This window comes from Polistes fuscatus, unplaced genomic scaffold (assembly GCF_010416935.1).
Source record: "Polistes fuscatus isolate 324 unplaced genomic scaffold, CU_Pfus_HIC Scaffold26, whole genome shotgun sequence".
NCBI classification, from domain to species: Eukaryota; Metazoa; Arthropoda; class Insecta; order Hymenoptera; family Vespidae; genus Polistes; species Polistes fuscatus.
In genome coordinates, this window is record NW_025113103.1 from 2,349,225 (window position 1) to 2,405,508 (window position 56,284).

General features: G+C 34.1%; 2 protein-coding genes across 2 annotated transcripts; one reads left to right on the forward strand and one right to left on the reverse strand.

The window, feature by feature from the left end:
- Window positions 1–15,425: 15,425 nt before the first annotated feature.
- On the forward strand, window positions 15,426–21,807 carry LOC122518733 (ubiquitin carboxyl-terminal hydrolase 8-like). The gene is made up of 12 exons (XM_043637792.1): window positions 15,426–15,702; window positions 15,919–16,187; window positions 16,306–16,652; window positions 16,880–17,753; window positions 18,154–18,320; window positions 18,414–18,549; window positions 18,644–18,799; window positions 19,834–20,070; window positions 20,219–20,323; window positions 20,418–20,630; window positions 20,749–21,098; window positions 21,170–21,807. The coding sequence occupies exons 2-12, from the start codon at window positions 15,936–15,938 to the stop codon at window positions 21,282–21,284; spliced, it is 2,952 nt and encodes a 983-aa protein (XP_043493727.1). The 5' UTR covers window positions 15,426–15,702; window positions 15,919–15,935; the 3' UTR covers window positions 21,285–21,807.
- Window positions 21,808–25,599: 3,792 nt separating this feature from the next.
- Window positions 25,600–52,168, reverse strand: LOC122518690 (homeobox protein Nkx-6.1-like). The gene is made up of 4 exons (XM_043637722.1): window positions 51,307–52,168; window positions 45,632–45,742; window positions 41,337–41,548; window positions 25,600–25,901 (listed from the first exon to the last, which is right to left on the reverse strand). The coding sequence occupies exons 1-4, from the start codon at window positions 52,166–52,168 to the stop codon at window positions 25,704–25,706; spliced, it is 1,383 nt and encodes a 460-aa protein (XP_043493657.1). The 3' UTR covers window positions 25,600–25,703.
- Between the last annotated feature and the right edge of the window lie 4,116 nt (window positions 52,169–56,284).

Consider the following 56,284-nt stretch of genomic DNA (forward strand, 5'->3'; position numbering starts at 1 on the left):
AAGGTGTTCAAATAGAAATAAATCTCTAGAGGTTTGTTGATAAATCCAACGATTTGACTCACCTGTACCCAGAAGAAAACCCCCTATATTAATATTCACTTCAACTGATACATCGCCTCAACATATGACATCGTCCAATTCGCCGATGCACTTTTCAATTAAATTCATTATTTATATTTATAAATCTCTCTTTACCGCATTGCCAATGAAATTAATTTAAACGCGTGATTTTACATTTTACATAAATAAATAAAAATATAAAGAAATAGTAAAAGTAAAAATAATCTGTTACTAACAAAATAATATCTATTAATTATTATGAAATCTTTTAAAACTTATATGAAAGAGAAAAATGCAAATTTTAATAAAAAATACGATCACATAAAAAATTTTAAGACGAACAAGAAAAGAGATTACTGTAATATTTACGACGTTATTTAAGCTTAAAATTGAATACACAAACTTGTAATATTCTGACTCTAACTAACACACATATGATCTTTTAGACGATAGGACACAATTGGTGTCCCAAGGAGATGGAATGGTCCATCATCTCCAATTACAACTACAAATTAATGACGAGCAAAAAGAAGTAACATATAATAAAATATAAATATGGATTAAGAGCTATTCTCGAAAAGTTCAAACTATTGTTGAACCTTTGAAAATAACTGAATAGTCTATGTAGTTGCCCTCTTCAGCCACATTTAAGTGGGGGCCTCTTCGGCCTTAGCCTCTTCTTTCTTCATCCCTGAAAACTGCATTGGACATTTTCAACGTGCAAGAAAGATAGATATCTCATATCTTTTTTGCAAATTAACTTTATTTCGTTATGATTCTAATATGGAATTATGAAAAAATTAATTTATATTTAATGTTAATTATATTCAAGCTCGTATAACCATGGATGAACTTAGAGTTCATTGCATAATATTACACGAGCACATTAATCTAACGTCCAAGCAGATAATTTCCCTCGATGACCTAATAACACGTCGCACTTTTAATATCAAATAACAAAATTCAATTGAAATTAAATAATGCAACAAATGTAATGCATTTTCTTGCAATATTTTCATTTCATTCATTTGTTATATTGAACTATATCAAATATTTTTCATTATAAAGAAAATCGCTATTGTGCGAAGTGCTAATCTCATAATACTTAAAACTAAGTATCAAATTCATCAAAGGCTTTGCCAATTTGATTCGACTCTATCTCGTTCGATAGAATCGAAAAAGAAATGAATCTTCCAAGTGGTTGCAAATGCCTCTATAAATTATGATACATACTCAAGATTACAGAAGAGTCACAAAATAAATTTACAAACAAGCATAATAGATGAGATGATAAAATTTTGCAACAATTCTTATAAACCAGGAGGCGAAATTTCCACTCCGGAGTGAAGTAAGCCTAGTGCCTTTCCTGGGTCCTACCTACTTAAAATTAAAATTTTCACATTCGCTCAAACAAGTATGCTACCTGCCTGCCAATTACCCGTATTTAAAAAGAGCAAATACACATACGTACCCACCCACCCACTCCACGATTCTCTCACATACCACCAGGGTGCAAAAGCCTAAACTAGAGAGCATGCCCCGGGGCACCTCCGACACCCTAGTTCAAACGCGTTTTCTAAACTTATGGGAGTACGTACCAATGCTGTAATCGTCTGCCAAGGCTAGTGATTATTGCATAAAAAACTGCAACAAAAATACAAGTATACACTAGTATATATGCATACTAGTAATATACGAGTATATCAAAGTTTCCACAAATAAATGCGGTAACTCTACTATGCAAAACGATTGTTAAAAAAAAAAATTTCGTATCGTACACGTGACTACAATTTTTTATTCAAAACTTAAAAAATAATAGCGCGGTATTACGTGTCGCGAAACGATGTACAATGCACACACCTAAACGCACACACAGGTGCAACGTACAACGTGCAATCACTAGCACAATGACAGCCGCCAATAGGGGGAAAAACTTAAAACTAAACCTATACTAACCGTTTCTCACCCATACGAGTAGCACCTGGGCACACGCATAGATGAGAACGCAGAAAGTATAGGGGGGAGAAACGGGAGATTAGTATATTAGAAGCTGAAAATCCTGATCTAAAAAATATGATTAAAACACATATACATAAGACATAAATACATTTTTATAGAAATTTATCTAAGCGGCTAAGGACTCTACAATTTATTTGATAAATATTAACTTTTAATATCTTTAATATCTTTTAATATTTTAATATATTTAAAAACCTCGGACGACTCCTTTCATTAAGTTGGCTGTTCTAATAAAAGAACTGGGCTTTGAGCCACCACTTAACTGCTAGAATCTATCCGTCGCGAATGAGTTTGTCTTCTTGCTCATTTATTTATAATATCGAAGTATCGATATATACAATTAATCGCGATTAGATAAACTAAGTACGAAGCAATGCATGTAAGACATTTATTACATGCTTTTCTGGACAAACGAGTAAATAAATGCTCGATTTCACCACTACTAACCACGAACAAAACACGTAATAAAAAGAAAGTGCATTTATTAATTGCATTATTAATTAAATGAATTTAACCGGTGAGACAAGAAAACCTATCCTGAACTAATTAAAATATACAATACATATACAATATAATATACAATTTTCATGAGTAACTCCTAGAAAGGAATTACTCATGTGCTCGTCACTAATTTATTTAAATAATTACAACCAGTAACTCGTGCCGATTAGGACCTTTCATCCTCGACATGATTGAGCACCGGAGGGACTTTAAATTTTAACTCACGGCATAAGAAGTTCTACGATGGCTCCAAAACACTCCTACTTCGCAGCAAGTATTGTAGAATGCGAGTATCGAAGATCCATCGAAGATCCATCAAAGATCCATCGAAGATCCATCGAAGATCCATCGAAGATCCATCGAAGATCCATCGAAGATCCATCGAAGATCCATCGAAGATCCATCGAAGAATCCATCCCACATCTTTGATAAGGTAGAAAGTCAGTCGTCATATCTGTAAAATAAAATAGAACAAAATGATAAGTTATTTGCCAATATAATCAAAATCATATAAAATAAAATCGAATAAAATGTAAATAAAATAGATACTTACAATGCATTCCAATGGGATGAAATTCCATTGCACCATGGCGATGCACCTCGCGTGAATCTAAAAACGCGGTATAAACGAAAATAAGAAACTATAGATGAGTTTCTTATCGCGAAACCGAAATTTTATTATACGGCGAACAACACTGATTCTAATTCGCGTTTGATTTTAATTTGTTTTACGCCCGATCACTGATTCTACACAACTAATTCAAAGACTGCTTTGCACACAGTCAATTAAATAGAAAAATCTTCATTGATGCACTGATTCTAATACGCGAACAGTCTGTGCGACTGTTTAAAGATAAAAATACAACTTTACTCGAACAAACTCTAATGCAATTACTGCCTTGGTCGCAGTTAATTTAATATATATTTCAATAGTTCGCGAACGCGACGGAATTGAAATAACGAACGAACGTGCTTCTAATCCGTGATTTTAATTTTATTTAAACGATACAACACTCCCGTATATTGCTTCGCGCACGATGCAATGAACGAACACTTGAAACACTTTACAAACACAATTCACAAACACTTCCAACACTGCAATATTCCCATGACGATCTAAACAGAAATAAAAACAAAATTATGAATATCATTGTTGTAAGAAAAAATTATTATAATTATTGAGAAAGTGTTTAATATAAAAATTGACTTACGTTTATTCTTCATTGATGAATGCACGATGGGTATCCTACCCTTAGGATGACGATGAGCACACGTTTAAACCGAATAAAAGAAACTTACGGAGTTTCTTAACCGAGCAAACGAAACTTTAACATGCGACGATCAACACTGACTTTATTTTCCGATTCTTTTGTATTTTATTTTTACGATGCAACACACGAGTACCTCATTGCCTACGCGCTCGATTGCAATGATGTTCTGAAACAGAAAAAGAAAAAGAACAATTAATATCATCGTTATAATAAAAAACCATTAAAGTTAACATAGAAACGTTTAACAGGAAAATATACTTACTTTTAGTCTTCATTGATGACTGCAGGATGGGTATCCTACCCTTAGGATGACGATGAATAAAATAAAATTAAATAAAACTCTGAAAAGCTGAAACATACTAAAAGATTATAGAACAATATATCCTGTGAATCATTCCTGAAGGCATTGCACACTTTTAAAGATATTTTATCATAAAGAATCAATATAAATTCAAGCAATATTAATTGCCTTTATCTCACTACTTGTATAAAATTACATATAAAGTATTTAATATCAGTAAAAATTGTTAATAAAAATCGATAACGTTATATATATATATAATAGTTTAATACGTCACGTCGTTAGATCTTATTGTTAGCTCGTTGAAGGAACGATCTGGAATGAATGCGTAACCGCGTCCTTCATGTCAAACGTTCGGCTGTCTTCGTTTTGTTTTCGGCTGTCTTCGTTTCTTCTGTTCTCACTTCAAGAAATTCCTGGAATATACGTACACATTCGTTATTGCCTGTAGATCGAATCTTTTGTTTTCTTATTCTCTTCTCTCTCACCCTCTTTCTCTCTCTCTGTCTCTTACTTTCGTTCTCACTCTTTGTATACATTTCTGTATGGTTTAAAAAAAAGAATAACGCTTACCTCGATGAATATGAAGATAAAAAAGAGTAAACACAATTGTTAGACGGAGTATATGTATTCCTGCTGGACCCTCCTAATGCTCGGTACCTAAAAAAGGAAAAAAAAAGATTACACATTAGTATAATATAAAGAAAATCAAATATATGAGTGTATGTGTACGAGCAGCCTACACTTATGTATATATGCCTGTATGTGTGTATATGTGATAAAAGTCAAATTTAACACGAAATACGCGATCTTTGAATACATAATTATGAAAATAATTAATTAGAGCATCATTAGAGAAGGTAGTAATTATCGATACCGTGAAAAAAGCTGGAAATTAGAAGAATATTGTTAAGTAACATTGGTGAAATTGGCGGGACGCCGAGATATATCGATGTTATTTTCACATATATCTATCGAACTTTTCAATATTTCGTTTTGAAAACACTCATGTATGAAAATCTTGTATGTAGCTATGTTTGATATATAACAGGAAGGTGTAAACTATTTTTTAATTACCTGGATTAAACGGAATGACGTAGACGTTGGAACATATACAGCTGACAGAAAATGGCGTTTCCTCTACCTTTCCCCTGCGCCCCCTGCCGTTGCCACTGCGTTGCCTCTGCTGCGCATCTGCTGCGCGCGGTAGTATGCGCGGTAGTCCACTTTCAAAAAAAGTAGCGAAATCCGTTGACCAATGGCTACTTGAGATTTTGCATTTCTTCGATCTATTATAGAAAATATCGAATATTTAAAAATAGGATGTAGGAACATAACAATTGTCGAAATATATACTTTATTAATCCAAACAATCAAAATTAATCATTATAAGTCGATATCGATAGTGTTCGAGTCGATAGAAATGATATCGTAAAACAAGATCTATATAATTGCGTAGAAAATGCATACCAATGTACATGGAATTTTTTTCTACGCAAATATTCTTTATCCTCGACATTATCGTAATTTTTCGATTATATCATTTGGAAGTCATTTGCTAGAAGAATCTATTAGTATATAGGCAAATTATTTACGTTAGAAAATATTTTTTAATTACCTGAGATTAACGGGACGACGAAGTATCCGTGCGATTTCCACGACGGCCCAAAACGAAAAGAGCGCTGATTCGCTAATTATCTTTGGTCTTCCATTTTGGACGTAAAGTGACCAATCAGAAATTCCCAATTACCATATAGAAATGTATTTCACGCACACATACATAACTCGCCTTTCTTCATGACCACTCTAGTCAAGCTTGATATGATAATTTATTTATTAAATAAATAAAAATTTATGCTATTATTCTATTTAATGTACACGTATCTCGTTAATATTTAAAAAATAACGAAAAGAATAAAGACAATATGCACTAAAACCTTATCACACAGAACAGAAAAACATACATAACTTATTTATTACGTAAATTTAATATTAATTTTATGAATTATTATAATTATCTAATTATTAATCCAATTAATAATTATTGTTATCTAATTTATTTTTCTATTAGGTGTATACGTTCCTTGCTAATATTAAAAAATAACGAGTAAAATAAAGACAATATATACTAAAAACTTAATCACATTGCAACGTTCTGATTTAAACATTCCTTCAATTTTTATATAATTGTTTAAACTAATATACATTTGTTTTAACATCCCTGAGCAATGATGACTTTGGATAATAAAATTTTTATCCAGAAAAATATTATATTAAGATTATTTTATATTCAAAGTATGTTAATATGTATGTAATGTTTAAGCCAGTACATATGTGTTTTAACAATCTAAAATATAAGTAGAGTGTATTAGAATATTAAAAAAATTGTTAATTAATCGATCAAAATGTCTATTGTTGTTTAAATGCTAGGAATATATGATCTATGTACCGTCCCCTTCGAAATCCACCGTTGAAATAAGACGTTGTCCTCTATGAAAGTACTTTTATTAAATATTGTTTATGTGACTTTCTCCGAACGTTACGCATGTGTATAAAAAGAATAATCCATCTAATCAATAAAATTTAAGATTATAACGTTATGATTTTCGTATTTTTATCATTTTTATGTATTTTTTTTATTGCTCCTGCACAGAGATGACTTCCAGGATTACATTTAGCTGCAATAGAAGAAAAGTTCATTAGTGCATTATAATAATTATTAATTAATCGATGCTAGTGTCTATGCAATTTTTATACAATTGTTTAATAAAACTACACTAAAAAGATGTAATTTTAATATAAATTACAGCTAAGCAATTGTAAATATTGAATGAATACTAACTAATAATTAACATGTAACAAATACTTACTTTTTTTGGCATTTATTAACGTATATGTAAATGAAAAAGAAAGTACATTTTTCTAAACAATTCTAAAACCAATATATTAAAACAATAAATAAACAATATACTAATGGAAAATGTGAAGTTTACCTTTATGATAAAAGATAGCTGAGGTGTTTTCTCGTTTAAGTACCATAAAAAAATTGCCTGGATTCATTTTAAAATCTTTTAAACTCTTCTTTAATATATATACTTGATACACAAAACAATAAGAAAGCCTAATAGATGCTGTGCTTTTCTAAATCTTCAAATACTTGTAAATCTGAAAACCATAGGATTGTATTAGTAAAGTATCAATTTATCCTTGTTAATATTTAAAAAATAACGTGTAAAGTAAAAACAATATACACTAAAAACTTTATCGCACTGCACAGAAAAACACACAAATTTATTTATTTAATAAATCAAAAATAATTTTATTTTCCTATTAGGTGTACAAGTTCCTTTATAATATTTTAAAATAAGGAATAAAATAAAGAGGTTATTCACTAAAAACCACACAGAAAAATACAATCGTATAGAAAAGAAACCTCGTTGCAGATATTTTAAAAACAATTGACATAAAGCATAATAGCCATCCTTAAAGAATTAAAATAACAAGAGTTTTTCCATATCAATACAGAGTATGGGATTTTATACTTTCATAGTTGGCATGAGAGATGTCAATTGTTTTATTTCAGTTTATTTTAATTCTTTAAGGATGGCTATATTGCTTTATGTCATTTGTTTTCAAGATTTCTATAACGTGGTTTCTTATCTATACAATTGTTTTCCTGTGCAATGTGACAAAGTTTTTAATGTATAATGTCTTTATTCTACACATAATTTTTTAAATATTAACAAAGATAACTTGATAATTTACTAATACAATCTTATCATTTTCAGATTTGCAAGTATTTGAAGATTTGGAAAAGCGCAGCATCTATTAGGCTTTCTTATTGTTTCATGTATCAAGTACATACATAAAAGAAGAGATTACAAGATTTTAAAATAAATCCAGACAATTTTCTTATGGTACTTAAACGTGCAAACACCTCAGCTTTCTTCTATCATAATGGTAAACTTTAATAATTTACATTTTCCATTAGTATATTGTTTATTAATTGTTTGAATAGATTGGTTGTATAATTGTTTAGAGAAATGTATTTTCTTTTTTCATTTACATATACGTGTACATTACGTAATAATTAATAATTATTATAATGCACTAATGCACTTTTCTTCTATTGCAGCTAAATGTAATCCTGGAAGTCATCTCTGTGCAGGAGCAATAAAAAAAATACATAAAAATGATAAAAATACGAAAATCATAACGTTATAATCTTAAATTTTATTGATTAGATGGATTATTCTTTTTATACACATGCGTAACGTTCGGAGAAAGTCACATAAACAATATTTAATAAAAGTACTTTCATAGAGGACAACGTCTTATTTCAACGGTGGATTTCGAAGGGGACGGTACATAGATCATATATTCCTAGCATTTAAACAACAATAGACATTTTGATCGATTAATTAACAATTTTTTTAATATTCTAATACACTCTACTTATATTTTAGATTGTTAAAACACATATGTACTGGCTTAAACATTACATACATATTAACATACTTTGAATATAAAATAATCTTAATATAATATTTTTCTGGATAAAAATTTTATTATCCAAAGTCATCATTGCTCAGGGATGTTAAAACAAATGTATATTAGTTTAAACAATTATATAAAAATTGAAGGAATGTTTAAATCAGAACGTTGCAATGTGATTAAGTTTTTAGTATATTGTCTTTATTTTACTCGTTATTTTTTAATATTAGCAAGGAACGTATACACCTAATAGAAAAATAAATTAGATAACAATAATTATTAATTGGATTAATAATTAGATAATTATAATAATTCATAAAATTAATATTAAATTTACGTAATAAATAAGTTATGTATGTTTTTCTGTTCTGTGTGATAAGGTTTATAGTGCATATTGTCTTTATTCTTTTCGTTATTTTTTAAATATTAACGAGATACGTGTACATTAAATAGAATAATAGCATAAATTTTTATTTATTTAATAAATAAATTATCATATCAAGCTTGACTAGAGTGGTCATGAAGAAAGGCGAGTTATGTATGTGTGCGTGAAATACATTTCTATATGGTAATTGGGAATTTCTGATTGGTCACTTTACGTCCAAAATGGAAGACCAAAGATAATTAGCGAATCAGCGCTCTTTTCGTTTTGGGCCGTCGTGGAAATCGCACGGATACTTCGTCGTCCCGTTAATCTCAGGTAATTAAAAAATATTTTCTAACGTAAATAATTTGCCTATATACTAATAGATTCTTCTAGCAAATGACTTCCAAATGATATAATCGAAAATTACGATAATGTCGAGGATAAAGAATATTTGCGTAGAAAAAAATTCCATGTACATTGGTATGCATTTTTCTACGCAATTATATATAGATCTTGTTTTACGATATCATTTCTATCGACTCGAACACTATCGATATCGACTTATAATGATTAATTTTGATTGTTTGGATTAATAAAGTATATATTTCGACAATTGTTATGTTCCTACATCCTATTTTTAAATATTCGATATTTTTCTATAATAGATTGAAAAAATGCAAAATCTCAAGTAGCCATTGGTCAACGGATTTCGCTACTTTTTTTGAAAGTGGACTACCGCGCATACTACCGCGCGCAGCAGATGCGCAGCAGAGGCAACGCAGTGGCAACGGCAGGGGGCGCAGGGGAAAGGTAGAGGAAACGCCATTTTCTGTCAGCTGTATATGTTCCAACGTACTACGTCATTCCGTTTAATCCAGGTAATTAAAAAATAGTTTACACCTTCCTGTTATATATCAAACAATAGCTACATACAAGATTTTCATACATGAGTGTTTTCAAAACGAAATATTGAAAAGTTCGATAGATATATGTGAGAATATAACATCGATATATCTCGGCGTCCCGCCAATTTCACCAATGTTACTTAACAATATTTCTTCTAATTTCCAGCTTTTTTCACGGTATCGATAATTACTACCTTCTCTAATGATGCTCTAATTAATTATTTTTCATAATTATGTATTCAAAGATCGTATTTCGTATTAAATTAGATTTTTATCACATACACACACATACAGGCATATATACATAAGTATAGGTAGCTCGTACACATACACTCATATATTTGATTTTCTTTATGTTATACTAATGTAATCTTTTTTTTTCTTTTTTAGGTACCGAGCATTAGAAGAGTCCAGCAGGAATACATATACTCTGTCTAACAATTGTGTTTACTCTTTTTTATCTTCATATTCATCGAGGTAAGCGTTATTCTTTTTTTTAAACCATACAGAAATGTATACAAAGAGTGAGAACGAAAGTGAGAGACAGAGAGAGAGAAAGAGGGTGAGAGAGAGAGAGAATAAGAAAACAAAAGATTCGATCTACAGGCAATAACGAATGTGTACGTATATTCCAGGAATTTCTTGAAGTGAGAACAGAAGAAACGAAGACAGCCGAAAACAAAACGAAGACAGCCGAACGTTTGACATGAAGGACGCGGTTACGCATTCATTCCAGATCGTTCCTTCAACGAGCTAACAATAAGATCTAACGACGTGACGTATTAAACTATTATATATATATATAACGTTATCGATTTTTATTAACAATTTTTACTGATATTAAATACTTTATATGTAATTTTATACAAGTAGTGAGATAAAGGCAATTAATATTGCTTGAATTTATATTGATTCTTTATGATAAAATATCTTTAAAAGTGTGCAATGCCTTCAGGAATGATTCACAGGATATATTGTTCTATAATCTTTTTAGTATGTTTCAGCTTTTCAGAGTTTTATTTAATTTTATTTTATTCATCGTCATCCTAAGGGTAGGATACCCATCCTGCAGTCATCAATGAAGACTAAAAGTAAGTATATTTTCCTGTTAAACGTTTCTATGTTAACTTTAATGGTTTTTTATTATAACGATGATATTAATTGTTCTTTTTCTTTTTCTGTTTCAGAACATCATTGCAATCGAGCGCGTAGGCAATGAGGTACTCGTGTGTTGCATCGTAAAAATAAAATACAAAAGAATCGGAAAATAAAGTCAGTGTTGATCGTCGCATGTTAAAGTTTCGTTTGCTCGGTTAAGAAACTCCGTAAGTTTCTTTTATTCGGTTTAAACGTGTGCTCATCGTCATCCTAAGGGTAGGATACCCATCGTGCATTCATCAATGAAGAATAAACGTAAGTCAATTTTTATATTAAACACTTTCTCAATAATTATAATAATTTTTTCTTACAACAATGATATTCATAATTTTGTTTTTATTTCTGTTTTAGATCGTCATGGGAATATTGCAGTGTTGGAAGTGTTTGTGAATTGTGTTTGTAAAGTGTTTCAAGTGTTCGTTCATTGCAATCGTGCGCGAAGCAATATACGGGAGTGTTGTATCGTTAAATAAATTAAAATCACGGATTAGAAGCACGTTCGTTCGTTAATTTCAATTCCGTCGCGTTCGCGAACTATTATTGAAATATATATTAAATTAACTGCGACCAAGGCAGTAATTGCATTAGAGTTTGTTCGAGTAAAGTTGTATTTTTATCTTTAAACAGTCGCACAGACTGTTCGCGTATTAGAATCAGTGCATCAATGAAGATTTTTCTATTTTAATTGACTGTGTGCAAAGCAGTCTTTGAATTAGTTGTGTAGAATCAGTGATCGGGCGTAAAACAAATTAAAATCAAACGCGAATTAGAATCAGTGTTGTTCGCCGTATAATAAAATTTCGGTTTCGCGATAAGAAACTCATCTATAGTTTCTTATTTTCGTTTATACCGCGTTTTTAGATTCACGCGAGGTGCATCGCCATGGTGCAATGAATTTCATCCCATTGGAATGCATTGTAAGTATCTATTTTTATTTACATTTTATTCGATTTTATTTTATATGATTTTGATTATATTGCAAATAACTTATCATTTTGTTCTATTTTATTTTACAGATATGACGACTGACTTTCTACCTTATCAAAGATGTGGGATGGATTCTTCGATGGATCTTCGATGGATCTTCGATGGATCTTCGATGGATCTTCGATGGATCTTCGATGGATCTTCGATGGATCTTCGATGGATCTTTGGTGGATCTTCGATGGATCTTCGATACTCGCATTCTACAATACTTGCTGCGAAGTAGGAGTGTTTTGGAGCCATCGTAGAACTTCTTATGCCGTGAGTTAAAATTTAAAGTCCCTCCGGTGCTCAATCATGTCGAGGATGAAAGGTCCTAATCGGCACGAGTTACTGGTTGTAATTATTTAAATAAATTAGTGACGAGCACATGAGTAATTCCTTTCTAGGAGTTACTCATGAAAATTGTATATTATATTGTATATTGTATTGTATATTTTATATTAGTTCAGGATAGGTTTTCTTGTCTCACCGGTTAAATTCATTTAATTAATAATGCAATTAATAAATGCACTTTCTTTTTATTACGTGTTTTGTTCGTGGTTAGTAGTGGTGAAATCGAGCATTTATTTACTCGTTTTTGTCCAGAAAAGCATGTAATAAATGTCTTACATGCATTGCTTCGTACTTAGTTTAGCTAATCGCGATTAATTGTAATATATCGATACTTCGATATTATAAATAAATGAGCAAGAAGACAAACTCATTCGCGACGGATAGATTCTAGCAGTTAAGTGGTGGCTCAAAGCCCAGTTCTTTTATTAGAACAGCCAACTTAATGAAAGGAGTCGTCCGAGGTTTTTAAATATATTAAAATATATTAAAAGATATTGAAAGATATTAAAAGTTAATATTTATCAAATAAATTGTAGAGTCCTTAGCCGCTTAGATAAATTTCTATAAAAATGTATTTATGTCTTATGTATATATGTGTTATTAATCATATTTTTTAGATCAGGATTTTCAGCTTCTAATATACTAATCTCCCGTTTCTCCCCCCTATACTTTCTGCGTTCTCATCTATGCGTGTGCCCAGGTGCTACTCGTATGGGTGAGAAACGGTTAGTATAGGTTTAGTTTTAAGTTTTTCCCCCTATTGGCGGCTGTCATTGTGCTAGTGATTGCACGTTGTACGTTGCACCTGTGTGTGCGTTTAGGTGTGTGCATTGTACATCGTTTCGCGACACGTAATACCGCGCTAATTATTTTTTTAAGTTATTGAATAAAAATAACTTGTAGAGTCACGTGTACGATACGAACTTTTTTTTTTTTAACAATCGTTTTGCATAGTAGAGTTACCGCATTTATTTGTGGAAACTTTGATATACTCGTATATTACTAGTATGCATATATACTAGTGTATACTTGTATTTTTGTTGCAGTTTTTTATGCAATAATCACTAGCCTTGGCAGACGATTACAGCATTGGTACGTACTCCCATAAGTTTAGAAAAAACGCGTTTGAACTAGGGTGTCGGAGGTGCCCCGGGGCATGCTCTCTAGTTTAGGCTTTTGCACCCTGGTGGTATGTGAGAGAATCGTGGAGTGGGTGGGTGGGTACGTATGTGTATTTGCTCTTTTTAAATACGGGTAATCGGCAGGCAGGTAGCATACTTGTTTGAGCGAATGTGAAAATTTTAATTTTAAGTAGGTAGGTCCCAGGAAAGGCACTAGGCTTACTTTCACTCCGGAGTGGAAATTTCGCCTCCTGGTTTATACAGAATTGTTGCAAAATTTTATCATCTCATTCTATTATGCTTGTTTTGTAAATTTATTTTGTGACTCTTCTGTAATCTTGAGTATGTATCATAATTTATAGAGGCATTTGCAACCACTTGGAAGATTCATTTCTTTTTCGATTCTATCTCGAACGAGATAGAGTCGAATCAAATTGGCAAAGCCTTTGATGAATTTGATACTTAGTTTTAAGTATTATGAGATTAGCACTTCGCACAATAGCGATTTTCTTTTATAATGAAAAATATTTGATATAGTTCAATATAACAAATGAATGAAATGAAAATATTGCAAGAAAATGCATTACATTTGTTGCATTATTTAATTTCAATTGAATTTTGTTATTTGATATTAAAAGTGCGACGTGTTATTAGGTCATCGAGGGAAATTATCTGCTTGGACGTTAGATTAAATGTGCTCGTGTAATATTATGCAATGAACTCTAAGTTCATCCATGGTTATACGAGCTTGAATATAATTAACATTAAATATAAATTAATTTTTTCATAATTCCATATTAGAATCATAAACGAAATAAAAGTTAATTTGCAAAAAAAGATATGAGATATCTTATCTTTCTTGCACGTTGAAAATGTCCAATGCAGTTTTCAGGGAAGAAGAAAGAAGAGGCTAAATGCCGAAGAGGCCCCCACTTAAATGTGGCTGAAGAGGGCAACTACATAGACTATTCAGTTATTTTCAAAGGTTCAACAAATAGTTAGAACTTTTCGAGAATAGCTCTCTAGTCATATTTTATATTTTATTATGTTACATTCTTGCTCGTCATTAATTTGTAGTTGTAATTGGAGATGATGGACCATTCCATCTCCTTGGGACACCAAATTTGTGTCTCTATCGTCTAAAAGATGCATATGTGTTTAGTTAGAGTCAGAAATATTACAATTTTTGTATTATTCAATTTTAAAGCTTAAATAACGTTCGGTAAATATTACAGTAATTTCTCTTTTCTTGTTTCGTCTTTAAAATTTTTTATTGTGATCGTATTTTATTAAATTTGCAATTTTTCTTTTCTATATAATGCATTTTAAAAGACTTTCATAATAATTAATAGATATTATTTTTTTTAGTAACGTAGTATTTTTACTTTTCCTATTTCTTTATATATTTTTATTTATTTTATGTAAATGTAAAATCACGCGTTTAAATTTAATTTCATTGCAACGGTAAATAGAGATTTGATAAAAATAAATAATGAATTTAATTGAAAAGTGCATCTGCGAATTGGACGATTCATATGTTAGGCTATTGTATCACTTGATTGAATGATTAATATAGTTTTCTTCTTGTTACAGGTGATCATCGTTGGATTTATCAACAAACCTCCGAGATTTATTTCTATTTGAACACCTTGTATTACTACTTTTTAAAATATATTTATAAATGCATTTCTGAAGGCACACACACATGTTTATACACTAAAAATTAATAAATTGAATTACTTAAAATTCTATTATAATTAATTTTTATATATTTTTGTAGATTGTCTTAAATTTTTTTTATATGTTTCCTATCAAAATGTTTAATTAATGAAAATATCCATTGAATACTTTTTGTATTCTTTTGTCAGTATCTCTGTTATTATTTCTCCTTCGGTAAAACAGATTCGCGGTATCTGTATGTATTAGAAATTTTTGTCCACTCTATACATGCAATATGGTTCGTGTATTTAAGTACGTACAATGTGACAGTTCTAACAATAGTATTATTCGTGCATTACTATTTTGAAAACTGGTGTAAAGTGAATTATAATATAAAATAGTTTAATGTTATTAGCATAAATGTTTTATAATATATGTAGATGTAAGTGAGAAACACGTTACATGCATTCATATGCGTGCTACTCTATTAAGTTATAATTTACAACGTGTAATTTTTGTCTTTGACGTAAGTAGTATACTCTGTCAATATAATTAATAATTATTAATAACATTAATTATTAGTTTACTAACAACATAATATTTCAATGAATATCATTTAGATTATAGGTTATAATTTATTTTTAACAATCTATCTTGATTACTCCTAATTTTGTTGGTTATAAAATCAATCAATCAGTACATTTACAAATCCGTATATTATATATGTATATGTATATTACAGAAAAAGAAACGTCAATCATGTCTAAGGCATTAAATTCACAATATAACAGTTTTGAACAATTAAAAGAAAAAGCATACGTTAACTATGCAGGGAAGAGCCTTTCCGATATATATACAAGGCTTCCGCAGATGTATAAGAAAGCTCAAGATAGTTTAGATGAAGGAGATAAAGCTACAGCATTTATATTTTTAACAAGATGGTTAAATGGTATGAAGTGGGTAAAAAGTAAGGATGTGAAGTTTGATGCACGGAAGAACAATGCTGATCAGGTTCGCGATGACATATATTTATTTTTATTTGATTTATTTTAAAGTAATATATTTTTCAAATATATAGTTGAGGAAAATAAAAACGGTTAATCTAAATATATTACTATCTTTATTATAGATAAAAAATGTTGAACAAATAATAAAAAGCTTAACGGAGCAATTAAAAGCGGAGCATAGTCAAAAATTAAAAAAAGCATTTCTGAATAGAGAGGATACCATAAATCAAATGGATTTAAATATTGTTCCTTCTAATGACATACCATTGGAGTTTCCAGAAACACCAACAGATGATCCGTTGAATACAGAAACAGAAGAATTTATATCTTGTAATCAGTTACATAAAATAATGCTAAAAGAAGATTTAAGATTTTTAATAATTGATGTTAGACTACGAACCGATTATGAAATGTCACAAATAGATACACCTAAATGTATAAACATTCCAGAAAATGAAATTATTGTAGGGTGAGTTTTAAATTATTTTAAATTAATACGCTCACTATACCATATTATATATCTGTGATGCATCGATTTTCATTAAAAGTTCAGCATCATATTTGTGATTGTCAGCATGACAAATAAGTTCTAGATTGTAATTGAAATCTTTTTTTCTTGGCATGTTAGCAAATGTATTAAATAAAATTGTGATATTCAAAAGAATAATATAAAGCTGTATTTGTATTATGTTTTAGTAAAACAGCAAGTCATTACGAAAAGAATCTTCCAAAACATACAGAATCCAAAACACTCTTTCGTAATCGAGGATCACGATATGTGGATACACTAGTTTTACTTGATTGGAAAACTAAGAAAGAGTCATTATTATCTTCTAGTCCTATAAATATATTTAAAGAGACACTACTAAATTGGGATCCAAGTAATAAATATAAAAGGATAGTAATATTGGATGGTGGTTATAACGAATGGTTATCGAGGTATCCTGCATGTACAACGAATCCTAAGATTTCCATTTCTCAGTCCGATGATGTGGATAATGATATTATGGATGATTTAGTGTTAGATAGTTATCCTATATTAACGGATAAAGATGACGAAAATACTATTAAAAGACAATCTCAAATTAAATCTAATACTATACAAGATAAGATCAATATGCAAAATCTTTTGGACGACAAACAATTACTTAACAATTTTGAAACTAAAATAAATAGCACTTCAATATTTCCAACATTGTCCAATAATAACATTAATTTGTCTATCCATTCATCATCTGGAAAAACTACTAGCATTTATAATAAATCTCCATATGATGAAATCATAAATCGAGAAAAAAATAGTCCTACCAAATTATTACAACATAATACAATAACTAAACCAATTATTGATAGAAGTAATAAACCTACTTCATTGAAAACATCTGATCCTAATTCAAAAGAAGTATTACGTTTGATGAAAGAGTTAAATGAATCTGGTAGAAAAATGGAAAAATTAGAACAAAAGATTTATGATACAGAAACTACTCTGTATAATCAAAATAAAAGTTTTAAGGAAGATACAACGATACATACAGATTTGGAATCAATGAATTCTGAACTTAACATATTGGTAAGAACATATGTATATATTTTTATTTATAAATTTCATAATAACTCTTTCAATACTATTCGTGATTATAGTCACCCATCATTTGATACTTGCTGTATACTATGATTAAACTTATCAAATATTATAGACTCACTATATTCTATCTGTGACTATAGTCACCAATAAATACTTATAATTTTTTAAATTTAAATATTTTAAAATACGTTACATTGTAATATTCCAATCTTAATCTACTTCACGTTAAAATTTATAATCGTGTCGTAACTGACCCATACTTGCAATACAAGTATTTATACAGAGGAAGTATAATTGCGAACAACATAACTGTATCAAAAGGGATAAATGAAGAATTATGTATTTAGTACCATATATTCTTAAATTGTAAATTTGTATGTTGTAGCAAACAGCTCATAATAAAAATGAGAAAGAGTTAAGCAAATATAAAGAAGTAGGTACGATTCAATATTCTAATGAAGATCAAGAAGAGAAAAGCAAGCTTGATTTTGATCTTCATAAAGTACGACAACGTTTGAAAGATATTAGTGGACGTCGAAAACGATTGCATGAGTAATCAATATTTTATATATAAACTATCTTTTCTTATATATATTATCATTATTATTCTAATATCTTATTAAACATTTTCTTTATTGTTAATAGAAGATCTATAGAAAAAGATCATAAAGATGTATTTATTAAACAAAATGACAAAGATGTTCATATGGAACCTCTTAAAACTGATAGTTCTATTAGTAGTGGTTTAGAACGTTCACATTCTAGTCCAAATTTAATGCAAGTAAGTCATATATTTATGACATATATTATGATCTAATATTTGTGCATTATTCTTAGTTTTTATATCAAATTTGTATCATCTATATTTGATGCAGATGAGAGATCATAAGGCACCGGAAGTAGACAGATCTTCTAAACCACAAATTTCTTCACAATACCAACATAGTTGTTTTAATAATGAGATTAATAGAATTCAACGATTTAATTGGGGAAGTCTTGAAGAAAAATTGACTCCCATTCATGGGAATGTAGTAAGTACTTTATTATTAACATTAGAAAAAAAGTAAAAGCTTTTTTTTTATGCTTGTTGATACAATTTATATATAGCTTGCTTTACAATTTCAATGCAAATACATTTTAATATATCATTTTTAATATAAACAATTGTAAAGTATGTGATTTCTTTTTCTTTTTTTTTTAAATTGTATTACTATAGTTTTTTTGAAAACTGTTATATAAACGCTATGACGTTTGATGTTTATACGATAAAAGGATTCAAGTGAAGTCACGTTTTGAATATAACTAAATTCTAAGCGTCCTAAGCAATTATCTGATTACAATGAAGTCTGTCGAAGCATTTTTCTTTTCTCACACGCACGCTTTCTATCCCCTTATATCTTTTCTATTCACGTAAATACGTTTATATGATGGTAGAGAAGAATAACAGTTTTTATTATATATTTCACTATATATCTTTATATTGTATTTATAAATATATATACATAATATATAGTAAAAGTTACTTGAGCAAGTATTTAATGTTTTTTATATATATAAAAGAATATATAATAAAGAATCGATCTATCTACAAATATGTATGTAAATATATATATATATATATATATATATAAACACGTGTAGGGTTTCTCAATCCAATCTGTTAGTTCACGCCGGTTACTATCAGTTATACACGTGACAGTGTTCAAATATGTACTGTTGTTCTTAATAATTTCTTACTTTTTCAAAATTGAATTTAATGATATTAATGAATTTGACAATTATTATCATGTGTTTTAAATAATAAAAATTCTTTACATTTGAGCACACTAATGTATAGTGTTTTGCATAAAGGGAAAATGTTACAATAATGGTTTATTTGCATGCAAAATTCAATCCACAACAAATTGTTAGTTATTTTAAAAAAGTAAGTATATTGTTTGAAACGACAAGTATATATTACAGTATTTTGTATAACACTTGATTTCAATTAGTGCATTATTATGATCTATTTAAAAATGTTCTATATATATATATATATTTATATTATTATTTTTTCTTTTAATAGCATCCAGGTATAACTGGTCTAAAGAATTTAGGTAATTCTTGTTATATGAATAGTATCATACAGTGCCTAAGTAATACACCAAAGTTATCAACATATTTCATCGATAATTTATATGCTGACGATTTAAATAGAAATAATGAGAACATTTCACAAACTCAAGTAGTAACAAATGTTGCTGAAGTAATAAAAGCACTTTGGACGGGACAATATAAAAGAATATCTCCACATTGTCTTAAGGTATTTTTTCTTCAATTTGTCCATTATAAATATTATAATTTAAATTTATAAGTAATTGCAACAAATATTTATTTTACAATAATCAATAGTCAATTTAGAATGAATTAATATGATAATATTAACAATGAAATTTTTTGTTTTGCGATAGGCTGCTATTGGACAATACAAAGTTCAATTTAATAGTTACGAACAACAAGATTCTCATGAATTTTTGACATTCCTTTTAGATTGGATGCATAGCGAACTTAAAAAGGTAATATTGTAAATAAAATATGCTTTAAATATCCTAGGAAATATATATTTTTTGAAGCATACTAATTGTAAGTCAATCTACCTTTCATTTACAGAAAATAAAAATACAAATTAATAATAAAATTACTACTGCTGAAAAGGAATGGGATAAAGCTATGGATTCTCAAGAATCAATTATTTCTGAATTATTTTTTGGACAATTAAGGTCGACTATTACTTGTAGTTCATGTCAAAAAGATAGCACAACGTATGAGACTTTTAATAGCTTGACTATGTCATTACCACATACAAATAGGTGTACATTGGATGTAAGATTAAAATATAACAAAGCAAAAACAATACTTATATATTTTTTAATTAAGTTTCGGTGATTATTATTTTTATATATGTAATATATTTTTTTTAAATTCGATTTCATACTTCTAGGATTGCATACAAAGATTTGTAACGGGACAGAAAGTAATTGGGTGGAAATGTCCTAAATGTCAAGCACCACGCGAAGCAACAAAAAAGTTTGACTTTATAAAACTTGCACCTATCATTGTGATACACTTAAATCGTTTCGCTGAAAGCGGTGGATGGCTTGAGAAAAGAAATACTACGGTTGATTTTCCATTAAAAGAATTTAATTTAAAACCATATCTTATTACGGACCATGATGCACCTATAAACAATGCACGCTTTTGTACTTATAATTTATATGCCATGTCCAATCATTATGGAACAATGGAAGGTGGTCATTATACTGCGTTTTGCAAAAATAATATTCAAAATAAGTAAGTTTTAAAAAATGATTGTATTCTTGTTCTTCGATATGTTGGAGATTTTAATTATTTTGGTTTTTTAGATGGTATAAATACGATGATCAAACTGTGACAGAAGTATCACCAAGTCAAGTAAAATCTCAGAATAATAGTGCCTATTTACTTTTTTATACATCCTTATCGAATACATATATTTAGTATAAGGATAGGAAATTAGTTGTACAAAAAGTTTCGCTTTTTGCTTTCTTTTGTTTGAAAAAGAAAAGAAATATCTTTTGGTTATGTAAATTTTTATTTTATATGATAAGTTAAAAAAACAGATGAAATTTTATATACATATATGGTATGTATTTACAAAGAGATCTTTGCGAACAAGCTTATATCATTTTGCAAGAACGTAAAAAAAAAGCTTTAGTGGTGCTGGAGTTATTATAAATATTGTAAATAAGTAGTGACAAAAAAATATATTTTAATTATTTTATATTGTGATAAGTATACATCCAAAAATGCAATATTATGTAGTGGTGGATCTTTATATTGTTGCATATTTAAGAAATTATTTTTTTTGTTCTTTGGCTTGAATCATTTTGTGCCATGTGTCCCACCGATGGTACATATTAAACTTTCCAATTAGTTCTTGTGTATCATCAATGGTACACGCTTACATATTTATTTTATTCGTCAAAACATCAAAGGGTTTGAATGAAAAGTCAAGCAAAAATGTCATGGCACGGAACACGTTAATTATGAAAAAATAATTTATTAATTTTATTGCATTCGAGAGAGAGAGAGAGAGATAGAGTTTGTATGAAAAATATAAGCGCGGAATATGTTACAGTATTTATATAATATAAATTAATAATCATTGTTTTATTTTTGTTTTGTTAGTAATATTAAATTTTCATATTAGTATGCAAGTATTAAGACACAAAAGTAAATTAACAACAGTAAAAATATTATTGTCTTGATAAAATAAAACGAACATCATATAGAAAGATGATAATTATGTTTTTGAATACAAATTATATATATAATTTGATAATATATTTGATATAATAGTATAGTGCTCTAGCTTGAAAAAAGAATATTAAAAATGAATGTTTTTTTACCATTGCACTAAAAATAATGTTTAGTTAATGCATAATTTGCAAACTGCCTATTTTCCTTAATGTTAAATGTTGCTGTAAACTATTTCATTCATATATATATATATATATAGAAAATACAATGACTTAATATAGTATTATTTTGCAGCAATGTATACACAATGATTGAAAGTGAACAATCTTTAGAATAATATTAAAATATGATATAATTAAATTATATTTAGTTCCTAATAGGATTATGTATTATTATAAAATATAACATTCTTGAAAATATATAATTATTATTATACACAGCAATTATATATATATGTATATGTATAGAATAGCAAATGAACGAAAGATCAGATGTATTTAATGTGACGTTTGCATTTTATCTCTGATTATATATATATACGTATGTTTCATTTAGTTTATAATTAAAAGTCTCGTTTTATATTATCATTAGAAAAAAAAAAGCATGAGAAAAGACGTAGTAGTAAAATAATAGAAATAGTCAGATAGCGTTAATAACATTGCTAACGTGTATTTCGATATAGATCCCCCTGTAAATGCCTTAATCAAAAACTTTTTACCGTTCTTCTTAGCGTAACTCTCGTTAAGACAATTTATATTTTATCCTTTAATACAGGAGACAGGAAACTGAATTGCCCGGGTTTGTTCTCCCTTTTCTGCTGGCACCCTCCTTCGTCATAGGAGCAGCTCGAACCTCTTGCCAACTTTTTTCATATTCCAATTAGAATATTTCTCGTTGATTTAAAGCCCTTCTTTTTTTTTTTTAGTGCAAATATTAACGGCTTAACACAACAATAAATTCACGATGTCAATGCTTTGGGATTTTTCATCGAATGCGATCGTCGTAAGGAAATCAAAGTTATAATATAAGGGAGAGAAAAAAAAGAAAAATTAGAGAAGGAAAAAAAAGAAAGGGGGAGAAAGAGAGAGAAAGAAAATCTAAGGATCGGCAAATCTCCTCCCCCGCCCCCCTTTCCACCTACCCCAACCTACACACATATATATACATATATATATATATATATACGTATGCTAACTTTACGAGTCGTAGAAACTCTCGTAACATTAATCACCGTTAGTTATTCGAAATCAATAACGCTCGTAAAAATGTCTACTCTCTGTTTACGAGCTATTCCTTTTCACTTTATATCGTTCTGAGACCTGGCTGAAATTATTTCTAATTTAATTGCGCCACGATATCCGAGAGTTCTCAATATAAGAGATATCCGAGTGCATACTCTCGGGAAGAATGAGAAGAATGACGTATCCTCATTTCTATTGAGGATGGATTTATAAGAATGATGTGATAATAAAGGATACGGAGAAAAGATACGGATATTCTCGATCTAGATCTTAATCTTTTATTATTATCTATATATATATATATATATATATAATACTTACCTTAAATCTTAGTAGATTAAATGCAACGATTGCGAAAGTAGAAAAATAAGATATATTACTATGATTAAAAGAAAAAATTCAGTGTGAAAGCTGAGAGAGAATGAATAAATTATTTGAGAAAAGAAAAACAAAAAACAAGAAATATATTTCTTTTTTTCTGTAATAATTTTGAATATAATTGGTGATTGGTTTAAAAAAAAAAAAAGAAAAGAGGTCACGGCTGTTTTATGAGAACACAACAACAGATATACACTAATACAACAAGATAGACGATTAAGAAGCTGTATTTTGTTGATCGACAAATAATTGCATACAGGAGGCACACGACGCGTATGCTTAATGATAGATCGTGTTAACTTTATGCGATACAAACAGAGGTAGAAAGGCTAATGCTGCCAGAGATACGCGAATACGATAGTACAATTATCATAATGTATAGGCCATTTATTAAATTGGAGAATATAATACACAAGCGGTAGATAACACGTATGTATAATTTATACAATGCTTTTATCCCCCCTCCCCCTTCCCCACCCCCTCCTCATCTTCCCCCTCCCCCTTCTTTCACATTTTATACAGATTGTCTCTCTACCGTTAATTAACAATAATTTATCTAATACTGTACAGTAATTGTTAAATAATCGATAGCCGATAAACTTATAGACTAGGATGTTGAAATTGTATTCGCTTTCGTTTATTGCAGCGGATGCAGTTTATGTATACATATATATTTTTCATTTATTTTCCCTCATCATTCTTTCTTCTCTCTCTCTCTTTCTTTCTTTCTTTTTATTTTTCTTTTTCTTTTTCTTTCTTTGCGTATATTCCTTCAAACGCACACTACGTGTAACGTTATCCTTCTTTTTGTTTCTTTGTTTATTTTGATCTTATCGTTTAAATTCTAATTAATAATTACCTATCCACCTAACTATGTATATCGAAGTCGTATTAAATACGTTAAATATCACATTCACGTTTATCGTATCTACAGAAATATACAAAAGTCTGATTCTTGTCCGAACTTTCGCTTGCTTTGATGATTTAGTTTACGATACGTTTAAACCAATTCGTTTTACAATATTTCATTTCGTTTCGTTTCGTTTCGTTTCATTTTCACGCGTCAACGACTCTTCGTAGAAAGTTACGTTAGTTTTTCTTGAGATCCGTGTCATTGTCATAAATTTGATACTTAAGTAAATGAACTAACTCAATTGATCATAAAATTGATTCGTGATTATTTAGTCAATAATATAAAAGTTGAATTTTTTTCGAGGTAGATACTCATTACACACATCGTTATATTATTTATTTAATTAAATACAAATGGAAAAAAATAATCACATAAATGAAATTGTTTAATTCATTATTACTGTTTCATATCTTTTCGTTTCTCTTAACAGTTCAAACGTAATAATAATAATAATAATTACAATCATAAAAAGGAGAAACAAAACAATATGAAATAATCAAACGTTAGAGATTTTCGTTAGGAGTCGATTTGAATGATCTCACCGATACGAGGAAAATCATCGAAGAAAAATCTTTTCCCTTTGTCTTTCCACCGAAAAGCATCGATTTTTTTCTCGTCCTATAACCCGGAATCTCGTAATTCAGTCACGCTAGCAGAACCAACGAAGCACCTCGAGGACGAGGGAGGAAGAATAGAGAGAAGATATTACACACACACACACACACACACACACACACTGTGAATACACTCAATACTTCTCCGACACATACACACACACATACACAGAGTCACACATGTATATATTAGTAGAGCTCTCGTTACATCACTCCAAGAGCAAGTAAATCCGTGACAAAAGGATTTTCCTTGTCTCCTTTCTTTTTCTCATTCATTCGCATCAAAGATATCAGTTTTCTCTCTCTCTCTTTCTCTCTCTCTCTATATATATATATGTCTGTCTATTTTTCTTTCTCTCTTTCTTCCTTATCTTCGTTTAGCCACGCCTCTCTTCTCTTCTCTTCTCTTTTCCTCTTCTCTCCTCTCATTTCATCTCATCTTCCTTTCTACCATAACTCCGCCATTTTCTTTGTTCTTTCTTTCATCTCCGTTCCATATTTGTAGCATCTTTCAATGCCTGTACTGCTGTTCGAGTTCCCTTCTCAACCTTTTCGCTGCCGTTTCGCTGGTACCATCAGTTTCGGCATCGCTGCAACCATCCTCACCCTCGGCAACTATACCCTCAACTTCCTCCTGACGTCTTTTAGCCGTCGCCATTTCAGCGGCGTTCTTCTTCCGCCACTTTGTCCTTCTATTTTGAAACCATACCTGAAATCATACAAGATTGATAACGTCGAATTAGATTACAAGATTATTAGATAGTGATATTATTTTCAAGATACGTCATATTAAATATTAATATAATATTATAAATTATATTAATAAAAGTCGTAATAAATTTCAGTTGCTGATGAAGTCCCAATAAAAGGAACGAAACGTCCAACTAGTTCGAAAATAACGTTCAAGAAGAATTTATAACCGTCCAAATTTCCTGTGATACCTATTTTAATATTAATATAACATTTTTTTTTCTTTCTTTTTTTTTCACGGATTAATATTTCCTACGAGAGGATTATTGATACATATATATATATATATACTTTTTAACGAGACTATCCTAAAGAATTTGGTGAACGAATTCGAAAGGCAATATAAACCCAATAGGATAGTAAAAAGATCGTAAAAACGGTAGTTACATTTAGGTGGAATAATGATCAATCGAGAAAATGAATGTTAGAGTCGAGTCGAGTCGAGTACTAAAGACGAATTTGACCGATTCTTCGTTAAGTAAGAAGAAAAAGGACAAAAAGAAAAAAAAGAAAGAAAGGGAAAACAAATAAGCGGATTATATAGCTGGAGAGAGAGTAATTAGTGTCGAGTTTAGACTTAAGCGGACAATCATGGTAGTAGTATTTAAAAAAAGGAAAGAGGAGAAACGTTGAAGGGAGTGGGAAAGAGAAAGAAGATAGCTATGGTGGGGAGAGGAGGGGAGGGAAGGGGGGTTGGGTGAAAGGTATAAGGGAAAATTCCAGGAATGGTTCGCCGGAAGCGGTGCTAACTTAAGGTGCCCCTCTGCACCTATAAAGCTCGAAATACATAGTAGGAGTCTCTGTCCCCGCAACAATGTATTTAATTAACGTAACGGGTGTCAGGGGAGTAACGGGGAGGTAGGGACCGTAGCGATTGCACCCACAAACCACCCCCGATCCATGCCACCACAGCGTAGAACCCCACTAAACTCTCTCCTCCTCATACTCTTCTTCCACCACCATCCAACTCTACCACCACCACCACCATCACTACCACCACTACCATTAGGAAGTTCACCCTCTTCCTCCTACGCCATCACCACCACCACCACCACCACCCGCCAATCCGCACGCTTGTTCAATGGCCGCCAAGTCGAGAGCTTAAATTAAAGATATAAGCGCATCCTGCCTGCCTGCCTGACTGCCTGCCTGCCTGCTTGCTTGCTTGCGTTCCTAGCTTTCTTCCTTCCTTCCTGTCTGCCTGTTTGCCTTCTTTCCTGCTTCCCTGCTTTTGCCTGGCTGCGTGCAGGAAGCGGTAAACGAATTAAAAAGTAAACGGCCCACCGTAAAAGTTAATAGCTGTTCGGATGAAAATTAAAACACTCGAGAAATTAAGATAACGTTGAGTAGGAAGAGGTAAGGGGGCAAGAGGAGAGGGGATCAAGGAAGAAAGGATAGTAGTAGACAGTCGGCAGGGATTGATCCTGTGCTATGGTAAAAAGAAAAAGAAAAAGCCCTTAGACCGGCTGAAATTTCTTATTCCTACACTTTATCTTGTATCTTATGGTTACACTTTTATTTAAGATTAGTTTTCGGAAAATAATCGTTATTATTGATTAGATATAGTCAGTAGGGATTGTTGGTGAAGTGTAAAAAACAAACCCTTCTACCGGTTGAAATTTCATCCTGTATTTTCGTTTATACGTTTTATGGTTATCCTTTTGTTAACAAAATAATGTAATTATTGATTAATATACATACTTTCGACTATATATATATTTTGATGTTGTAAAAAAGGCACAACACGATGTCAAAGATATTTGGTTCAATTAGATCGTTCAAATTGATAGGAAAATCAAGTTATAGCCCTTCACCGTAAACGATACTCGTGTTAAATACAAGTCACACACGCACGCACATTATCTTTCTCACTTTCTCTTAAACGATACGAACTCTATGGGGTAACGGTTTCACGCTATAATAGTAGGGGGTCGAGAAATAAAATCGAAAAGGGACAAGTGACACGGACATTCTAGGGGTAGTAGTTACGAAACGGCACGTGCACCGACAAAATATTTATCGTAATGAACTTAGAACGTGTAACGATTCTACGATACTCTTATCGAATTCTTCAATTTATTAAATAATAATAATAATAATAATAGTAATAATAATAATTAATTTTCTAATTTTTTGTATTTTTCTTAGAAAAGCAGAAAAAATAGTAATGCAACGTTGTTTATTTAAGAGAAAGATGAGTGTTCTTGCAGGTATACATATATATAAATATATTTATTAAATAATAATAATAATAATAATAATTATTATAATATATAATAAAATATAATATATAATAAAAATAAAATAAAATAAAAGAGGTAATGCAACGTTGTTTATTTAAGAGAAAGATGACGAGTATTCCTGCAGGTATACACACACACATACATACATATATATATGTATATATTCGAAGGTATCATTAATCGTTACTTTATTGTTATACTAAGCGCGTCATTACGTTGGAATGTTTCTTCACAAAGAGCAAAGAACTCATTCATATGTTTAGTTAAGAATAAGAATGAACGAATGAACGAACGAACGAAGCACGTTGGGACCGTCTGTGAAGAGAGTTTTCTATGAGTAAAATAATATATCAAAGCATTCTCTCTCTCTTTCTATCTATCTATCTATCTTTCTACCGAACAACATCCCCTTTTGAGAGAAGGAAACCTACAAACGACTCGTGTAAGTCTTATGGCCGCAAGCTTTTGACCCATTCGAGGATCTACGAGTCAAATGAGGGTGAATGACAATGACAGATTTAACGTATTACACTTTTCCTTACGTGTATATGTATAGATTTATTATAATATCGTATTGTAAATTTTTGTTCTTCAAGATGACGAGTGTAATCGAATAGTATCAAAAAATTACATAAAAAACATTAAACATTTATGTGTGAAGTATTATCTAAAAAATCGAATATATACATACACATATACAAATAATATAAAAGAGAAAGAGAAAGAGAGAGAGAGAGAGAGAGAGAAGTATTAAATCCCATATAGAGATAGTGTTTCACGAGAATGTTAAATCCTCCTATTGCGAAAGATATCATCGTGTCAAAATGTAAATGCAAAAAAAAGGCCTTCTCAATGGATCATCCATCTTGTTTTTGAACGCATTAGTCACGCACACGTTGCCGTAAGCGGAGGCGGACGAAAGGGAGGACGAAAGTTCTCCCTCCCCCCTGCCCTACCCTTTTGCCCCCCCCCTATCCCTTCACTCGCTTGCACGTTATGTGTGTTGGCTCACAACTGTTCGATTTATTAAATCAGGATTATCTAAGCCCATTACTTTGTCCTGTAAACGTAGACACAAAACCGCATTTATAACGGCGCAAAGCCCTTAAAAGGGCGGGGTTGAGGTACTGATTTCCGTGGGCTGTCTGGCACCCTCCCTCTAACAGATAATACCGATAGCATCTGATCTCTCGTTGATATTGACGAACAATTTATCGTTGTGAAAGATTAGGAACGTGGACCAGAACGAACAAGCGCGAATCTCGTGAGTCAGGCTGTTGAAAAAATCTTGTAAAATGGTTTTCCGTAACGTTTTAGATCGTGTCCTTGGACGAGGAAAAAATTATCATGTTATATTTAAAAAACGATGTTAATGTTATGGGTTTAGAAAGCAACACGTGTTGTTAAATATCATCTAATCATAAATTCATCATCTTGTTGTTCATCATCTTGTTCATCATCATGTTGTTAAATATCATGTAATATTATACAAATCTTGTCTACGAATCCTTTCTTCCTTCTCCCCTCCTCCTCCTCCTCCTCCTCCTTTTCACCACGTATTTTAGGTAAACATGTGAGAGGAAAAAAAGAAATCTTGTCAGAATGTTCGGAATGGTATGCAATGAAGAATAAAAAAGAAAAAAAAGGGGGAAAGAAAGATTTGACGAGTAACAGGGATGTTTCATGGTAGGAAGGGAAAGGGTAAAGGTATGGGGACATACAGGTAGGAAGGTGGGAACAAAGGATTGGGAGGACTAAAGTGGTGGGGGGGAGGAGACAAGGGAAGAAAAGTCGAAGAGTGTTTTTGGGAATGAAAATGAGAAAGAGAGAGAAGAACTGTATAGATAGAAGATACTCGAGATGGGGAAAGATGTATGGGGAATGAGGGTGCGGAAAAGAATGGGGGGGGGTAGAGGGTTTGGAAGGAAAAACCTTGAGATCGGAGTGGTGGAGGAGGGTAAAAGAGGGAAACAACTCTGGTCCGCCAATTGGGTTGAGGAATATGGCGAATCGAGAGGGTGGAAAAGAAGAACAATGCACATGGACCCCCATGTAAATATACACGAAGAAGAATGTTAATATTATTTTAAATTAATATAAAAATATAATATAAAATTAAAATTAAAAATTAATATAAAAAATTATAGTTCGTGTATACTTATTCCTACGTTTAGAAAAAAAAGCATGTTTTTTTTATATTGAATGAGAGATTTGAATCTCAATTGGTGGATAGTTGACAATATACACCGAATAATTTAGATTTCATGGGTTTTTTAATTATTTTTAATAACGAAACACGTTTTATTAATTGTAATAACTGGTTATTCGATTTAGAGGAATTCGGATATTGTCTTGTTGTATGTATTAGGAGAAAAAAGTGCATTCAACCTTAAAAATTTATCGACGGACCAATGAAACTATACTGTTTGAATAATAAGCGAATTCAACGATGCGTAAGAGTTCGAAGTGAATGTCGCGAACGATCAACTTTGACACGCGTCATTAAGCATTTCCTTTTTCCAGCTCAATTCTATGTCCAAATTTTTCCCTTTTATATATATGTATGTATGCATGTATGTGTACTTATGTACGTAAATATATATGTGTATGCATTCTTTGTAATCTTTCAGTATGACTAGTAGAAAAATTTCGCACCTTTTGCGATTCATCGAATACCATAGATCAGATCGTGAAAAACACATAGCCAGCCCCATCATACGACACGTTTAAATTTGTTAAGATAAATGATAATTATATGTTTCTTTTTTCTTCTTTTTTATTTTTTAATTTACTTATTTATTTATTTTTTATATTATTTTATGTACATATATAATATTTATTTATTTATACTTATCTTTATTATTATGTATCTTTTTATAATTTAATTAATTTATTTTATTTTACTATCAGTATTATATTTATAATATCTTTATTTTATCTTTATCTTTCGATATTTTTTGTTTACTTTTTTATGTAACCCGTAAATGTTTGAATAAACGAATATTTATAGGAGTGTTACCTTAATTTAAATCTATTCGATATGTTACCATAATTTGATTATTTTGACAAATCGTTTACCATTACGAAATTTATCTCGACAATCATCGTGAGATAACGTTGATCGGAGAAAAGGGTTGGTTAGGTGGATGTAATCGTAAAAAACAATAAAAAAAGAAAAAGATTTCTAACTTAACGATAACCCATCACCATCATCGCGTTACATAAAACTTATCTCCGTGTATGGTCGTAGGTAATCCATATTCAAATGGCTTTTACAACGCACAACGTGAATTATGAAAAGATGTTAGACCATGATACCCCGAGTCAGGAACGATTTCCCATCGTTATGGGGGTATACTTTAGGGGGGTTGGTGCATCGAAATTAATTACGTTACGTTATCGAGATTACTTTCGATCTAATCAAAAGAAAAATTTATTTAATTCGTTGAGTTTCTTCGACGATTATTTTGGTTCATCATTTTTCAAACGGTATACGATTTTAATTAACACTCACTTTACATGAGAATCAATTGATTGATTTTCCACATAATAATACGAGTTTCACTTCTATCGAGGGTAGTGGATACATTTTATTTTCTTTTTATTTTTTACTTGTTTTTTTAAATACCCATACCGATATGGAGACTAAACACGTGAAGCAATTAATTTCTTCGTGATTTCCCCTTAACGTTCCGGATATTGAGCTTTCTCTCTCTCTATCAGTGTGTATGTGTGCGTGTGTGTGGTCTTTTTTTAACCTTTTTTTTTTTTTTTAGTATAGGATTTACATTTACGCCATATGGTGTAGCAGCGACAGGCCTACACACACGATTCGGCCGCATGGGATAGATATAACGTAGCTTTTAAATACCTTGCCAACCAAATGCGTTTATCCTCGATCTCGTTTTCGAACTCTTCGACAAGCGAATCTTTCCCAACGTGGACGCGATTATGAGCAAATAAATAACAGTTAATACGGTGCGTTTATCCGGGAACAGCAGATACGGGTTTTACGTGTATTTGACGTGAAAATTCTTTTTTAAATCCGTCAAATTATGTGCCACTTTGAGATATGTACATTTTCGAAGAAGAACACATCTTTTTCTATAGATAAAATTCGATAGAAATAAATAAACTATGATCAAATATTAATAATATCTTTTTTTAGGGAAAGTATTCAGAAGAAAAAATACATTTTCCAATGTAGAAATAAAAAAAAAAAGTAAAAGAAAGTGAAAGAACGAACGTTACTTTATCGTAGATATCAACGTTAGCGATAAAATCGTAGAAGATGTGCCGGACACGACGATAATTTTATAAATCAATCCGCATAGGAAGTAATCGGCAAAAGGAAGTCGGGTCCTCTCTTCTTTGTCTTTTTCTTTCACTTTCTCTCCCTCTCTCTCTCTCTTTCTCTCTGGACCGTAATATTACAAAGTGCTCGGAGCAGAATGTTTCTTCAAATAATAAGTAATGCGATCCACGAGAATGGCAGAGGGTAGTTGGCTGTTGGCGATAATGCGCTCCTCTGTATTCCGTTCTCGTAGCGTTTCCCCATATCGATATGTTTCCCCACCCACCCCCGTTACCCTCTCCGACCACCCATTTGGCTTTCGCTCGAAGATCAAATGGCTTCACCGATTCGCGTTATCCCTAATATTCTATTTTTATTTCGGAATCAAATTTCACAGGGCGAAACGTGGCACGGCGCGGCCGAGTTTGCTGCTGGTGCTGATGCTGATGTTGCTGATGGTGGTGGTGGTGGTGGTGGTGATGGTGGTAGTGCTCTGTGTATGTTCGAATAGAAGGTTGAGGAAGGAAAAGGGGGTGGTACATTTTACGACACTCTCGTACAAACCGAAGGATCTTTTCTCGCGAATTCAAGGAGGACGGAGAAGGAGGATCCTCTTTACTTCTTATTTTGATTTTCATTTCAATTGTCTCATATATATTATGCGTTATTTATTCTTATTATTACGATACTACGTATAGATTATTATATTTTATTTCTAATGTTATAGATGTGTAATTGGTATTTTTTGTTTGTGTATTTGGTGATGTAAGCTTTTCTTTTTTGTTTCTAGTATCGTTACATGGAGCGTTTATTATGAAAGTGCTGTAAATCCATTTAAAAAAAAAAATAAGTGTAAGTCACAATTTCCATAGAAAAAAAATAGAAAAAAAGAATTTCCTGTATACACCAGAAGATTATTATTAAATCTAATATTCAAATCTTTAATTTTCTCGAAACAATAGAAAATAAATTTAAATCACTTTCAAAATAACGTTCCATATTATATATTGTAACTTTTTTTTTTCTTCTACTTGTAACAATTTGGATAAATGTTATTAATCATTTTCTTATTTTAATATCTTTTGTATAGCTTGCAATAGTCATTAAATTAGTATAAAATCTGTACAGTATAAAAAATATGAAGTAAAATGTACGGTATGTCGAATCGTTGACTCGTACTACTTAATTCTTATTTACTCGAAACAATACGCAGACACACACACACACAGACAACTAAACGGATTGTTACCACGTGAAACATAGCTTTACTCGTGGAACGTTTATTTTCAATTTCCTCATGGCCGAAAGCAATTAGTCGTCGGTAGAGCAGTCATCATTGACTGCAGAATTGCGACCCTAACTTAGCGTTCGTCCTATCAGAGCCAAAGCTATTTGCACGAATCGTTTAACTCGAACAATGCGATAATTGTTTAACGTTATTATTGTTTTCTCGATGTTATGTCGATTGATCATTATGCGCAGGTCTTTATAATTTCATAATTTTATCGATACTTTTCCCCACCCTCTGCCCCACCCCCTCCACTCTCTCACTCTCTCTCTCTCTTTCTCTCGTTCTAATTATAATTCAAGAAATTCAACGAAAGATATACGATGTTATAAAAAGAGGTTTGTTCTTCGGGATGATTAAATGCAACGATTATTATAAGCGATAAAAATGATTAAAATGGTAAATAAAAGAGAACAAATCATTTTCGAATTATTTCCTTCTGTGACTGTGTGAATTATCTTTCGTTAAACATTATTGTTTTCATTGCTTTCTATACAATAATTAACGTATTATCTTATATTATATTTTTCCTACCCTTAGTTAAGTCAGTGTTTCAAACATACAATTAACCGTGAATATTTCAGTTTGGATCAGAATATAAAAAAAAAAAAGAACAGAAGAGAGAAAAAGACTAGAGAGAAAACTGATGATATAGCAAGCATTATGGAGTCAAGTAAGTACATATATGTGGGCCAATTTGTAGAAAGATAGAGAGAGACACAGATATATACAGAGAGTGAGAGAGAGAAAGATAGAGATGGCAGGGTGGAGTGAGGAGGAGGAGGAGGGGGAAGGGTAAGAGACATAGAAAAGAGGGGTGAGGGTATATGCGCGGGTTGAGGTGAATGAAGGGAAACACCGTCTGCTGCCGTGATTTATCACGCCGTGCCATGCCATGCCGCGTTACCGTACGTACATATACCACCATGATGATACATGGTAGTGGAAAACCCGGTAGTAGAGGAGAAGGAGGTGGAGGAGGAGGAAGAGGAGGTGGTAGAGGAGGAGGCCTTCGCTCGTACTAATTGACGTCATCGATATTGGTATCCGTCGACGAGCAGATTACTCCGCCGTAAACAACTCCGCCCTCCTGCCTGCAGCCGTGCATTCTGGCCGGACAACGCGGATGGGAGGGTTGAAAAGCCCACGCCACTTTACTACTATACTACTACACTACTACTACTACTACTATTAATACTACTACCACTACACTACTGTTACTATTATATCACTACTACTACTACACTCTTACTTCTACTACTACTACTACTACTACATACTCTTACTTCTACTACTACTACTACTACATTACTGTTACTATTACTACTACTACTACTACTACTCACTTGCTGTTACTAATACTACTACTACTACACTCACTTGTAATACTACTACTACTACTACTACATTACTGTTGCTATTACTATTACTACTACACTCTTACTTCTACTACTACTACTAGTGGTATCGCTATCGACGAATAGACGTAACCGATCTACCCCCTTGTTGTAAGGCCTTCGTACCCATTCGGCAACCCCACGTATTATCCCTACTGATCTCCCTCACTCTATCTCTATCCCTATTTCTCTCTCTCTTTCTCTCTTTCTCTCTCGTTTCCCTTTCTTTTACACTTGTTCGCTTGAATTAGTCGAATACTTAACGTTACTTTTCAGCTAGTTCGTTTTACCTACCAAAGTCGTAGAGTTTATTGACTCTGCAATGGTATGCATTTGTCGAATGCAATTTTTCACTCTCTCTTTCTCTCTTTTTCTCTCTTTCTCTTACTCTTTGGGTTTAAATAAAAGAACCTGAAATTTGATTTATGTCTTATTGTATTTAATATCGATATTATTTAAACACGCGACGAGTCTCATTATCGATTATATTTATAATTATTTGTCGATCCAATAAATATTTTCTTAAGTATCTTTTTTTTTTTTTTCAAGGGATCCCGTCCCGTTCAATCGTGGTTTTATATTATCGATTTACAATCGAAATCTTCTTTATTCCGAAAAAATAAAAAGAAACATTTTATACAATTTACAAGAATCATTTCTATCGTTACTATTTTTTATACGTTATAGTATAACCCATATCTCGGTCGGTTGAATCCCCAATACCTAGCGACAACATTTCATAAATTTTACTCTCGGCACGTTCGCGCGACACATGAATGATAAGTGTATACGTTTTGTACCTTTTTGTTTTTTTTTTATTTATGCTTCTTCCTTCTCTTCTTTTTATCGGTATCGTGTTTTTTTTTTTCCGACAGATTTTTTCACATCCACGCCCACGAGTTTCGCGCGTTTTCTTTTTTCTTTTTTGTTGCTTTCGCCAATCTCTTTGCTAGCCCCCCCTCCCCCTCCCTCTCCCCTCTTCTCCTCTCCCTTTTTTCATCCCTCTCTTCCTATCTATTCTAACTCGTCAGCCAAGGGTGAATCAGTGTTAAAGATCGAACGATAAATTAATGGAAAAGGTCCATTTCTCTATCTGTCAGTTCATCTCGTTTCCACGTATCCACGTACATACGCGTTTACACGTTCGCACACAGACACACGGAGACACGCACACACACACACGTAGGTTGACGTTTCGATACGGGTTTATATAGGAAGGGTGTCACGGTCTTTAACTCGCAAATGCACAACGTTCACTTTGTCGTATTAGATTCTAATAGAAGGGGAATAACTGGAACTGTGTCCCTCTTCTATCTTCTCATTCCTAAAAGCTTTTGACTTGGTTTAAGGTTCCATTGACACTTGCCACTCATTGGTATAGTTTAATCGAATCGAATGAAATCAAGTGTAATAAAATATTTGTTCGAAATATTTCTCATACTAAAAGTAAGGTAAATCAAGTGAAATTGTAGGATTCGTGAAAAAATTGGGCCCGTTGGGACTGACTGATTGACTCCTCGCGCTAACGCGAGGATAATTCGTGTTTAAACGGAAGAGATCACATAGTAAATATTCGAATCAAGCAGAAGGTTGGGTCTTTGGTTACGTTACGTTACGTTACGTTACGTTACATTACGTTACATTACGTTCATATAACGTATCGTTCAGTAAAACGTTAATCAAGCAGTAATTAGGCCGAAGCTTGCGTTATCATCGTTTAGGATGTGATCCAGTAGGCAATAAATGTCGGTCCGGTTTCCGGATTAAAGAGTAGTTGTATCCGGGAAGCTGCGATAATCGATAAACCGTGGTTACGAGAATTTTGTTAGTAGTTAGATAGGTGGATAGATGTTACCTGTATTGTTTTAAATGATATTTTTTTCAATTTCCCATAGGAAAAAGACAAACCATGATGAAAAATCTCGAAAAAGGAAAAGTAAAGAAAGGAAAACAAAATGAAACAACAAGAATAAGAAGAAAAGCGAGGAAAAAGAACGTCTCGTCTGGTTGAAAAAAAAGAAAAGAAAAAACAATTATAATAGAAACAAGATTTTCTAAATGATCGTCGATGCGATACACGACGCGATAAATTATTTTCTCCCTCCCAACCCCCCATTTCCCCCATTTCCCCTGTTAGGCGCCTATATGTCCGTTGCAAAAAAAACACAAAAAAGACAAAACGCGCATTAATTAAAAGAGAAAAAGAATGAGAGTGTGCGAGAGAGAGAGAGAGATGGTATCGTTGGCGAAAAAGTTATAAATCTGGGAATGTCATATGCGGTAGGACATATAAATCTTCATCGAACAGAACTACTAAAGCCCAGACCGGTATACCGTTTGAATCCCTCTTCCGATATTGCAAAAAGTGATACGTTCAGCATGTAATGATCCGGTATTACACCGAAACCGCAAGGGGGAGGAGGAGGAGGAGGGGGGGGGGCACGGGGAAAGGGAAACGTTATTGATTTACGTTAGTATTTTAATCGAAATCCGTCGCGGCGTTATCCGTAATCTGAAAAAATTTTTTGATTATTTAAAGATCGCATACACCACGTCGTAACAAAACGGACAATTTTTGTATTAAATTTATCATTCATTTCCCAACGCGAATTTTTCAATCCCACCCCTCCCCTTTTCCTCCTCCTTCTCCTCCTTCTCCTCCTCGCTCGATAGTTTCCGTTTGTTCGGAAGGGGATAATCAATTTTTTGTCCTTTCCCTTTTTTTCTTCCTTTCTTTCATTTCTTTCTTTCGTTCTATTTTCATTTGATATTCTCGACGTTTATTATCGCACTTTGTTAATCAAAATTCTTTCGGTTTCGTTTGAAAGAATGTTATCCCTAATAATCCATTAGTTGAAATTCGATCGGAAATATTAGGAAAAAAAAACGTGTCGAGAATTTTTATGTTAAATATTATTTGAAATAATATTTTTATATCGATGATACATTTATCGCAAGCCATTAATAACAATGTTAATCGATTGAATATTTTGTTACTCGAAAAATTGATTCGATACCTTTACGATGTACTAATATCACGTGAAAAAATAAAACGTTCGAATCAATTAGTGGTTCATCAGTAGAACGATTGTAAATGGATGATACAGGTGTGGTGGGAACGGGGGGTTCGCGTAAGCGAGAAGAAAAAGAAAATGAAGAAGAAGAAGAAGAAGAAGAAGAAGCAACAAAATTATCACACGATGACAAGCGTAACTCGTTTTCTATCTTTATATATCATATATATATATATACACACACACACATATATATCTATCTTTCTTTATCTTTTTCTTAACTCATCTTAAACGTGGACACTTTTCTATAATAAACGTTTCTCTACCTGACGTTTGATCGTGCCGCCGCCATTTTCTATGGCGTCCTCAGGGTCTCCATTGTACCTATAGAAAGTGAACGCGCTAGGGTATTAAGGTGAGAGACTCCATTAGGATAAAACTATTTTTCTCCGCGTATGCGTGATCTCACAACGTCGTCTGACTCTTATCCCCCGGTATCTTGTATTATTATATTCAAAAACCAGGATGCCTCCTCCTCCTCCTCTTCTTCATCCTCCTCCTCCTCCTCGACGTCCCCTGTCCCCCTTTCCCCACTTCTCTGACGCTTTTGAATCGTCGTACGTAAAAAACATCCTTTCTAACATCCGTTGTTTTGAATCGCATCGTTCACGGTGGTTGTGGTGGTGATGGTGATAGTGATGGTGGTGGTTATGGTGGTGGTGAACGCAAGGATCACGAACGAGGAGAATATCGACTTGGGTCGGGAACTCTTCTCGAGACTGTTCAATCTTTTCGTGCTTTGCGATCGTTATTTTCGTATTTTTTAAACTTGACCCTTTTCTTTTTCTTATTCTCAATCTCTCCTTAATGTTTTCACCTACGGTAGGTAGGTAGGTAGGTAGGTAGTCATTTATTTTTGTTAAGAAAAATAAACGAATGAAACGTCCGGTAAGGCAGGTAAAACGTTAATCTATTTCAACGTAGAAATCAAATGACACAGCAGCTATTCAAACGATCCAACAACGGTGTATAATAATAAATATTTAAAATCAAAAAGAAAGAGAAATTAGCTTGAAAAACATTGGTTAAAGAAAATTGGAAGAAAATGAACGAGGAAAGTATTTGATCGATACGTTCGTAGTAGACTTTTTATCCAATTTTCCTATCTTTCCTTCTTTTTTTTGGATAACTATCGAAAATCGGTGAGCAAAGTAAAGAGATACAGATATAATATTGGGTTGGAAACCAAGTGAGTGCTGATTTTAAATAAGAAAAAAAAATTCCAAATGTTGAACTGAATTAAATGCGATTTGTCTATCGATAAAATCTATCAACCTATCGTCCGTCTGGTTGGTATAGGTACAATATATAACATATCGTAGTGTAATATTTTGGAAAAGAGTAAAACAGAAGCAGTGGTGTGTTTCGTTCACGGATCCGAAGGCAATCTCACCCTCGAAGATGGCATATACGCTGAGGTGAATCGCCTCTTTCCGAGGAAATCCGAGGTAATTGAATGCTCACCCTCCTCCCCGCAATGTTTCTTGGCTTCCCTCGAACGTCGCCTTCGTCATCCGGCCTCGTTCAACCCCCCAAACTCTCCCAAACCCTCTGGAACCTCCTCGAACCCCGTTTTAACCACCCACTCGTCTATCCACCATCGTTTTCTCTCTCTCTCTCTCTCTCTCACTCAGTCACTCTCGTGGCAAAGAGAAAGGAGTTTGTTCTCTCATCCCCTTTGCCATCACTCACGGACGCGGACTTGTAGCTTTCAATAAAAATGTAAATATGGCGGCGTAGAACGAGCCAATGACAGCGCTACATCGACGCGGACTCCGTGAGACTAGAAAGAGAGAAAGAGAGAGAGAGAGAGTAGGAGAGTAGTAGTATCATGGGCGCGAGCCTGTCGGCAGCCACCGCAGTAGCAACAGCAACCGGAAGGGGGATTGAGGGCTTGAAATGGGCTCCCTCTCGAAGATGGCGAAAGGAGGGAGGGTGAAAGAGCTCCGACGCGACTACTGCTAGCTAGCTCACCGTTCCCAGAAGAGGAGAAGAGAGAGAGAGAGAGGGAGAGGGGTTGCTCCAACTCAGGGGTGTGGGCTTTAGGAGAATCCGAGAGGGGTTGTTCGAGAAGTAGGGGAAATAGAAAGAGAGAGAGAGAAAAGCAACCCTCCTACCACGTAACCAACCACCCCTTCTACTCTTTTCGCCAAAAGTTGGAGTAGGAGAACTAGAATAAGAAGAAGAAGTAGAAGTAGAAGAAGAAGAAGAAGAAGAGAAACGGTGGGAAGTGTTCCGAAGCTTTTCTGCTAGAGCGACGCCGCACGAGTAGGATGACGACGACTACAACCACGACGACTACGACGACGAGGACGAGGACGACGACGCAGGTGCCGCAAAGCTTGACACGTCTCCGGCTGTTTTGTCACCTTCTTTTATCCTTCGAACTTTTTACAAGCTTCCCTCGTTAGAGGCCTCGCCCGCTTGCTTTCACCGTACCCGTTGATGGAGTAAGCCCGTAAGGGCTCCCAACCAGGACGCTTTTTTAAAATCTCACCGTGTTACTACTACTAATACTAAACTCCTCCTCCTCCTCCTACTCTTTCTTTCTTTCTTTATTTATTTCTCCCTCTCTCTCTCGTTTTCTCTTTCCGTTCTACCCCCATAGATCGGCCTGCAATTGTTTTTTCTTTTTCTTTTTTTTTGCCCCTTTCTCTTCCTCTTTACTAAGAGGAAAAGAGTGTTTGCGTTGCCCCGGGTGACGATAGCAACGATCCGATCTTTTTTTGCCGATTTTTAGGATTTAGGGGGGACTACGAAGAGCCCCTTTTTCCTGATCTCGATGAAAGCTGTCCTGGTTTAACGATCATCTCTCTTTCTCTCTCTCTCTCTCTGTCTCATATACCGACGAAACGGTATGATAATATTAGAATATACTTTTTTCTTCTTGTGAATTCTTTCAACAGGGTTATTAAACCGAATGAAAATTAGTTACGCGACAGATAGATTGATAATAATCAGCGTATCATATGTTTCTCATTATTTTTGTATATACAGAGTGTCCTACATAACTCTTTTCAGGATTTTTCAAGTACTCGCGATGTACATATATGTTAAAGTTCTAAAAATGATTATAAAATTTGTAAATCCAATCGTACCTTAACCTGCGATTCCGACATTCCAAGTGCGTAAGCCAATTTGGCACGTTCCGGTCCAGCGAGATACTTCGTTTGTTCGAAGGTTTTCTCCAATGCGAATATCTGTTGCCCGCTGAAGGTAGGCCTCGTGTGTTTTTTCTTTCCACCCTCGTGTTCTCCCGCACCACCGCCGGCACCTGTCATCCCTTGCTGACAACCGAGCTGTTGCGATACTGTAACGTCAAAAGTTACCATGCAATTCTAATTGAAAACATTACATTAATTATTTCTAATTTTTATATTATTTATTATTTATATTACAAATATTAATTGCATTAATTATTTTATGTAATTTTTAAAATTTAATTTTTAATTAAGTAATTTTATAAAAAAAAAAAAAGAAAAAAAGAAAAAAGGCAACAAAAAGAGAGAAGAAAGATGAGATAAGGAAGAAATCGAAAGCAAAAGGGGAAAAAGATAAAACAAAAGTTCGAGATCTTTGTCTTAATTAGATGAGAAAAAGGTTCGAGGAGAATTTCCAAGGGTAATTAAGAAAAAGGGAGGGTAGGGTGTAGGGTGAGAGTGGTCTTATGGACGAGAGCCACGCGGTTGGACGTATTTCTGCGCGTGTGTGTGTGTGGCATGTGGGCACGAACTTTCTCTCTCTCTCTCTCTCTTTCTTTCACGTGTATGAACAAGAGAAAGAGAAAGAAGAAGAAGAAGAAGAAGAAGGGCGTAGGGCGTAGGGTCGACACGACACACTGTGGGTTGTGGGACTTTAATTTAATAAAGCAATTTGTAACGGAATACGGAACGAGGCAATAATGGCCAGTCGGCGGGGAGGGTTCTAATGAGCTGCTTACCGCACTCCCCACCCTCCACCCTTCCACCCTTCAGCCTGTTCTACGATAGGTACCGCGTTTCGCTCGATTCGTCTCTCTCGTTCGTTTGCTTATTGTTTAGTACTATCAGCTTTTATAATATACACGAAGAATATCTTTACTTCGTCTGATAATTGAAGAGGATTATTTTTTTCTTCAATTATTATAGTTATATATATTTTGTTTAGTTACGTGAATTTATATTATCATAAAAATATGATACGAACATAAATAATTTATAAAAATGTGTAGATCGAAACTCAGGATTTATGGAATTTCATCTTTGTAGAATAACCCATAGGAAAAGGGTGGTTAAGGGTTGGGGGTTGGTGGAGGGGGGATAGTAGTTTCGTACGACTATGCCAGAAATTGTCGGATTAATCTTTGCAACGTGTCGTCGTTGGGTACACGGTTATAATTTAATCGTTCGATTTAGACCGTACAAGTGATACGCGTGTCAAACACTATATGCGAATCGAATGGTAACGAGATAATGTACGTAAGCGATTATATAAACGCGAGTGTTATCATCGTGCCAAGCAAACGTTTGCTTCCTACGATACTATTCCCGTTAACCGTTGATGCAAAATCACGAATTTCATTGACAAATCATTTTTCTTCTTTTTCTTTAAAAAACATATCACACGTCACATAAATTAAATATAAACTAACCCATCCCCTTTCCTTTCGCAACTAAATCGCAAATAAAATAATTAATATAGAAAACGGAGAAGGGGGGCAGAGTGCTGGAGGGTTGAGGATAGAAAATCATCGACGTAAAGAATACACAATAATTCCTAAGAGTTAACGATCTCAAAAACATTTTTCCTATCAGTTTGTTTCTTCTTTTCGAAGCTTTATATATACGAGTATAGATATATATCCTCGTATCGAAGAAGAAGAACGAGATGGGCATAAAATACAGGAAGGAAGAAAAGTAACGCGTTTAGATCCCTTTGGCGATCGTTCGACTGACTTTTCTCTCGGTGTGTCTCGCGAGACCCATAGAAACGATCAACGTATCGCTATGGAATATAAAATATAACGGTGCCCGGTGTGTAACTTAGGTTCGATGCTACTACCCCTACGGGGGTGAGGGTGGGGAGTGGGAGGAGGAGGCGATAGAATGGGTTGCTGGAACGCAAAAGGGGTGGAAAAGAGAGAAAGAGAAAGCAGAAGAGAAGAGGGAGGGTGGAGGGGGAGGGGTTGGACGAAGGGGTGGGGGGGTACTTTGAGTCGAATGGTAGGTAGGTAGGTAGGTAGATAGGTAGATAGAAGAGTGGAAGGGGGGGTTGGAAGGGGACAGTAGATGTGTGCGTGGATACTGTGATGCCGCAGTTAAAATATTGCCAGAGTTATTCTCGCGAATATGGAAAACGTTGGATGGTAGGGGGAGAAAGAGAAAAGGGTGGGGTGGGGTGGGGTGCAAGGGGAAGAGTAGTCAGGGATAGAAGGGCTGATATTGAATATGATATTCTGGATCCAACGGATAGCCACAGCGGACTACCACCATGCCTGGCACCCTCTTATTCGTCCTCCTGCAGTGACAGAACTTCGTGTACGCTTTGGTGAAACAACACGCCCGTGCCCATGCCCATACCCATGCCTTTTATACTGACTCTTACATCTTTACGTTCTCGCACCCTTCCCTCCTTTCTTACGTCACACATGTGCTGCCCTAAGGGACAGAAAGAGAGAGAGAGAGGGTGGAAAGCATGAGCACGCTGATCTATGCTCTCGAAAGGGGAAACGACACCCCCAAACCCTAACCCTACTCCCTTAACCTCCTCCCACCGCGTGCCGTCACGTGTTCTTTCACTTTGTTCATGATTTTTACCTCCTCCTACTCCTACTCCTTCTTCTTCTTCTCCTCCTTATTTTCTTTCTTTTTCTTTTCTTTTTTTTTTTCTTTTTTCTCTTCCTTCCCCGTGTCATTTGGCGGTCTACTATTATATTATACTACTTGATAGCTGTTACGATTGGTCAGACCGATGTCGATGATAGGATTTCGTCTGAACAAGCAAGATTCTTGATTTCCTTTTTTTTCCTTCTTTTTTTCTTTTTTTTTGAGGTATCTTTAGGGAGGGTTGGTTGGGGTGTTCGCGTTGGAACATCGTTTATTAGGGTCCAAGTGTTTCTCCTTCTTTTTTTTTGTTTTTGTTTTTTGGAAACAATGAAGGTACTTTGGTTCACGAAGTTAGTGATATTATTTGGGATTATGGATTGATTCGCTTTTATTCATTAATTGATTTTAAACTTTATAGATTCTTATTGTTGTTGTTGTTATTGTTGTTTGCAATTAATTTAATCGAATATTCATATTGCAATGGAAAACAGATATGCGAACAAATCGGGGCATACATTTGAGCAAAGTTTGAATCGCGATTTAAAAACGGATTGAATTTTGTTTCGTTGTTTTTTTTTTAATCTAAGTGAGAAACGTAATAACAACGCGAATCCTTCATTCTTTCTTTTGTTTTTTATTTTTATTTTTTAATTTTGTCGCGGTTTTAAACGAAATTTCTCGGTTTTCTCTACGACGACGACGTCCAGGAATAGAAAAAAAGAAAAAAAATAAAAATAAAAATAAAATAAAAGTGGGAGAAAAAACAGGTGTTTTTTTTCTATGCTTTTTTCATCCTCGTCGAGCAACGTTGTTATCCGCTATTCTCTTTCTTCCTTTCTTTCTTTCTTTCTTTCTCTAATTCATTCCACTTGACATATCTCACTCGTCGTCACGGTTCGGAGGTCAGTGCTTTTGCTTCTGTCCTTTCCGGGATATTGTTTAAAAAAGAGCACCATCGTTTCGTCGTCGTCGTCGTCGTCGTCATGGTCGTCGTCATGGTCGTCGTCATGGTCGTCAAATCAAGTGTTTTTTCACTTTCGCTCCCGTGATTTTCTTGCCGCAAAAGTAAACACTGGCAGCTGTCAAACCTTGCCGTGCTACGAGAGACCCAGGCTAGGGAAAGGTTCAAAACATCCGCAGGCATTCTCCAATACGAGAAAGGAAGAAAAAAAAACTAGCATGTATATATGTGTGTGCGTGTGTGTGTGTGTATGTGTTGTGTATGTTGGATGTCTCTTCCTTTTTTTACTCCCACGTTTTCTGTAATAAGCGTTATCTTTTGTACGTCGAATGAAACTACTACTAAACGTTTTTAAAAAAAGAAAACTAGCTTTGTCACATTAGTTCTTTTGTCCGAGTTTAACACGCGTGTTATTTTCTTTTTCATTTTTTTTCTTTTGCTGTTTTAGGACGATAACATAAAGTGATCATTGAGAGAATTCGTAAACCGTATGTATCCTTCTCTCTTTCTCTCTTTCTCTTTCTCACTTGTTCCCTTTTGAAAAGTTTATTTTATCTCAAATATCGTTACAACGTTAGTCAATGATATTCATCTGTTAATGATTAATTTATATGAAAATTCAACTTACACGTGTGTAATCTTGCTCGCCATGCCAAGGGATCACTGACCAAGCCCTGAAGACCCGGCCAATAAACAGCCGGATGTCTCGGTTCCGTTCTTTGTTGAAATTGTCCAATACCTGTGACAGAAGATTTCAAAATAACATTATTATTATTATTATTATTATAGTAGTATTTTATTACGATTCTATTAGTCAACATTTCTCGATGGATTTGAATGTAATACAAACGTTTTGATAGTAGTTGGAAATAAAGGGTTTTGTGGCTGACTGAGGTGAGGGAAGAAGAAGAAGAAGAAGAAGAAGAAGAAGAGGTCGAATACCTAAGTCTTCCCTTTCTCCCTTTTCAGCAAACCAAGTTAGAAGACCCCTTTAACAACTCCAATAGCTCATAACACTCACTCGTTCCTTGGGAAAACGTTCCAACGATTTTAATACGTGTTCGAGTCAACGTAGATTTTCAAACGACGATGACAACGATGAAAATAACAAATCATTCATATTGTTTGAAAGAAAATTAAAATGACAATAATAATAATGTAGCATTCGTGTAAAAATTGGACCGTTGGACAGAACTGGAACCGGGATTCGAACCCGGGATGGATCTTCCGCTTTCCTATTTAAGTGTTTGACTTGAAGGCGTTCGCATCCCACCATAATCATTTGTATAATAAATAATATAATATATAGAATACATAATACATAATACACGGGTTCTGAAATAGAATTTTTCAACACATATATACATATTTATATTCTTATTTTATGTTGTTAATAATAATTTTTCTAAAATCCCCCATAGAAAGATCTCGCGATCAATGCTAACTAAAACGTTTAATTTCCCGTTCAACAATGCGCACCATTGGCAAAGTGGTGTATAATAAAAGGTTATTTCCGTTTTTAGTGTCACGTACGAGCTTGGGGTGGGGTGGAGTGGGGGTGAGGGGGAAGCTTTACCTGGAAAGAAAGACGAAAATGGAAACGAATACACGAGCAGCAGAGTGTCACACGAACCAAACAGGACCACTGTGTCATTTCCTTTTGTCCGTTTGCTACCAAATCAAATGAAATTTATGGGCATCGTAAAGGAACACGGACACCCGTACTCTCATCAATAAAATATTAAAAGGACTCCTTCATCTTGTATACCGATCTGCCGTAATAGAAATCTATGACGTAATCCTTAATAAGAACCTGTAGCTTTGCAAAGAGAGAGAGAGAGAGAAAATAAAATAGAAACGGAAGAAGAGGTGAAGAAAAAGAAGAAGGGGGAGAAGGGGGAGAAAACACTTTGCCACTTAAACGCAGACCCCCGGTGGTGACTTTTATAAGACATTTATGGGACACCATGGACAGTGGTTTTTTTGATTTAAACGACGAAAACATTGTAAAAAATTGAACGCTAACGTTTAAGGTGGCTTGCTTCAACGTTCGGTGATTATGATCGTCAATCAAAACGTCATTTATTCTTCTTGATACTTGTTATGGGGGGTCCTAGTTTATTTTCTATTTAGAAATGCTTATACTTTGAAAATTGTAATAGGACTAATAAGTTATAATAATAACTATAAGTATCGAAGAAGAAATATTAAATGTTACACAAGACGCGGTTTATTTCTTATCTTTTTTTTGTTTTATAGGAAAAAAAAAAAGATAAACGATGGGCCAATAATGAGAAGTTATCAGACAGGAGGGTTGTATAACGCAGGACACGCGGCGTACTAGTATCGTAGGAAGTAATTAGTATCGGTCCGGTGCAATCAGCGTGAATAAAATACCGACGCATATTAACGTCGATTATTAATAATGATCGACGATTATTAACATCGACGGGTTGTGCCCAGGCTGAAAGCTTCGGTAATATCGCTAAAACGTATAGCTGTGTATTTCTACACCCTCCTAGCGAATATCGTTCAACAAATACATTCCGTCGGGTAACTCATCACAATATATATGTATTATATAATATATACATATATACAATTTATTCTAATAATGTAGAATACGTAAATGATTGTTGTTGTGTTCGTGCCTATTGCGTTAGCAATTAACGTAACAATCTCATATAGATAATGAAGTCATTTCGTCGGATTAAATCGTTATCAATAACTTCGTAGCTTCTCACTTTTACTAATTCGAGACTAATTTAATTATCCTTACTACCGTTTTCTTTCCTTTTCGTAACTTAATTAAATCCTCGAACAATTTCAATTGTTATTCGTTTAACCAAAATTGTGGCACTCATTGTAAAACAGTAGCCTTTTTTTTTATTGCGTTTTTCGTATTTTTGGCATAACATAAGAAAAGCGCGATAGAGTTTTTCGGCAATTTATTGGTTAATATATATTATTGTAGGATTCGTGAAAAAAATCGGGCCGTTGGATTAACTGGACCGGGACTCGAACTCACGAATCTTCCGTTTTTTTCGAGCGATTGCTCTTTAACCATTGAGCTATCCAACTCACGAATGCCTATTTAAGTATTTGACTTGGAGGCCCCTCGTATCTCACATTATTAGTAGGAAGAAAAAGTTTCATTACGTTTATTGTGTTATAAATTGTATTATAAATTGGATTAAATTGAATTCACACATTTTGAAAAGTTTAAGTCTCTCGATCATGCTTGTAAAATCACGTATTATATTAATATTTACATTTCCTTGATGTATTTTATTCGTGTAACTCATTAGAATATAGACAAGATTAAATATTATAATTGTACGGTAAAACTGTCAAAATGTTTCACTTTGATATTTACACTTTGAAAATGGTATATACTTCGATTACAAGGGACCACCACCAGCACCACCACCACCACCCAACCTAACGCATCTCAATTTTATAAATTGTTTCATGCACGTGCGCTCTTTAAATAACGCGTATCGAACTGTGCTGGGCTATTCATCAAAACGTATCTCTGTTGCTTCCTATATAGAAATATATAAAGCATTTATTATATAGCGAATATGGTCGGTATAACGTACTGGTTGTTACAGTTAACATCCCTATATATCGATCCGCGAATATTTTATTTATAATCTTTAATCGTAGTCATAAATTGTAAAATGGTTGTTATTTCGTTGTCGCGAGTAAAATGTCGATTGTAAATCCGGGATAAATCGAAGTAAAACCCTTTGCCGATGTGTATGTGTATGTGTCCAAAGGGAATTGTAATATTATTTATCCACACATTCATCAAGTGTTATCATTAGAATAAATCATAATAATATAATTGTAAAGAATGTGAACGATGTAATGAGAATCTTTTCAAAAAGGAAACAAAAACAAAAAAGATTTCATTAATAAAAATCGTACGAAAGGAGAGAACACTAATTTTGAGTTTTACAAAGTCGCGTAATAAACATGTGTGTGTGTGTGTGTGTGTGCGCGCGCGAACAAGCTTCTTCGAAGAATATAATGCTTGTCACGTACATTGCTACACAATGAAGATATATAGCTCGCGTAGATACACTTTCCATAGAAGATACGAAAAAGAATATGATTATTATTCCTCTTTTATAGAAAGTTTTGAACGTTGTCAAATATTTTAACGAGCTAGTTCAAAATCAAATATTATTTACTTGCTTACATGTAATAGATATACATATATACATAAATACAAATATCTATGTAATTTTTAGCGTGTCACGAAGTGATTAAAAGCAAACTTTTTATTATAGTATGACGTAACAACGCGTTACAAACATATTTAACAAAATATGAATTCATATGTTAATTAAATACACGCTTTTATATATATATATATATGTGTATAACTGTGTTCAGGGGGAGACAGGGGGGGAGAGAAGTATAATGACTTTTAGGTGGCATAAATAATTTCTTGAAGCATTCTCTTCATATGATTGATATCTTAATGTCAGCCCGGATGCGGAAATCGACGGTTTCTTACTTTATTCTTGCCTAGATAAATTTAAAATTTACGCGGTGTTGTTGTTTAGATCATACCACCTACCACCACCATCACAACCACCACCATCACCATCACCATCACCAATTCGATGTGTTTCATTATTGTGAAACATAACAGCACTTCGCGAAGAGCAAATCGTTTAGAAATTTAATGCCATGAATGTTAAGCAACGCTTTGCTCGTTTGCGTCGCTCGTTAATGTACCGTGGGAGCACGTAATTCGGTAAGCATAAATTTTACTACCACTTTACCTCCCACGTTTTACTCCGGTACGATCAAACACTACCAACCACCATCACCACCATCATCACCATCACCATCATCATCACACTATCACTACCAATCACCATCATCATCATCATTATCATCATCATAGTCACTAACACCATTGTATCGTTTCAATGATACCAAATTAATGTTCATTCATTTTTTTTCTGCTTCTTTCGTTCGCACGCTTTTACTTTTGAGATCATTTCGTGATTACTTGCTTGCTTACTTGCTTACTTTTTTATATCAATCGTAGAGAAAACATTTGATTCGAGTCTCTCGAGTCAGTCGAGGAGGAGGTAACAGGAATTAGCCGCTAATGACTGTTCCTTGAGAACATACTAATCGTAATTACCGTCGCTACTGAGAGAAATTTTTATTTTTTTTCTTCTTTTCTTTCTTTATTCTTCTATATTTTTTAACATTAAACTTGTCGGATTGAAAGTTATTTTATAACGATAATAATCACGATTATATATATATATATTAAATTATATTATATTCTGTTTCTTCTTCTTTTCTTTTTTTTTTTAGGAAATAAAAGTAGAGATAATAAATCATGATCGTAAATTTGTTGGAGAGAATGATGGGAACGTTTTTTCATCGTAATCGTAAGTTAAACACCACACACGTCGAACGGATACTTTACTAAGAGTATATCACATTTATAACTAACATATATATATATAACTAGGATATTAGAATTATTTATATTAAAATAAATTTTACATATATTCGCGATTCACATATTTTATCTTTATATAATCGTAACGCGCGTTGAAACGTTTCCAAAAGATATTATTATTATTATTATTATTATTATTATTATGTCTACTTCCATTCGCGATATACTTTCCATTCTAACATCTACCCTAATGTTTCCTCGTTCATTTTATCCTTTTGATCTTTTCCCAAAAAAAAGAAACAATTCAAACAGTTTGTGGCAATATTCCAACTGGAATTCTCGAGACATCGTTTTGTCTATTTTATGGACTTGGATTGGAAAACTTTTCGTAACTCCGTGCATCTTCCTTCCCGAAAATAATTCATGAAATTCCAACATATAATGTAATATAGGAACGTACATATATATATATTAAAAATTTCATTTTAATACGATTCACCGTTTCAATTCGTTTCGATCATATAGTAACGTTATCAAAATGCATCACCAAAAACTATTTTACATTATTTTCGTAACATTTCAAATAGGAACAATTGAATGAATAGATCAGGTGGTAATTGAAAGCAAGAAAATCCTATAAAATCCCTGAGGACGAATAAAAACAGAAAAAAAGGAAAAGGTGAGATAGATAAGATTCCGGATATCGAACTTGACCCTTTACGAGGGTACCCATAAAAAACTATAAAACTTTATAACAATTCCTACGAGTGCGCGTGTTATTTCGTTATCAAGTAGATTAATCGAAGAAATATCTATAAAATAAGAGGAAAGCAAAAGAATGTAAAATGCATAATCATACTAACCGGTAGACGCGGTGAATCCTGCGTGCATGGCGTAACGTGGTGCCGCCATGTGTTGGGGATGGGGTGCCGGTTGAAGGGCCGCATGCGAGGCGGGCACGGGAGGTTGCGGATGCGCGGCCGCCGGTCTCGAGAGTATCGTATCTATACCATGAGGATTGCTGCCGACCGATGTGATCGAGGTTGCCGGACTGTGTTTTCCTGTGCTACCCGTCGGCGAGGATTGTCCACCTTGGGTGGTCAGCGTCGCTAGGGGAACACTTATGCGAGGCAATTGGAGTCCCTGTTGTTGCTGATGTTGTTGTTGCTGTTGTTGTTGTTGGTGTTGTTGTTGTTGCTGTTGATGTTGCTGATGTTGTTGGTGTTGTTGTTGCTGTTGTTGTTGATGACTCCGTTCTGCCATCGAATGTAAAGCAGCCAATGGTTGATTACCTAGCATCCCACCACCAGCCGCACTTAGGTTGAGGAACTGCAGAACGTGGGGCGCGGCAGCGGCATGAAAATCGTGAAGCCAGGGTGGCCTCGGAGGTGGTGGCGAGTGGCTCGAGGTCGGTGGTGGCGAGCACGAACCCAATGACGAACCTGCCGACGAACTGCGATCACCCTCGGCCAGGTGACTGTTTCTTCTGTGTTGGTCGCTCAACGAAGACATGTTGTCACCGATCTCGAGCTCGGCTTCCGGGCTTGATCTTTGTTGAAGTTCCGGTTCCCCGTTATCGCCGCAGTTCTTGTTGCTTCCTCCGCCACCTCCACCCCCGCCAACTCCTCCGCCGCCACCGCCGGCAACTCCTGCACCTCCTCCACCTCCGCCACCGCCTCCTCCGCCACCTCCGCCGCCGCCGCTGCTGGTCAGAGAACACACCATCTCGCACCACGCATAATTCGATAGTGAACGGTAAATCTTAACGAGACGTTCTGTAACGGTCTGCCAATATTTTCACGATTTACGTTCGCGCGCGTGTGCGTGTGCGTTTGCGTGCGTAAACAAGTGCGTGGCTGTTGTGTGCGTGCTTTATTTTTTCTTTTTCCCTTCCTTCGTTTATATACGTCCGACTGAACGAACACTATACGTCTATGTATATCCTCTATTGACCAACACACACAAACTTTTCTACAGCTTTATTCGCTTTTCACGGAGTGCCCCCCTTTTGACCCTTACAAAGATCCCACGAATTTTTCAATCTCTTTCTTTCTCTTCCTTTTCTTCCTCCTTTTTCTTTTTTATTCTACTTCCGGTTGAACCCACCACCAAACTCGGACAAAAAAAAAACTCGTTTTTCCTATTGGAATAATCGTCGTTGTCCGTAGTAGTAGTAGTAGCAGTAACACGACACGAAATAATCAATTTCAATTTCACGATGTTCTTATATTTTCAAAATGAAACACGACGAATCATTACACGCGAGATAAACGCCGTCGTCATTCGCAACAATAATCACGTTCACCGGTTCGTTTCATAACAGATGCACCCACTTATAGATTCGCGAGTTAAAAAAGGCGTCGTCGTTGGTCCAGCAGCAGCAGCAGGAGCAGCAGCAGCCGGCACCCGACGTGGTGTAGTCGATGATGGTGAAGTGCTCACGCGAGAATGGAGTAGGTTCGATCGTGAATCGGTGTATCCACGGTGGTCTCCATCTACAACAGAGTGCGAGAGGAGTCGTGGGACTCTCTGTCTCTGTCTGAGCGTCGATCTCTTGGAGAGTATCGTCGGTCGACTCTCCGATGGCTGGTACGACTACTCTCTCACTGGTGGCAACTGCTATTTCTCTCTCTCACTCTCTCTCTCTCTCTCTCACCCGTATTCATTCTCTTTCACTCACACACATAGAAATACTCACACTGAAACACATTCTCACGCAGGCAGGCAGGCAGGCAGGCAGGCAGACACATATAGATACTAGACGTTCTCGAAAGGGTCCTCTCCTCCACCTCCACCTCCTCTTCTTTCTCGTCCTCGTGGTACAACCATGGGAGAAAGAGAGAGACAACTGTCGGGATAGGTCTGCCCCCAGGACGCGTGGCGTTTAAACGAGGGGCGAGAGCGGATTGGCGTCCCCCTCGTGGGACGGCCCTGCCGTAGGGGGCGGTACCAAGCGCTGATTGGTTGCCAGGATGTCGTTCTAACGGAAGAAGAGGTGTTCCGGGCGGGGCCTCTCAATCTCGCGTTAGCTTCTTGTTAAGCGTCTTTCATTGTGTGTTTAAATTCGTAATTTATGATCCCGACTGAATAAAACAAGAACTTGCTGGTTCGCTAGCTAGCTAGCTAGCTTGCTAGCTTGCTTGCTTGCTTGCTTGCTGGCTGGCTTGCTGGCTGACTACTTGGTTGGTTGGTTGGCTCGTTTGTTGGCTGGCTGGCTGACTGGCTGACTGGCTGGCTGGCTGGCTGGCTGGCTGGCTGGCTGGCTGGCTCTCTTCAGTTTCCTCGACGACTACGGTGACACTGTAGCTTCGATAACTTCCTTCCTTCTTGTCTCTTCCAAGAGAATACTCTCTTCTCTTCGTTGTCCTATCTCTTCTTTCTAAACCCTCAACCCTCCCCCCATCCCACCCATATTCTTTCTCTCTGTCTTTCTCACAGTTCCTCTTTCATTCTATTTCTGTCTCTCTTACAATCGAGTTATTCGCTTCCGATGGTCCACTTAGCCCCCTTCCCTTCCTCCTCCAGCCCGTTCCTTACCCCGCTGCCCACTTGTTTCCCCTCAACTCGTTTTGGCCATCCCTCGAACCTACGTACGGGGCTATATGCGCGCGTCAACGAGAATTCGGTTACTTCGTACTCGATGAACCATTGCCTCCGGCCAGGACATAACGAATGTTGGGATGAACTCGCCGCTTTTCTGGCACTCAACCAACGTAATGATCGGCCCGTAAGTGTCCAGGCGCCTCCCACTCGACTCTCTCTCTCTCTTTTTCTCTTTTTCTTTCTCTCTCTTTATCTCTCTTTATCTCTTTCTCCTATGGCCTTCTTGTTTCTACATTCGGACGACGAGATATTTGCTCGTTTGGAAATAAGAAAAAACAACGCTTAAGAGGTTTTCAGGAACATTTCATTTCCGATTGTACGAAGTTATTTTGTTATTTAGAATTTAGGATATTAATTTTAAAACAATTTTGATATTTCGATATTGTTCTAAACAAGTAATAATTCTAAACTAGTAAAATTAAAATCAAACATTTGTTTGTGTTATTAATATTTTGAAAAATACTTAATTACATTTATTATCTTGTATATTATATTTATATTACATATTATTACATACATTATTGATATACACAAAATGTAATATAACATTATCAAATGAATAACAAACAAAAATATAATATTAAATACCATAACAATATTACGAAAATTCATATGATCTAAGATATACACATAATAGATATTTATAATAACAGACAAATGTAACGTAATTTGAAATCCAAGGATAGAACAGATCACGTTTCGCGTACGAAGTTATTTACCGAGCCGGCCCGAAGTTAACGCGTTGCTCAAGAATGGGTTGGGGGGTTGAGGACTGGGGGTTGAACGGGAGGTAGTAGCGTAATTAGCGTGGCGAGAAAAAAATTGGCAAAAAGGGGGTGGGGCGGGATGGGCGGAGTGGGGTTGGGTGGGAGGGAATGGGGCGGCGCCCGTCGCTAACTTTCTCGTAGAGCTTCGATTTTCCCTTTCGATGAGTTATAACGGTTGTTTATACGATGCTATTTATCGCGGATTACGAAATTTAAGGGAACACTCGCTTGAACCTAGCTAGCTAGCTAGCTAGGTTAAGTTATTTGTAACGTTTTCCTCGTAAGTACGTTACGTACGACGACGATCACGACGACTACGACGACTACGACGACTACGATGGCCGACCGCTTGCTTGCTTTTCCAATATTCCCTTGCGTTTGGAACGGGCTTCGACGGGAAAGAAATTTACCGACTTTTCTTACTAAAGTTTCTTAGTCGTTTGCGTTACGAGGGAAGAAATAACACCCGGGGGCTCGCACGAGTTCTGTAAATTTTTACGAACCCCTTCCACCATCGCCAACACCAACACTGCCACCCCTCACTCCTCTCTTTTTCTCTTTCAACAAATGAAATGTTGCTGATCGCGGTGTATGCTTGATTATGTATTTGTATATGTAAATGTATATGAAAATGGATGATAAGGTAAAAATGGGAAAATTACTTTGAAATGGGGGAGGGGTTAGGATATATATAAAATTCTACTATTATACTTAAAAATATTTCTATTAATAATATAAGCCGGGGTGGCTCGTTTAAATGAAAGACATTCACGAATTTATCACTCTTTCGTTTTGAAAATATCAATTCTCGCCTCCTCGTCTCGAAGACGTTAAGCCCTTTTTATCGAGATGACTGATGGCGAGAGATACGTATTTTGTGAATAAGGGGCGCCTTCTTTCCTTCCTTCCTTCCTTCCTTCCTTCCTTCCTTCCTTCCGTTCGCCAGGTAATCTAACGAGCACTGGGTATAATAAGACTCTTTGTATCTGAAATATTATATCTTTTTCTTACCTTTTATTTTTTTTTCTTGTCTTCAAGTTGAATCCCGTACTCGTAATTTGACTTTTCCTTCGTTTTATTTTTTTGTTTTTTTGTTTTGTTTTCCTTTTTTTTTTCTTTTCGTAAAATAATCTTCGAGAGATACAAAGATTACTCGGTTGGATTATTGTTACAATCGTCATATGTACAGGTTAACCAACACAATTTAGAAAGATAGGCAACATTTTGCATAAACTTTCTCTTTCCTTTGGAAATGATTCTTCTTCTTCTTCTTCTTCTTTTCTTTTTTGTCGAAGATTAGGATCGTTGAGTAACCCTATTTTAAATCTTTCATAAATATACTTTTGTTAATGCACTAATGCATATCGTGTGTGTGTGTGTGTGTCTTATATACGACACGTGTAATCATAATTAATTATAAACTATCTTCTATGTATCATGTGTGTTAGATGAACGTATAGTATTTTTGATT

Bases quoted from the DNA above. Each gene is read 5' to 3' on its own strand.
- LOC122518733 (XM_043637792.1), top strand. From the start codon at position 15,936: ATGTCTAAGGCATTAAATTCACAATATAACAGTTTTGAACAATTAAAA. The intron at 17,754-18,153 runs GTAAGAACATAT...TGTATGTTGTAG, and splicing joins ATTCTGAACTTAACATATTG to CAAACAGCTCATAATAAAAA. The intron at 18,321-18,413 runs GTAATCAATATT...TATTGTTAATAG, and splicing joins CGTCGAAAACGATTGCATGA to AAGATCTATAGAAAAAGATC.
- LOC122518690 (XM_043637722.1), bottom strand. From the start codon at position 52,168: ATGGTGTGTTCTCTGACCAGCAGCGGCGGCGGCGGAGGTGGCGGAGGA. The intron at 45,743-51,306 runs GTTAGTATGATT...CTTCTGTCACAG, and splicing joins AGGATTCACCGCGTCTACCG to GTATTGGACAATTTCAACAA. The intron at 41,549-45,631 runs GTAAGTTGAATT...TTGACGTTACAG, and splicing joins GCGAGCAAGATTACACACGT to TATCGCAACAGCTCGGTTGT.